Here is a 67,749-nt window from a genome sequence, read left to right as displayed (position 1 = left end):
TAATTTTTACAAAATATTTACACTGACCCAAAGCTATTGACCTCTTTTTATCTTGCATTTTTCAAGTTATGATATAATATTTCAGTACTTTAAAACCGTGGATTTGAATTACGTATTCTTGTTAAACTGGGTAATGATAATATATGTTGTTTGAATAGTCTCACAAGCATAGATACAAAATGTATTGAACAGTTGTTTTAATAATTTCAACGTCTTGGAATCTTACTTTTCTTATCCTTATTCATTGATACTAAACCAACGACGTTAATTTACCAACTTTAACGTCTGTCATATACTGACATCCATTAATATGTCAACCATACATTCATCTCTTATTTCACACAAGAGCGTCATATTTTTCCTATCTTGAACCGTCAATCAAACGCTCAACTTTTAAATCACATTCAAAAGTATTGTAGTTTAAATTTGAAAATCCAGTTTGATTTATCCCATTTATAGGTTACTTCTTATATTGAATAAATAATTTTTGAAGTGAACCTAATCTATACTTTTATTAAGAGAAGAGGTTTTGTTAGCCAAAACAGAAAAAATGTTTCAAAATGACCTTGTAATATTAAAAAACTTTACAACTCATAAATTAGATAGGGGTAATATAGTTAAATTAAAAAATAAACAGAAAATAGGAAAAAGAAAAAAAATGGTGAAAGTGAAACAAATAAGAACTTGAAAAAAACTACCCACTTATATGAAAAACTACCCACTCTTATAACAAAAAAAAAAATCAATATTCACACACATAGTGTGTGAGGCCCATCTAATTAAATTTAACGCATCATTATCATTGTATTGTATATTAATAAATAATGCAAATTGTAATTTATACAAAAGCCGAATATAAGTTCAGTAACTATTAAATGATTGCTCTTAAACACTTATTACTCAAGTACAAATTCAAGATGAACATGGAGAGTAAGCATAAATTCTCCAAATTAAAAAATGACGGTCGACAATTTCTCTGGTTCCAAGTGAATGAACAGAAAACTTTTTTTTTGGGTATGCATTTCAAAAGCCCCATATCTTCGTAAAGCCTCTGGAAAATCAAGTATTTTCTATTTCCTTAAATTAAGCCCAGTAGAAACCTCAGATCATTTGGCAACAACGTACATCACCCCTAATTTCTGTGGAAGAGTTTCTTGTAAAAGTTTTTTATTTTTTATTTTTATGGGATGTTCCCCAAGGGACGGTTTTTTGTTTTTTGCTTTATACTACTCAAAATTATACGAGTGAACTGAAAGAGTATTTTGGAGCGCAGGCCTTTTGTCTTCATCCAAATTGAATTTTTGACACCCGGAATCACGCACAAACCTACGCGCGTGATAAATAAATAAAACATAAAACCCCAATTAGTAGCCAGCAGGATTTTTATTAGAGGACTATATTTCTCCTTCTCCCACTACCACTCCATTTATTCCCTCCCTCTTCTTCTCCACTCAACTCTTCCATCTCTCAAAGAAAAGTCCAATGGACTCTCTGACCCTCTTCTGTACTGGTGCTCTCCTTGCCGGTGGGCTCTACTGGTTCGTCTGCATTCTCGGCCCAGCCGAGCGACAAGGCAAGCGGGCCGCAGATCTCTCCGGCGGCTCCATCTCTGCCGAAAAAGTCCAAGACAGTTACAACCAGTACTGGTCTTTCTTCCGTCGCCCTAAACAGATCGAAGAATCCGAGAAAGTCCCGGACTTCGTCGACACCTTTTACAACCTTGTCACCGATATTTACGAGTGGGGTTGGGGCCAGTCCTTCCACTTCTCCCCCTCGGTCGCCGGAAAATCCCACAAGGATGCCACGCGCCTCCACGAGGAGATGGCCGTCGATCTCATTAACGTCAAACCCGGAGACCGAATCCTCGACGTCGGATGCGGCGTTGGCGGGCCGATGCGCGCGATTGCAGCCCACTCTCGCGCGAACGTCGTGGGGATCACAATCAACGAGTACCAGGTGAAGAGGGCGCGTCTGCACAACAAGAAGGCCGGGCTCGACTCCCTCTGCGAAGTCGTGTGCGGTAACTTTCTGGAGATGCCGTTCCCGGAGAACAGCTTCGACGGCGCGTACTCGATCGAGGCGACGTGCCACGCGCCGAAGCTGGAGGAGGTGTACGCCGAGATCTTCAGGGTTCTGAAGCCTGGAGCGCTGTACGTTTCGTACGAGTGGGTGACGACAGACAAGTACAACGGTGACGATGCGGAACACAGGGAGGTGATTCAGGGGATCGAGAGAGGCGACGCCTTGCCGGGGCTGAGGACCCACGTGGACATCGCCGAGGCGGCGAAGAAGGTAGGGTTTGAAGTGGTGAAGGAGAAGGATCTGGCAAAGCCGCCGAGCGAGCCGTGGTGGACTAGGTTGAAGATGGGCAGGATCGCCTACTGGCGCAACCACATTCTAGTTACCGTGCTCTCCTTCTTGGGAATTGCACCAAAAGGAACGGTGGATGTTCACGAGATGCTGTTTGTCACCGCTGACTATTTGACTAGAGGCGGAGAGACCGGAATCTTCACTCCGATGCATATGATCCTCTGCCGGAAGCCGGAATAATCTTCTTGTGATGGTGTCACCGGTCCAACCCCCTGTTATTTTAGTCCCTTTTTATTATTGTTTTCGGTTTTAATCGTCTTCGGTGGACTCTTTTTTTTCTTTTTCTTTTTTTCCTTTTCTCTTTTTGTTATTTTGACCGTCTAATTTATTGCCCCTCATGTATTTCTTTTTGAATTTCGTGATTAGGATCTTCGCTTTCTTCACATTCTAATGTTCTGGGAGTAATAATGTAATATTTTGGTAGTTTTGTGTCTGTGATGTATCTGGACGCGATCTAATCTGTACCACATGTTTCGAATCTATCTCTTTTTGGTAAATAAAAAAAAAAAAAAAGGAATCCGTCTTCTTTTGTTAAATTATTAACAATTAATCTGAGACCATTATCTTTTGGTAAATTATTAATAATTGATCTGAGACCATTATCTTGATACAGTTGGAATTGTGTTTCCCATTTGGTGCTTGTCACAATTGTTGGCATCGTGGATATCGCATGTCATGTTTCCTAGACAGCAGAAAAAAACATAAAGAATCAAATCTGTCCGGAAGTTTCGTCCGCGACTAATTTTTAAAACTTCGGGGTCGGTTCACATTTGTTCAAATAGAGAGGAAAGATCAAAGATGTAATCCCCGTCAGGAAGCTAGGCTAATTGAGGTAGAATTAATGTAGGGCAGAAGTTCGGTTCTCTTCCACTGCCAATGTAATGTAATGTAACGTAAAAATAAACGGCTACGATGAATGGCTTAGGGTTAAGGACCTAAGGTGTAGGGAATAATGAGTGGAAGTGAGAACATGTGATACACCATGTGAGGTTAGGTAGCGATCACTGTGTCTTGTTCTTACCTGTGAGTTAGTTAGTTTGAGTTTGAGATGGAAGTGAGAAGGCGCCAAATGAATAAGTGTTGGCGTTTGTTAAGTTTGTGTGTCATGTTGTGCGTGGGTTTTAGCCAAAGGCCTTGAAACATGCCGACAGATGGTGTCGTCCACTGGGGTTTGGATCTCTCACTGATTGCTTTCTTTGTTCTCCACTCCTCTGTTTCGATGTTCGCCATCTGTAAATGTCTGTTTTTTTTTTTTTTTAATGTCTCTGCCACCCTGTAACTTGCAACATATTAACTAATTTTTTTGCTATACAGGTAATGTTAAATATTTACGTATATGTTATGCCAGTTTTAGGGTAGGTGGCAAGAGATCTGAGATTTAATCTGAATAATCTGATTGATGTGTAGACTTTCAGGTGCCACAGCAGTCCAAGAACTATAATGAACCTTTGTTTGATGGAGCAAGAAAAAAAAACTAAATAATAGACTTACAGGTGAAAAATAATATGCGGGCTTCTCCTGAACTGGGAAGGGTATTGATGAGTGAGTCAAGTGAAAGGACCTGAAAGATTGTGATTACTGAATTGGCAGGGGCATCTACACTTTTCTGATTGATGAGTGCCCATGTCAAGCATGAAATGATATATTTGAATTAAAATCCACTACTTGTCACATCATTATAATGCCTTCTGATTGATTTTCACCTTGGAACCATTTCAGATTTTTTGTGTCTTTGGAGTTTTGTAGACTTTCTTAATAAGAAAATATTGTAGATATTTTTGACTTGAATTCTTCCAGTGCATTCATTAGAAAGTGATACATTCATGGATATGGCTATGAATACCATATGACTATGAATACTAGTGTTGCTCCATGTGGAAACACTCATTTTTTCTTTGAACTAACTTTTCGAGTAAACCTCTTGTTGTTTCTAGTCAGTCACATATTCATTGAAGGGCTACGATGATTAGCTTTTAGGCTCGTTAGGTTAGTCCAAATAATGAGTGACAGTGGATAATTTAAGGGATCAATTCACTCTAATATAACAAAAATAGAGAAAATACTATGCCTAGATAAGTGCTCTAGTATATGTATGCTTGGAAATCCACTAGGTTTTATCCAGGCCCAACTCTAATGAGAGAATATTTAGTACATTGATGTACACTTGCACTAATAAGAATGAAGGGCTAGATAACATCAAGTTTATTTTTTTAATTATTTAAAAAAATTGTTTATTGTTTTAGGGAATCAGAAGTTGAGATAAAATCGCTGTGTATTCTCATTGATAATAGGGGCCTCTATATATAGAGGATTACAATACATAGAGTCTGAATCATACAAGGAAATATAATCTCTAGATTCTTCTAATTAAACCCTATTACCACTAGGTCAAGTAACCTAGAGTTTGGGCTAAACACAGATTAGGGTTTTACTTGAACACTCCCTCTTGTGTTGCCCAAACGCGGTGTCTCTCTCGTTGCCTCGTTAAAAACCTTGCCGAGTAACAAAAACCCAGTGGGACAAAAATAACATCGGTCGAAGGGGAAAAAGAGCACAACACACCCTTCACGTTTCGAGGTGAACATGTAGACATCTCCCCCTGATGTCTGCGCCTCCCCCTGATGACTACGATCATGGGAGTTCAGATAATTTTCGCAAGCCAATTCTTGCCACATATTTCTCGAATGTGGATTTGGGCAATGACTTAGTAAACAAGTCTGCCTCATTGTCCTCAGATCGAACCTGGTTCACTTTGATCTTGAGGAGCTTCTGTTGTTGCTGATTGTAGAAGAATTTGGGCGATATATGCTTGGTGTTGTCGCCTTTGATATAGCCATGCTTCATTTGTTCAATGCAAGCAGCATTATCCTCATAAATGCTTGTTGGCTCATCTGTGGTAGACTTCAAACCACAATTGCTTCGAACATGCGTAACTATGGATCGAAGCCATATACATTCACGAACTGCTTCGTGAAGAGCAATAATCTCTGCATGATTCGAAGAGGTAGCGACTAAGGTCTGCTTTGTAGACCTCCAAGATATCGCGGTCTTTCCCATGGTGAATACATAGCCAGTTTGGGAGCGACCTTTGTGTGGGTCAGAGAGGTACCCAGCATCAGCAAAACCTTCCAAAACACTTATATCGTTTTGGGATGGGGAGAGGGGACGCAGTCTACCATGTATGGCGTCCTTGACACTTGATGGGTCCGAATCCATCTTCTCTCTGTAGGGATAGAACAAGCCTATATCGATCGTACCACTTAGGTATCGAAAGATATCTTTAACACCAGTCCAATGGCGTCGTGTTGGCGCAGAGCTATATCTAGCTAGCAAGTTCACAGCGAATGAGATGTCCGGTCTTGTGCATTGTGCTAAGTACAATAATGCGCCTATTGCACTTAGGTAGGGCACTTCTGCCTCTAGCACTTATTGATCGTCATCTTTTGGACGAAATGGATCCTTCTTTGGACCAAGACTACGGACAACCATTGGGGTGCTTGAAGGCTTAATCTTGTCAGTATTGAAACGCCTAAGCATCTTTTGGGTATAAGCTGATTGATGAATCAGGATACCATCTCTACGGTGCTCAAGTTCTAAACTGAGGCAAAACCGTGTCTTCCCAAGATCTTTCATCTCAAACTCAGATTTCAAGTGTTCAGCGGTTTCCCTTAACTCTTTAACGGTGCCAATTATGTTCATGTCATCGACATAAACCGCTACTATTGCAAATCCGGAACTTGTCCTTTTTATGAACACACATGGGCATAGTTCATTGTTTACATATCCCTTACCAATCAAGTAGTGACTTATACGGTTATACCACATCCGTCTGGATTGTTTCAATCCATATAGTGAGCGTTTCAACTTTATAGCAAACGCGCTCCGTGGTTCAGAGCCACTTGATTTGGGTAACTGAATTCCATCTGGAATCTTCATATATATCTCTGTATCTAGATCCCCATATAGATACGCAGTAACCACATCCATAAGCTGCATGTTCAGTTTTTCGGAAACTACCAAACTGACAAGGTAGCGGAATGTTATGACATCCATTAAGGGAGAATAGGTCTCCACGTAGTCGATTCCAGGGCGTTGTGAGAAGCCTTGCGCCACAAGGCGAGCTTTGTACCTTACAATCTCGTTTCTCTCATTACGTTTTCTAACGAATACCCATTTGTGACCAACTGGTTTGGTGTTGGGTGATATTGGTACAACTTTTCCAAATACCTTTCTTTTCGCTAGAGAATCATGTTCTGCCTGAATCGCATCTTTCCATTTTGGCCAGTCAGCTCTACGTTGGCATTCATCAACGGAGCGTGGTTCGATGTCATCGGTCTCAATAATCTCAAGCGCTACTGAATACGCGAATACATCATCAATGATGATGGAGTTTCTTTCCCACGTCCCATGTACACTAGTGTAATTTACAGAGATCTCTACCTTATCAGGGATATGTTCTGACATTGAGGCGTCCCCCAATGATGTCTCTTGGACATAACCATAATCTGGAACATTCTCATGTGACGGATTTTGAGTATCGATGATCAAATGATTTGTTTGTGCCTCATTCGCTCTCTTTCTTGGGCGAGTATCCTTCGAACCAATTGGTCTACCGCGCTTCCTTGCGGGACCTGCGGCCATAGACGCCATATCATTGTCATACTGGGCAATGGCGCCATCTCCTGGTGTCACAGGAGTTGCGTGATGTCCATTATTCGGGACATCAATCCTTGCAGACACGTTTGCAGCAAGTATGTGTGATCTCGTCACTTTGGCAACATCAGAAAACGCATCAAGCAGAGTGTCTGCTACGTTCTGGAGCTCGATTATTCTTCGCACTTCAAGTTCGGACTGTGCGGTACGGGGATCGAGATGAGACATAGTGGGGACAGACCACGACAATCCCTGTCGTTCCTGTTGAAAGTATGTGTTCTTATCTTCCCCTAACGATGGGAAGATTGTCTCATCAAAGTGACAATCCGCAAATATAGCAGTAAAGAGATCGCCTGTCAAGGGTTCAAGATAACGGACGATGGTTGGGGATTCATATCCAACGTAAATGCCCGTTCGTCGTTGTGGACCTATCTTAGTACGCTGTGGCGGCGTAATAGGCACATAAATGGCGCACCCAAAAATGCGTAAGTGCGAGATATCAGGCTCGTACCCAGTCACTAGCTATAACGCAGAGTAAGATTGGGTTGCAGTGGGTCGTAGACGAATTAGCGTCGTTGCATGCAATATTGCATATCCCTAAGCAGAAACAGGGAGATTGGTGCGCATAACCAATGTCTGTGCTATCATCTGTAGTCGTTTGATAGCGGCTTCTGCGAGACCATTTTGGGTATGAACATGGGGAACTGGATGCTCTACATCAATCCCTAGTGACATGCAATAGTCATCGAACATTTTCGATGTAAACTCCCCAGCATTATCAAGTCGAATTGACTTAATTGGATGGTTAGGGTAGTGAGCCCGTAGACGGATAATCTAGGCAAGGAGTTTAGCATAAGCAGCATTTCGAGTGGACAACAGCGCGACATGTGACCAGCGTGTCGATGCATCAACCAATACCATAAAGTATTTAAAAGGTCCGCATGATGGTTGAATTGGTCCACAGATATCCCCTTGGATTCTCTGTAAGAACGGAGTGAGTATTTTAGGATCATTTGCGTAGGATGGTCTCGATCCTAATTTTCCGAATGAACAGGCTTTGCAAAATGAGCGAGGGGCCTTAGAAGCAACCAGTGAGGATTTTGGTTGGGCCTGAGCGTCTGTAGCGCTATTAGAAGTAAAACGTGTGACTACACCTCCTATCATGGCGTTGGAGCCATGTGAATTGGTGATTATGGCGTCATGGCCATTGGGAGGAACAACCATGGCATCATGCTCATGGTTGGCGCCTTTGGTGGTGTCATCACATGGGACTTTGGTGCCCCTATGACGCCCCAAGACGGCTGCAGCGCCGGATGCTGCAATTGTTGCGGTCTTGCTAAGTCCAGGAATCAATTTTTGATTCTTGCTTCTTCTCACTCTGAAGAATGGATGTCCGTGTGAGGTCTTTAGTATATGGAGCATCATATCACGACCAGGATGTCCTAGTCGGTCATGCCAAAGCCAATATGTGTCTGAATCCAAAAGATCTTCTATTATGACATGATTGGATTCAATAGGTCGAATTATAGTGACATAAAGTCCACTAGATTGACACATAAGCTTCTCTAAGATGCGCTTTCGTCCGCAATCATTAGAGGTAATGCAAAGGAACTCTTTTCCGTTCTCATTATGCGTTTCCGCATGGAATCCGTTGGCTCTTATATCTTTGAAGCTCAATAAGTTTTGATTTGCCTTAGGAGCGTAGAGAGCTTCAGTGACTTTAATCAAGGTGCCATTTGGCAATAGGAATTGGGTCATTCCATGTCCTTGAACTAAACCTGATGGCCCAGCCATCGTAGTCACAGAGGAATATGTAGGCAACATCTCTAAGAATAATTGCCTATGTCGTAGAATGGTGTGCGTAGTCGCACTATCCGCAAGACATTGAAGTTCATCCATTCCTAAAAGAAAAGCTCATAATTAAAAAGGAGTCATAAAGAAAAGAACTCAACTTTTAATAAGCCAAACGGAATTACATCATTGTTTCTTTGACCAAAGAAAATCTAATCCAATAAACTAGCTAATGCAAAATAATGGTAGTCATCTAACTCCTTTAAGTAATTCCAATGTAAATGTAACCAGGTGAGTAGAGAGATGTCGGTGGAGCAAAGCTCGCTTAAGTACCACTTATCTCAAAACCTTCCTAGACATCACACTTACATTGAATACGCCTACTTTGAAGAAAGACTAATACCATTGGCATCTACTACAAAATAGTATGGCAATTGCCTACATCTCTTGGAAAATAAAAAGACTTAATCAAAATCGCCAGTTTCTGGGTTTTGATCCTTGTAGTCTTCCACCCTTAGATCGAGATCGCCATCTTGATCTTCTTGTTCCATGTAATTTGCTTTCCTTGCTTCACGATACATCTTGTATGCGTTTGCAACATTCTGGGGTGCTTTACATGCTTTGGCCCAATGTTCAGTTGATCCACATCGAAAACAAACATCTTTATGGTCAGACTCCCTTGATCGAGACACCTTTGGGGCGCTGTTTGGACGACCATTGCTCTTGGTGGCGTTACCACCATGGTCGGAGGCTCCGCCTCTCACTCTCTTCACACGTTGACCTCCACGGTTCCGTGCACGTCTTTCTAGGCGATTTCCTTTCTCTTTAGGGCGAGAATATGGACCAGAACGTCCAGAATTGTCCCTACTCTTAGGGTTTCGCTCCTTGCATCCTCCCTTGGGGGCGCAACTATAGTTAGACTCCAGAATAGACTTAGTTCCCACGGGTCTAGCATTATAGTTCTTCACAAGAATATTGTCGTGCTTTTCAGCTACGTTCATGGCGCCAATGAGCTTATGAAACCTTGTGATACGTCCTGCATTCACATCAATCCGATAATTCCTTGAAATCATCAGGGCAGAGACGGGGAAGGTAGAGAGAGTCTTCTCGATCAACATCGTATCAGTTATGGCTTGGCCACAAAACTCCATCAGAGACTTGATACGAAGGGCTTCCGAGTTATAATCAAGTACAGACTTGAAATCACAAAAGCGGAGGCTATGCCATCGCACTTCTAAATCAGGAAGCAGGGAGTCACGAACGTTGCCAAGTCGCTGCTCAAGTTCAACCCATAGCTTTCTTGGGTCCTCCTCATTGAGGTATTCACTTTGGAGACCGTCATTCATGTGCCTTGTCATGAGAATGATGGCTTTAGCGTGTTTTGCTTCAATAGCAGTAGCTTGCTCAACGGAGAGCACGTTCTGACTAGGCTCTTGGATGGCTCCCAGAAGTCCATCAGCCTTAAGATGTTGACGCACATCTCGGACCCACCTATGGTATCCTGCGCCAGTTGTCTCCAGTGGAACAAAGTTCAACTTGTTCAGGTTACTCATCCTGAAAAACAACACAAGATTATGGTTAGTTTCGGAGCGAAAAAAGTTACCACGAAAAACTATTAAATTTTTGAGCGTAGTCGCTTCCAAGAAATTAGGGATTTTCTGAGCGTAGTCGCTTCCAAGAAAGTCTGTGTCCAATAGGGGTTTTGGATTAGATCGAAACAACGATGTATGTGGTCGATCGTTTTCTTCTCAACAAACTCTAAGTTTGGAGGACTCTACAAGCTCCAAGCTTGGAGTGAGCACGAACCCCCACAGTTATGTTTTTTGGTCTCCCCCCTATGAAGAAGAAATGGGGGGTAGAAGAAGGGAGGTTGCAAGTCCCCAAGAAAAAGAAGAAAAGAATGAAAACTTCAAAAATGAGAATTTTTAGAAAAGTTTACCTCTTAGAATAGCAGAGCTATTGATGCGGTGCTCTGTAGGCGGTGTCGAGGGGTTGCGGGGTCGTGGTGTCGCGGGGTCGCAGATGTCACAAAGTTGCTAGCGTCGCGGTGTCGCGGGGTCGCGGATGTCACGGAGTTGCTAGCGTCGCGGTGTCGCGGGGTCGCGTTGACGCTGGTTTCGCGGGGTCGTGGTGTCGTGCGAGGGCAGAAGGCAAGCAATGCTTGCAGGCGCTGTAGGGGCAGCGAGGCTAATCTGGTAGGATTAGCGTTGAGTTGCGACGCGGGGGCAGTAGTAGCGCAGGCAAGGCTAATCTGGTGAAGCTTGATCAATTTCTGAGGTTTTGGTTTCTAAAGCTAGGGTTAGGGCCCGTGCTGATAACGTGTTTTAGGGAATCAGAAGTTGAGATAAAATCGCTGTGTATTCTCATTGATAATAGGGGCCTCTATATATAGAGGATTACAATACATAGAGTCTGAATCATACAAGGAAAGATAATCTCTAGATTCTTTTAATTAAACCCTATTACCACTAGGTCAAGTAACCTAGAGTTTGAGCTAAACACAAATTAGGGTTTTACTTGAACATTTATAAAATATTAACAGCTGAAATCTGCTGGTTAATTTACACCGTCGGTCCATAGAAGAATTTTTCAACTCTAATTAAATTTTGAAGTAGACCTTGCTAAAGGTGGTCTTCTTTTGATCAATCACAATCCAGCCCTGCCAATAAACCAAAACTTACAATTTCTGTGTAGGACAAGAATCCTACTTGCTTTCTGTGAATGCAACTCATGGAGAAAATATCAGGTCTTTTGTTGAATTTTCAACAAATTCATTCGGCTTTTCTGTACAAAAAGAAGCCCACATGTTTTTGTAGATATTAAACGTGTGTTTTGGGCTAACGCGAACTTGAACTGATATTATGGGCTTTGCGTGATGTAAAGAGGAGATGAAACTGAATATACTATAAAAATATCCCAATATACCCCCAAAGATACCACATATTTTTATGTCAATGGATGACAATCATGACATGAACCACAAGCAAAACGAGTGGCTGTGGACTTTAGCCACTGCAGATTTCAAGATAATTCTCAATGCTTCCTCATACCACTCTCCACTGTACTTCTCTCTACACTCATAGCTTCAAGTTCCCTCTTAGCTTCAGATCAATGGCGACCATCACAAATTTCGTAGCCAAACCACCTTTATCTCTATCTTCAATCCCCAAAGCCAGCTCTCTTTACCACCACCGGTCCTTCTTATCCTCAGTCACCAAACTCAAACCTCTAGCAACAAAACTAGAAGCCAAACAAGCCCGCTTCAACTTCACCACAAAGGCCACGGCCGCCCCGGGCACTAAGAAAGTGGGGAGCGATGAGAGAGTAGTACGAGTCCACAGCATAGCGGAATTCGATGAAGCGCTTCAATCGGCAAAGAACAAGCTTGTGGTGGTCGAATTCGCCACCAGCCACAGCTCCGAGAGCAAGAAAATGTACCCCTTCATGGTTGATCTCAGCCGCACGTGTGGCGACGTGGAGTTCTTACTGGTGATGGGAGACGAAAACGAGAAGACCAGGGAGCTATGCAGGAGAGAAAAGATCGAGAAGGTTCCGCACTTCAGCTTCTACAAGAGCATGGAGAAGATTCACGAGGAGGAAGGCATAGACGGCAACCAGCTTGTCGGAGATGTGTTATATTACGGCGACAGCCATTCGGCGGTGGTGCAGTTACATAACCGAGAGGACGTTGAGAAGTTGATTCAAGATCACAAGGTTGACCATAAGCTGATTGTGCTTGACGTGGGGCTCAAGCATTGTGGGCCGTGCGTGAAGGTGTATCCGACGGTGGTTAAGCTGTCGAAGAGGATGGAGGATACGGTGGTGTTTGCGAGAATGAACGGCGATGAGAACGACAGCTGTCTGCAGTTCCTCAAGGACATGGAGGTGGTGGAGGTGCCGACGTTCTTGTTCATTAGGGATGGTGAGATCTGCGGAAGGTACGTGGGTTCTGGGAAGGGTGAGCTCATTGGTGAGATTCTGAGATACCAAGGAGTACGTGTCACTTACTAAGTTTGGATTTATTAGCAAACTACATTCACAAAATTTGGTCTTCTGAATTGTGACCATATATATACATGAATAGTAATGAGATTTGAATTAATGTAGAACCTACTAGTTGCGTTGCATTACTTTTCTCTTGTGTGGAAATGTCAAGGGAAGTTAACTAAGAAACCAACAGAAAAGTAGCTTGAGCAAGTTAGCAATTCAACAAGGTAGGTTGATGGTTAATCAGATAGAAATGAAAAATATTAGGCCCTTAGAAATTAGAAGTAGTGAATTAAAAAAAATGCCACTTATCATCGTTATTTCGTTTTTTTTTTTTTTAATCTATACTATAATTTAAAAGAACTCACTTTATCAACTAAAGACATACTTGATGAAATGTCATTTTTAAGAGAAAATAAAAAGCAACTGGGACAAATATGATTGCAGGCTGTTATATGTAGTCCCACAAAATTCAGGATATAGTTTCGATGCAGGCGTAATGGGCCGGTGACCCAGAGCATGATCCACCCAGACCGCCTAATGTGGTCTGTTAGAGTGAATAGATTCGGTCAAAGTTCTTCACCTATAATAACATAGATTGCAAAGAAGACTATATCTCACGGTTTTCAAATGACATAGATAGGTGCAAGAAATGCCACATTGGTTTAAAACCTTAAATTAAGATTTCCTAGTTCGATCAAACTAAGCGAGGTCTTGGACTAATGTAATCTTTCACAAATTATAAGCGAATCATTGCATTAAACTTTGGTAACTCAAGTAGTCATCTTTTGGCCCACTATACATAAAGAGAGAAAAGAGAGCATATGCTGCGTAAAAGAAGAAAAAGGAAAAAAGAGAAGCGTGAGAATTTTGGGAATCATTAGGGTTGCGGCGGCGATGGCAGACAACGAGGACGGCCGATCTACCTACAGGTCATAAGCAGCGGCTCCTTCCCCATGTACGTGATAGACGAGAAAAAGGGGACTTTGGAAAACGAAATCTCATCAAAATGGGGTAAGCAAAAGATTTCCGTGGTCCTCGAAAGTAAAAGGGACAGAATCAAACGGCTACCTTCTCCTCTGCTCGTCCTGATGAGGTCACTGATCTCATAGCAAGTCTTGTGGCCGTAAACTCCAAATTGTACCTGATGGGTGTGAGGCTTGGACTTATGGTCATGGACATGGCCGTAGAAGACGAAAACCAATGGCGATGGGTATCTCTTTGGAGCGGATATGAAAAGGGAACGCAGAACCCCCGACTTCTTGAAGCAGTGGCCGGCGAAGATGGCTGTATGTATGCTTTGAAAACTGATCGTACAATACACCGTATCCGTCATGATGATCATGATAATTATCCCCGCAGCCAGGTCGAGTTTATGGATCGACCATTCATGGAAGCGCCTCTTTGGTCTAACTAAGAATAGCAGTTACATGCAGATGAATGAAGGCATCTTTTGTTATGATCTGAAATCAGGCAGCTTCAACCTAGTTGAGAAGACTATAGCTCCTCCCCTTAAAGCAGTTATCCCTTACAACGAAAGGCACTTGTGTACTTACAAGTATTCCGAGGAGGGGCCGGAGGAGGAGGATCAGTGGGATAGAAAGTATGTTCCGGGCATATACGTTTATGATACTAAGCAGCACCAGTGGCTCCCTAGATCAGTACAAGGCCTCCCCACTGATGGGGTGATCCTTCCCCGTCCCGTTATTTCATGTGAACATCCAGGCGATTATGCATACTTGCTCCAAATAGGAACCCACCAGGGTTCTCCCAAGTTGGCTGTGGGAGTTGTAAACTATTTTTGGACCCCTCATTATCGGTCATTATTTTGGCGGTAAATATCGGTCATGAAGATGGCGATATATACAGTAATAAACACGCAATGATTACGATTATAAGTGCGCAATGAATAACAGTCGTAAATGCGCAATGAATGACCGTCGTAAGTATGCAATGATTAACTGTTATTAGTGCAGCAATAATTGTCATTATAAATGCACAAATAAATGCAGCCATAAAAGCATAAATAATGTCAGCTTGTCTTCCAAGTAAGTCATCTCCTATATAAAGACGGCCCGACGTCAAGGAAAATCATCTGATTCCAACTCTTTCTACTCCACTATTAAGAAACGTACTGACTTAGGCATCAGAGGGTTTTCTGCAGGTACCCCCCTCCTCCTCAAGCCGACGGTCAAACTTCTAGTCAACGCTCAAAGGAAGCTGTTCGATCGTTCTCGGTCTGCTCCCGCTCCAGTCCGCATTAATTGGTGAGTCAAAATCCTTTACGGAATTTATCGTCACCAACAAGTGGCGCCGTCTGTGGGAAGCACTTTTCTCTAAAAAGTGATGGCGGGAGCTGCACCATTAGAAATCTCATTTCTGTCACTAAGAACTAGGAGTGATGGAATACAAGCCCCGAAGTGACAAAAGTCTGGGTAACGTAGACTAGCGTTCTTTCCTTTAGTAATAATATTCTGATTTTTTTCTTTTATATTTGAAATATATTTGTGGTCAGTGTTGTTGAAATGTATGTGTAAGGCTGGTGGCCAGAGTAAATACCCAAGGCTGGTGGCCAAGGAGAATAAAATGTTGTTGATCAGATTCAAAGGGAAATGGGGGCAATTCCATGTCTCATGCTGAAAATGAATCTTCGCCTTGAGGAAAGAATTGAGGCGGCTAGAGCTCGAGGAAAGAATCGAGGCGACCAGGGCCCGAGGAAAGATTCAGGGCGACCATGGCCCGAGGAAAGATTAGGGGCGGCCAGGACGGCCAAGGCCTGAGGAAAGAATCGGGGTGGCTAGGGCCTGAGGAAAGAATCGGGGAGGCCAAGGCTCGAGGAAAGAATCGGGGCGGCCAAGGCTCGAGGAAAGAATCAGGACAGCCAGGGCTCGAGGAAAGAATCGGGACGGCCAGGGCTCGAGGAAATATTCGAGGCAAGATTCGAAACAGCCAGAGAATAGAAATTTCCTCTTAGGACGAGTGTCCAAAGAGAAAATTTGGGGGCATTGTGGAAGTGGTCAAATTCTGTTGGGCTTGCAATTAAGGCGATTAATTCTGTAGTTAGTATGGCGTTAAATTTCAGTCATGAATGTGGCGATTATTATGACAATAACTACGCACAATGATTACGATTATAAGTGCACAATGAATGACTATCATAAATACGCAATGAATGACGATCGTAAGTACGCAATGATTAACTATTATTAGTGCAGCAATAATTGTCATCATAAGTGTGTAAATAAATGCAGCCATAAAAGCAGAAATAATGACAGCTTGTTCCCCAAGTAAGTCATCGCCTATATAAAGGAGACTCGACGTCCAGGTAATCCATCTCATTTTGACTCTTCTTACTACACTACTAAGAAACGTACTGACTTAGATATTAGAGGGTTTTCTGCAGGTATTCCCCCCCCTCCTTGAGTCGACGGTCAAACTTCGAGTCAACGCTCAAAGGAAGCTTCTCGATCAATCATGGTCAGCTCCCGCTCCAGTCCACATTCATTGGTGAGTCAAACTCCTCTACGAAATTTTTCGTCACCAACTAGTGGCTCCGTCTGTGGGAAGCACTTTTCCTTAAAAAGTGATGGCGGGAGCTGCACCATTGGAAATCTCATTTCTGTCACTAAGGATTGGGAGTGAAGGAATACAAGCCCCAAAGTGACAAAACTCTGGGTAACGTAGACTAGCGTTCTTTCCTTTAGTAATCATATTCTGATTTTTTTCCTTTTATATTTGAAATATATTTGTGGTCAGTGTTGTTGAAATGTATGTGTAAGGCTGGTGGCCAAGGAGAATAAAATGTTGTTGATCAGATTCAAAGGGAAATGGGGGCAATTCTATGTCTCATGCTAAAAATGAATCTTCACCTTAAGGAAAGAATCGAGGCGGCCAGGGCCCGAGGAAAGAATCGAGGCGGCCAGGGCCCGAGGAAAGATTCAGGGCGGCTAGGGCCCGAGGAAAGATTTGGGGCGGCCAGGACGGCTAGGGCCAGAGGAAATAATCTGGGCGGTCAGGGCCTAAGGAAAGAATCAGGGCGGCCAGGGCTCGAGGAAAGAATCGGGACGGCCAGGGCTCGAGGAAATATTCGAGGCAAGATTCGAAATGGCCAGAGAATGGAAATTTCCTCTTAGGACGAGTGTCCAAAGAGAAAATTTGGGGGCATTGTGGGAGTGGTCAAATTCGTTAATATGGCGTTAAATTTCAGTTATGAATGCGGCGATTATTACGACAATAACTACGCACAATGATTATGATTATAAGTGTGTAATGAATGACTATCATAAATACGCAATGAATGACGGTCGTAAGTACGCAATGATTAACTGTTATTAGTGCAGCAATAATTGTCATCATAAATGTGTAAATAAATGCAGCCATAAAAGCATAAATAATGGCGGCTTGTTCCCCAAGTAAGTCATCGCCTATATAAAGGAGGCTCGACGTCCAGGTAATCCATCTGATTCCAATTCTCTCTACTCAACTACTGAGAAGCGTACTGACTTAGGCATCGGAGGGTTTTCTGGAGGTACCCCCCTCCTGCTCAAGCCGACTGTCAAACTCCGTGTCAACGCTCAACGGAAGTTTCTCGATTGTTCCCGGTCAGCTCCCGCTCCAGTTTGCATTCATTGGTAAGTCAAAATCCTCTACGGAATTTCTCGTCACCAACATTGGCTCTTGTCTGGTACTCTCTCCATTCCTATCAGACATCTAATTTTACCGAGTGTCAGCTTCACTGCTGCAAATTTATACTCCATATCCAGGAGGATGCTGATACTATTCACCCCAGCTTTATGGCTGAGATCCTGTCAACTGGGATCTATTAGCTCGGTGAGGACACCACAGGTGTGATCAATTGCACAGCAGGAGCAATGTAATTCCCTTGCATACCAATTTTTAAATTATTCCAGATACTAGTTAGTTTATCTATATCTATCTATCTAGCTAGCTTAATTGTTCTTGTTATTCTTCTGTTCTGGTCCTTAACTTCGTTTTTTTTTCTTTTTTTTTACCTCTAGTAGTATGCAATTCCAGCTGAAAATTATCTGATGTCCATTTTTAGGAACCCGGTTGCTTAGATTAGAACTTGAGATGCCCTTGTAGTAGTCTCCTTAATTTCGCTGTTTTTATTATAGGTTTTTACCCTCAGTTTTCCTTCTGCTTTTGTTTAGATGTTTTTTTTTCAATGTTTCTTTATACTTAAGGATGACCAATGGAGGTGCCAACGTAACTGAACCGAGTTTGGGCAATGACAAGCATGTTCCTCTGGCTTAGAAGGTACTCGTCTTCATTTTTCATTTTATTGTGTTTTTAGACCCAAATTTTAGATTCATCGCTTCTAAAAATTGCATGTGTTGTGTGCTTAGATTAATGTCTTCGATGAATGGTTTTGTAGAAACTTAGGCCACGTTTGGTTGGCGGAAATGAAGCATCAGGAAAGGAAACTTGTTCCTTTCCTGCGTTTGGGATGCAAAAGGAAAGGAAATCGTTTCCTGAAGGAAGGGAAAATAAGGAGGAAAGTGGTTCCTTCCAAATCTCAAAGGAATCACTTTCCTCTTTCCTTGCATTTATTACTCACAACATATTATTTTATTACATTATTTACAAATTTTTTAACAACTTTCCTGATAACTTTCCTTACGTTACCAAACATTGGAATGGAAAGTTATTGGGAAATTTCATTTCCCTTCCCATGGGAAAGACAAAGGAATTACTTTCCTTTCCGTGAACCAAACGAGGCCTATGGTACTTGTAAGTAACAAGGAGTTGTGAGTTATAATCTGGAAGTAGCTTGATTTTGGACATGATGGATCAGCTTTCAAACAAGCAGAAGAGCAGTAAGGCATGAAAGTACAGCTGTGGCTATTCTTGCCTTCTTGGGGTGACCATATGGTGGTTCAATCTTACTTTCAGTTCCGTATCTAGTTAATTTTCTGTGTCTTCAAAACAGTTCTCAATGCGTCAAACATCAACCTTGAAGGCTTCAACCACATAGTAGCATTCTCCGTTCCCGTAATGTAACACATATTTGATGAAAATGTCATCTATGAGAGAATTTAGAAAATAATTTGGTCACTGGCAAAGTGGCAATGCTGTTATGGAGTTTCTGTAGAACTATCGATAAAAGGTTTACTGCAGTTTATTGTTACAATGAGCCTACGGGCCAAAGCATTATCCACCCGATTATAAGAATGTCTCGTATAGTTATGGATTCAGTCAAAGTTCGTCAGCTACGTTAATTGCAAAGACGACCAGATCTCACGGTTTTCAAATTTGCCGTGCTTGAGTTATCTATGCTTCTGTGTTCTTATTCAAATTGTTTAACAGGAATTTTATTTTGTTTATGGCTTTGCTTACCCTTCAATATAGCTCTTTGTTGAAATTTTAGGCTGCAACTGCCAGCCCCCATCTTTACACTTCTAGTCAACGAGATTTTTTATGTAATTAATCCAGGTCAAATTGTGGTTACATTGGAAATGTGAGTAAATGTTCTTAACTAAATAAAAGGCATAATCAGCATATATAAAGGTTCCATTCCAAGAAGTGGTATTAGAAACATACAACAGTGTATTTGCACTACTTAGTAGAATTATAAATTAATAACATTCATGAACTTCAAAGGAATTGTAGTAACATCAGCCCGCAACTTTTGCCCATCTCGAATTGTTCTGGCGGTGGTTTGTTGCAAGCCTATAACCAGTGTTAGAGCAACTCTTTCTTTAAGCAACATTTTCTTAGGGAAATTAGGACCGAGACTGTCTTACGCAAATGATACGAAAATAATCATTCTGTTCTTACATAAAATCTGAGGGGATTCTGTGGACCAATTCAACCAACTTGCGGACGTTTAAATATTTCATGATGTTGGTTAACACGCAGGATTGTTCGACCGACCAATAAAGATCTATTGAAAAAGTATATTTTTAGTGAGAAAAAATGAAGATTATTTTTACGGTTTTGATTTTTTGAAATACAATCCCAATTCCTAAAATCAATGTACCAATAGAAAACAACACTTCCTACGGTATTGAAATCTCATGAGCAAAGATATTTTGTCGTGTCGTTGTTGTTATATTAGTGCTCATACCGGCATACATCTACTTGACAGATCATTTCTTATCTCGAATTAATCTTGCAATAATTTGGAATTGACAGGGCAACCGCCAATTAATCAAATCTCACAACTACATTTATTCAGAATTATGACAGCTGGCTTTCTGGTGTGACTTTTTTTTTTGGTCAAATGCTTTCTGGTGTGACTGGAAACTGGAAATCTACTTTAAATATATACATACGTATAGGTTAATTTCCTTCGATTATAATGGTCAACTTCCTGTAATAGTTACCTAGCTTTAGCTAGAAAACAAAAGGCAAAACAGAGTGCTACTACTTATTTGTCGGCTGTGACAATATTCTTTTGGATCTGCATTCTCACTTAATTCGAAAACAAATTCAACCTATAAGTTAAAATAAAGAAGAAAGCAATAATTCAGTGAATCATGAAGAACCCTAAGTGAATCTCTTTAATTACATTGTGTCTTGTATGAAGATATATAACCCATCAAGCTGCGCACCAATTACAGTTGCTTAATCCAAATCCTGATCACCTAAAGAATTTGAAACCAAAAGGAAAACCCAAGTCCATATGAAGAATCCTGTACCTAAAAAGAAAAATTGAATCAAGAAATTGATGATGTATCAATTTGCTTTAACCATGGGCTTCAATTGTAGAGGACTAGGCGGAGCCATGGTTCTTCTCTTCCATAGATTGATCTCTTTCCTTGGCTGCAACTCCATGTTACCTCCCGGCGACCCACCGACCGTCAACGGCGCCGAGAAAGCGATTCCGGTATACTCACGCTCGTGATCTTCGTGATCACCATATTCTCTATCTTCATCCGAATGATAATTCCGGTTGTTATCGTCATCGTGACGTGGTGCCACCCTGGCCTGCGGCGCTTGCCAATCGAAGTTGGCAAAAGCCTGCCCTCTTCCGCTCGCAAACCGCCGCATCTGGCTCAACGACGGCGCTCTATCCGGAAGCCCCGCCGCCTTGTTCTTATGCTCATCGCTGTCGGCATCGGATTTTCGACTCGGATTCACACTACTAAACATCCTCCGAAACGCAAACGAGTGCTTCTTTATCTCCCGGGGAGACCACGAAGCTGGCTTTGATTCATCTCTAGGAGGTAAACCGGCGCGTTTTGTCTTCTTGATTTGCTGGTGTTGTTGTTTCTTGTGCTTAATCTGTCCCATGCACGAAACTTTTGGCGATGTGGGTTCGACTTCATCTAAGCTCCCGAAGCTACTGCTTCCGACGTTCCTCGGCTTTCTCCGAGCTTCGTCCGGAATAAGCGGGCCGGAGAACGCTCCCCGGCCGCCATGAGCTTTGTGTTTAGGGCTGTAAGCAGCGCCATGAAAGTAAACCGCAGAGGCAGCTTTGGGTAGGAATTTCAATATCTTGCTTCTGGATTTTCCTTGTTTTTGAAGTTCCATTGAAATATGAATCGTCTTCTAAAGTTGAGTATACAAATTTGCTGAATGGCTTATATAACCTGTACCAGTATATATAAGGGTCTGTCTTATAAGGTATGATCTGACAGCGTCAAGAAAAGGAAAGAAGGGCTGGTCAAACTAGGTGGTGTGACCTAGCTTAACCTTATTTGTTTAGGATTGAGTTAAATAATACAGCTTGCGTTTCCTATAGGTTTCCGGATTTATCTTGCACGTAATTTTTTTGCCCTTTTATTTTGGGTACCTGCACACTGAGCGCTTTAATCAAAGATGCTATATTTGAATTAAACTAATGCTAGCATGTGTATAAGAATTGACTTTGTTGCTGTTTTGTCCATTTATGACTTGTTAAACCCTAAAATCGGTTCAATCATTAAGCATTACACGTAGCTTTTGAAAGATAATGATGAGTTGACAGAGTCATTAGAGGATCAGAGGATGAGTCATGAGATATTCAGATATATAGTAGGTAAAAATTTGGCTTCTAAAAGATTTAATTTGGTTTTATTGTTGGGTGAAGATCAAGAGTTCCTTGGACGTATAGGAATTGTTGGATAAATGGGAAAAAGAAATTGAGGAGGTTAGGTGAATCTTATATTTCCATTTCATGGCTTCAAGAGCAACTCCAATAGCTTTCCCATATTTTGATTTTTCTCTATTTTAGGAAAAAATGAGCTTCTTTTGCTCCAATAGATTCCTTATAACTATCCTTATTTTAGGGATAGTGAGGAAAGAGAAAACCGAATTCCCTAAATTTACAGCAATCTCTAAAATTTTAAAGAAGAATTATGAAGATTTTAGAGATTGCTGTAGAAAATCTGTTGGAGTTGGAGAAGAAAGAAAGGCTAAAACTTTGACATTTGCTTCCTATAATACATAAATTATAGAAAAGCTGTTGGAGTTGCTCTTTAAAGATTCTTGTGTGAATAGTAAAACCTCGTCCATAAAATTTTACATTCATAGATTTTAATCTACTTTGCTTTGGTCCGATACTGGTCAAAACCAATCAGTTTCTAACTTTTCTGGTACAAATAAATGTCCAGACTATTTTTTTTAGGGAAAAATGCACAGTCAGTGTCTGAACACTCTGAGAACAGTCAAAATGATACCTGGACTTATAATTTTTTGTCAACGTAGTACCTACGTCAACTTTTCGTCAAGTTGACCACGTGTGAGGCCCAAAAAGAGAAGTAAATGACTAATATGCCCTCAAATTACTTTTTTATGAAAAAATAATTAATTTAAATGAATAAAATAATTAATTCTTAAAAATGAATTTTATAATTAACAGAAAGAAATAAAGAAATAATTAAAAAAGAAAATTTTCTCTCTCATTCATCATCAGCTACACACAATTGTTCTTCGCGGGGCTTCGTTTATGTTCACTAGCCTCCGAGAATTAGAAGCCGCTCTGCGAATTGCGAACAGTACCGGTGAACCTCTATTTGCTCAGAGATCTTCACACTCACTCAGCCTCTAAATTCTACATGCGTCTCTTACCCAAAACCTCACCTACTTCTGATTAACCGCCGTCTCTGCCGCTAGGGCCTTAGGGTTCTTTATTAGTCTACTTTGGTAGCCAACTAGCGATGAATCCAAATCCATACCAACCTACAGCACCTCCACCTCCCGAGCCTTGAATGCTGCCGCCTAACCCTCCAATGATGCCACCAACGCTCCTATGGTGCCGCCCAACCCTCCGGTGACTAGCACTTTCTGGGAGATCACAATTGTGCGTGTTCAATTCAAGAACTTGCAGGACGCTCTTGGTGGGGTGAGGGGAAGGAGGGAGGAAGCGGAGGATGGAGGCGTACCAGCGGCGGAGGGAGGAGAGGCCTCGAAATCGTCGTCCAGCTTAAGAAGATGAACATGAATGGAGGATGAGGAATGGCCGTGCCAGCTTCTATACTCGAGCAAATGCGCTGCTCAGAAAGAACTTAACTTTCCAGGTCTCTCTCTCTCTTCTTGTTTGGGTTCAAATTTGGTTTTTTTATGAAATGAAAGAGCCTCAAGATTTATGGGTTTGCTTGTTTTTGTGCTTTTCTTTCATTTTGGTACATAAAGATCGATTCTTTGGTTGCTTTTTTTTGTCAAGCTGTTACTTTTCTGGGTCCATTTCATTTGCTAAATTATAGTGATACAAAGATTATGTATTGGTTTAATAACCCAATGTTAAGATTCTTGTTTGGGTTCAAATTTGGTTTTTTATGAAATGAAAGAGCCTCAAGATTTCTGGGTTTGCTTTTTTGTGCTTTTCTTTCATTTTGGTACATAAAGATCGATTCTTTGGTTGCTTTTTTTGTCAAGCTATTACTTTTCTGGGTCCATTTCATTTGCTAAATTATAGTGATACAAAAATTATGTATTGGTTTAATCACCCAATGTTAAGATTCTTGTTTGGATTCAAATTTGGTTTTTTAATGAAATGAAAGAGCCTCAAGATTTCTGGGTTTGCTTGTTTTTGTGCTTTTCTTTCATTTTGGTACATAAAGATCGATTCTTTGGTTGCTTTTTTTGTCAAGCTGTTACTTTTCTGGATCCATTTCAGTTGCTAAATTATAGTGATACAAAGATTATGTATTGGTTTAATCACCCAATGTTAAGATTCTTGTTTGGATTCAAATTTGGTTTTTTATGAAATGAAAGAGCCTCAAGATTTCTGGGTTTGCTTGTTTTTGTGCTTTTCTTTCATTTTGGTACATAAAGATCGATTCTTTGGTTGCTTTTTTTGTCAAGCTATTACTTTTCTGGGTCCATTTCAGTTGCTAAATTATAGTGATACAATGATTATGTATTGGTTTAATCACCCAATGTTAAGATTCGAGTTATGTAATTCTGTATGTTCTTTTATGCAGAAAAGGAATATGAAACAGAATGTTCGGCATGTTTCAGTCCCAATTTTGCCATGTATAATGCTCCTTCTCATCCAAATTTTGGTCAACCATGAACTGGACAAGCCTGAGAATAGGTATGGCTGTGTTTGTGTTGATACTGACGGAGACGGCGAATGTGAGAAAGTTTGTGGATTGGAATACTCAACTGTGGATCAAGGGTTCACTTCTCTTCCAAAATGGGTCTATCCAGCTTAAGAAGATGAACATGAATAAGTTCAAGAACATGAACAATTGCTGGGAATTCTTTTGATTTTTTTTTTTTGCTGGGTTTAAGAAGATGAACATGAAATTCCTAGGTTCAGATACTTATTGGATTGAGATTTTTTTTTTTAGAATGTATTTGATTGCGATCTTGATTAATAGAACAAGAAAAAAAATATATTCAACTTTTATTTTCAATATAATAATTTATTCAGTTTTTATTTTCAATTTTGAATTTATTCACTTTAATGTTTGATGGAGTGAAAAGTCTTTTTTGCCCTCATTTTCAGCCTCACGTGCGTCACATGTGATCAAAATTGACGGAGCCGTGACGGAAAGTTGACGTAGGTACTACATATCAAAGTCCAGGTATCACATTGATATGTTTGAAAGTCAGGTATCATTTTGACAGTCCTCAGAGTGTTCAGACACTGACTGTGCATTTTTAAATGAAGTTTTCCTCTCATGTTTAGCCATTAGAGAAGTGCATGTGGTCAATCAATATTGTAGAAGAAAAGTATACAGTACATTAACTACAGTTACAAACTACAAAGTAGTAAAACATAGGCTACCCGGCGCCCGTCCCAGTAATGCATCCTTTAATTGACTTGTCGATCATAATTTTTGACATTAATACTTTTCCCTACAGGTATAATTACGATCGATGACCAATCCTTGCATGTTAATTTGTTTGGTTGAAAAGGTCATTTATCTGTGTACCTCTTGCATCCGATTGGAAAATCAAGTTAAGATATAGGTTTGCAGTAACCAGCTAGGGTTTGAAAGCTTGAAGTGGTCTCCCCAGGCTCCACCATGTTGAAAATTGAAGAGCATATTAATAAAATTTGGTGAGAAGCGGATGTAATCGTAATTCGTTCTGTTCATATTATAGGAACTAGCAAATTAATGATTCATGGAGTTTTAGGTAGCACTAGTTTGACTTTCCATTGATAAGGTCAAATGCGTATGGCATCCACATCGCATGACATCTATGACGTTGATATATTACCATACGTACACAAGTATACTTACGAGCTAGCTAGATAGCGTCGTTAGTAAGACAGTAAAAAAGACTAGAGAGATTTAATAGTTTAAAATGATTTCACACGTTGTAATTCACGAACAAAAAAAGAAAAAGAAAAAAAAGAAGTGTATATGATAAAATAGACCATTTGAATTAAATAATTGATGCAAGGGCACACGGTTTAGACTTTAGCAACTGGGAAGCAAACTAAGTCAGCAGATAACTGTTAATGTAGAAGTTATTAACCACATGTGGGATGGTCGGTATGAGACTGTGAACTCTATGTTGGACTTTGGTTCAAATCGTTCCCAATTGGATATTATCTATATGACGAACAACAAGTACGTACAATGGGAACTATGAAGCTTCCTCTGCCTACAAATCTTAAATATAAGATGCGAGCCGGGCAACGACCTCCAGCGTTCTAATAATGCTGATGTCTTTGTCTTTTCTTGCTCATCCGATCCCATCATCGTAATTCATCTGCCGCGCCGAAGCTTTATTAGTTCCATTATTTCTATATAAGCATGCGTTTTACATTTTATGTATGAAACTCATATAATTAACTAGGATATTTTGCTTGATTGAAAGTTTGAAACTAACACAAGCACACTGTTCTAACGCTGTACCCGACGTCATGGATCTAGCTGCAGAATTTTTGTATGCACACACATCTATCCATGCAGATTATGCGAGGTTAACTCTAATATATATTCTATCACTTCTACCATACGAATTCACATCGGCAAGAAAAATCTGTAACAAAATAAAGCACAATGAACAGAATCCAAACCTGATGAAGACTAGTAAAGCGCGCAGGCTTAAAAAGAATATTACAAATGTTTCTCTATCACCCTATAAATCAAAGACTACGGCTTTAGAATATAACACAGCGAGATCACTGATTTGTCAAAGTTTTAGTTGTTTTGTTGTTTGTCCTTGAAAGAAAAGGGTTGTGTCATCCCCGTTTGTTTATGTTCCAATTAACATTTTTAGTTAAGGATCACGACTTTAGAAGGACAGTTTTGCGTTTTGGGATAAAAAAAACACTGATTTTCTAGGTTCAGTTGTTTTCTTGTTTGTTCATGTCCTCCGGAAGCTTAAATGATTCTTGATCTCGTTGTAGGCCTTCAAAGGGATGGTAAAGTTTGAGCTACTGTGGGACTTTGCAAGTGATTTCATTCAGGCTCTGTTTGGTTTGTGGAAAGGAAATGAATCATTTTCCTTTCTATTGGGAAAGTGAATCCTGAGGGGGGGGAGGAACCAATTTCCTCCTCCTTTTCCTTTCCTTTGGGTTTGAGAACCAATTTCCCTTCCCTGGCAGTCCCAAACGCAGGAAAGGAAACACGTTCCTTTCCCAATGCCTAGATTCTGGAAAACAAACACGGCCTCAGAGTACACGGCCCATAAACATATATATCTTTTGGGCTCTAGACTAAGGCCCATAAATATCTTAATCTACTAAAAGCCAGCCACCAACTCGGTTGGATCCTTCATAAAAAAAAAAACTCGGTTGGATCCGAAAATCCGAACTGAACTGACATTCCTCTCACCACTAAGCTCCAGCTACCGGTAAAACCCCTCGTCTTTTTGCCTCCAGGTACGCAGATCTTTTAGTTTTAATTTTCTTTAAGTTCAAGTCAATAATAATCCAATTTTCCATTTGTGTTTGCGTTTATACGAACTATGAAGAAACCGTAGGTGTAGGTGTAGAGCTTTAATTTGATGAAATCGATTACTGCGATGTTTCGGAGTTTTCGACTTCCACGATCTGAATTTCATTTCCAAAAGTAACAATCAGCCAACTGAGTGTTTTGTCTTGTATCAAGTTACGAATTGTTTGCTGTATGCATATTACATTTGGAGATGAGGAAGAGGTTATTTGGCTCTGTTGGGGATCAGTGTGTAAGTCTGACATGGTAAATGTGTGTTTTTGAGGAAGAGAGTCGATTATGGCTCTTCCCCTTGATTTGCAGGACTTCCTTCTCCGCGCTCGAGTCTTGAAGCTGTATAGACAAGCACTGAGGGTTACTCGAAGAGCCCCTCTTGAGGCTAGAGGTCAAAATCCTTGCCTAAAGCAATCTGTTTGTTCAATATGATTGTAGTAACGATTTCAAAGGCATTGTTCGTATTCGTTCTATAATGCCGATGTTCAACTTTTTCATACACATACACCTATTATGCGCTTATAATGCCTGTTGAGAGGTGGGAAAAATCATATCATATGTCATTGTGTTGATAGTTCTCAGGAAGGTTATGCTCTTTTGTAAATTTTGAATGCGTTGCCTGAACGGCGGTTGATGTTTACAGGTGAACTAAGAACGACGATTAGACAAGAAATGGAGAATAGCCGAGACTGCAATGACAGGCAGAAGATTCGTTATTTGCTTAGCGAAGGATTAGAGAGGTTAAAACGTCTGGATGAGATGCTTGACATGCAAGGCCATCCTGAGTAAGGAAGAAGAGCTTTGTATTTGTATTCTGTAAGTTGTTGAATTTCTGAATGCTTAATATCCCATTTTGTAGTCACACATTGACTATTGTCTAAATCTTAGGGAGGTCCAAGAACTTGTTCCTCTTTGAAATTTTCATCATGATTAACCATGGAGATAGTGACCCATACTGTACCAAAGTGAGACTATCTAAGTCGCGTCAATTTGTTAATAAATGGTATTTCAAATACATTGCTGGCTGTAGCCAATTTAACCAAGGCTTCTGTATTGGGAATGATTCAATGAATAGAAATGGTCTTTCTACATAGTCCTGTATATGGCTATATGCTTTAACAAAGAACATTTCATGGAGATGGATAGGGTATTATCAACATTCTAAAGATCAGTGATTGCCATTCTAAGCTCAGATATTAAAAAGTTATATCTGCTATGAACGTTTACAGGAATCTCAGATATGTTACAGTGGTTTGAAAAAGAACATCAAAATTGGTGTCCAAGCGTACTAGCATAACAAAAATAAAACCTACACCTGAAATTCATAAAAACAGGAAGAATGTTTCATTACTAATACAAAAGCAAAGCAGCCACTGGTTCATTCTAAACTGCTAATGGGCGAGTAACGAAGCCCCTGTCAACCATTTTTTCCACCAATTCCTCATGCTTCTTCAACTGTCCTGCATTCCTCAACTGCTTCAGAACCATCTCATAAACCGGCATACTTGGTTTTAAGCATTTCTCCTCAATCATCTCCCTACAGAACCTGTAAGCGTTGTTCCAATGCCCCATTGCACAATACATAGAGATTAAGACCTTATACGTATTCACATTAGGCTCCACTTCATTCTCATCCATCTCCTTCTTCAGCTTGAGCACCATATCAGTCGACTTTGACTCCGCAAACATCTGCATTAACACATTGTAGGTCACTGTGTTCGCCTTGCAATCCAAATCCTTCATCTTAGTGTACATCCTGTGAGCACCATTCACATCCTTCAGCTTTGCAATGCACCGAAATATGGGATTGAAAGTCGATGCATTAGGGCTGCAGCCTTTCTTCACCATCAAATTCAGCACCTTAACAGCCTCTTCAACATTCTCATCCTTACAATGACACTCTATAAGAAAATTGTAAGTAATCAAATCCGCATTGCATCCCAACCTCTTCATCTGATTATAAACCTGCAACACCTTTTCGGTTCGTCCAGCCTTCACATGAACTCTCATTAGATTGTTAAAAGTGATCGAGTTGGGATTGCAACCTGCATCAATCATCTCCGCGAAAACATCATGAGCGCGAGTAATCTGTCCACACCTACACAAGGCATCTATCACAATGCTGTAACTATATACATTCGGCTCAATCCCCGCCGCCTTCATCTCCCTAAACACCCTCTCTGCCTCTGATATATTCCCAGCTCTACACCATCCATTAACCAAGCTAGTGTACAGAATCACATCAGCCTCGAATTTATGCTTCAAGCTATCGAAAAACGCCTGCGCTTCACTTGCCCTTCTCTTCTTACAGAGAATCCCAATCACAACCGAGAAAGCAATCCTATCAGGATTGACGCCATACTCCTCCATACGGTTAAACGCGTGCACCGCCTCCGCAGCCAATCCGGCCCTCACGTACCGGCGCACAAGAATCGAGAATGTCTCCACCGTAATTTCAACATTCCGAGCTTTCATCAAGTCGATCACGTGCCAAGCCAAATCGAACTGCCTCACCTTTCCGGCGAGGTCGACCATCTCGTTGTACGGCCCCGGACTGTGCTCGAAGCCGTCGCGTGACGTGGCCCAGTTGAAGAAGGCGAGGGCCTGGAGGACGGGGATGCCGTGGCGGACGCCGCCGCATTTCTCGATGACGCGGCGGACGACGGCCGGAGAAATGGAGGCGGCGGCGGAGAGTTGGGAGAAGTCGGAGGAGAGAGAAGGGATTGTGTAGGTAGGGTTTGGAGGAGTAGGGTTGGGGTCAGCGTTAGGGTTGTTGCGGTGGTGGTCTTTGATTAGGGAGTGGAATGTGTCGGCGATTAGGGTTTCGTCGGTGGCTAAGTTGGGGGCAGTTTGGGAAGTGTCGTCGTCGTCTTGGAGATGAGGCTCTGGAGCTGAAGAGAGAGAAGAGGGATTGAGAATTCGTTGAGAGAGAGGAGAGAGAAAGCGGCGGAGAGGGAGGTTTGATTTGGTTAAGGCGGCCATAGCTGCTGCTGAGTTTCAGTCTTTTCTGAGTTCAAGGGAGAGGCAAAGAGAGAAGACTGAACCGCGAATATTTGCTCCAAACGACTGCGTTTGGTTCTGGAAGAGCCGTAGTAGATGGGCCATTAAGCCCAAACCTGTGTCTTTTTCTCTCTTCTTTTTTGCTAATATCGTTTAAATATTTTTTTTTTATCAAAATCACACGGTATTCTTAAAGGTTTTTTAGGCTTAGACACTAATCTGTGCCAAGAGATTATGTCAAAACTGTTTGTCCTCCCCTAGCCACCAAGAATAGATTGAGATTTATTTTCAATCAGTGTCAGCAGGATTCGAACATCGGTGTGGGGGTGCCACACATGGATACTCTTACTGACTCAACCAATTGTGGTCGTTAATATTGTTTAAATACTTAGTTTGCCATAACAGATTGATTTGTGTAAAGTACTGCCTAGGTTTACCTATTTTTTAGATTTGTGATCAAGCTTTATCTAATTTTTTGGTTTAACTCCGCCTAATCAAAATTGTCAAAAAAGCTGACCAAGCTTTGCTTTAACTCCGCCTAATCAAAAGTTATTTGAGAATGGAGTAAAATTGTCAAGCTTTATCTAATTTTTTGGTTTTGTGATCGAAAAAGTTGACCAAGTTTTGTTTTTAGCTCCGCCGTTGAGTTTAGTTATAGATTAATTGGTTTAGGGAGTCAAAAATTGTATGGACAAGGAGTTAACAAATTTATTTTGCTCATAAACTTAAAATAAGCAATACCAAATGACAATTTTGTTTCTTTGAGTGTCCAAAATACGATTCACCTTCAGGTGACTATGACTATCTACCGTATAAATATTTTAATACATAGCATAAATTTCTAGGAAAATACAATCCCTTAGTTTATTTGCTCAAATCATACTTTGAGCAAGTGATAATCTCATAATATTATGAAATACTAGTGCTCTTTTACAGTTTTACTCAATGAACAGATCAACATGCAAGAGTCTACTCATCAACATATACATATACACATACACAAGTTAAGCTACCAATATATTCAAAACCCTAAAGCCAAACCAATTAGCAACCCCAACTGTAAACCGAGAGGTCTTGTAACACCTAGCAGAGGTTTGAGGCAGGGAGACCCGTTATCCCCCTATTTGTTCCTCATAGGGGCTGAAGGGTTCTCGGCTTTACTTCAACAAAAACAGGAGATGGGACTTTTACCCGGCATTGAGGTTTGTAATGAAGCCCCTGCTGTTAACCATTTATTGTTTGCGGATGATAGTATGCTCTATGCTAACGCTACTTTAGAAGACTGTTATCACATACAAGATGTTATTGAGACTTATGGCAGGGCCTCGGGGCAGTTAGTCAACTTTGATAAGAGTTCGGTAGTTTTCAACAAGAATGTGTCAGAGTACATGAAGGGAGAGGTATCTAGCTATTTGGGAGTGCAGGTGGTGGATTCCCATGAAAAATATTTGGGTTTGCCTACTTATGTTGGGAGGAAGAAGACTTCTACCTTCCAATACATCAAGGATAATTTGGCGAAGAAGTTAGCAAATTGGCAAGGGAAGATGCTGAGTGGGGCTGGAAAAGATATTCTAATCAAGGTTGTAGCTCAAGCTTTGCCTTCTTATGCTATGAGTGTTTTCCAATTAACGAAGAATTTTTGTGATGATCTAGAGCAGATGTGTGCTCGTTTTTGGTGGGGTAGTACTTTAGATAAGAGAAAGATTCACTGGAAAACTTGGAAGGCTTTGTGTAACCCTAAGGAAGAAGGAGGTTTAGGGTTTCGTAGCTTGTCAAATTTCAACAATGCAATGCTTGCAAAACAAGCTTGGAGGGTAGTGAATAACCCCACGAGTTTGGTTGCTCGAATTTTCAAGGCTAAATATTTTCCAGATACTTCTTTTTGGATGACAACTCCTCATGATTCTACTTCTTTCTCGTGGAGAAGCTTGTTTTCCACAAGGGAGTTTCTAAGGCAGAGTTCCTATTGGCAAATTGGCGATGGTAATACTGTTAACATTTGGTCAGACTGTTGGTTGCCTGGTGTACAAGATTTTAAGCCGATGGATAATAGCATTGCTGCTAATGAGGTTCAACAGGTTAGCGATTTAATGCTTCAAGCAGGATTGTGGAATCCTAGTTTGATTCGAAGGCTTTTCCCATTGACAGAGGCTGATGCTATCTTGAGCCTCCCTTTAAGTTCAAGACATGTTGATGACAGAGTTGTGTGGAGACTAGAGAAAAATGGTCGGTTTTCTGTTAAAACAGCTTATCGATTTGATTTTGCTACTTCTAATGCTAGAAGTCCATTCCATTTGTCGGTGGGTGTGGCTTTTTGGAAAAAGCTTTGGAAGGTGAATATACCTAGCTCGGCTAAGATTCATATTTGGAGAGTTTGTCATAACATTTTGCCTTCAATGGAGAGACTAGAGTCAAAAATGGTGGTGCTGGATTCTCAGGTATGTGTTTTGTGTTCATCCGCAATTGAGACAACTTTACATCTTTGCAGAGATTGTCCTTTTACGAAGCAAATACTCCAATCTAATGGAGCTTTGAGTCAGGTGTGTTTTAATCCTCACACTGAGAATTGTGACATCTTAGGATGGTTTAGCTTTTGTGTTCAAGAGCTTTCTTTGATGGATTTGGGTGATTTAATTCATCTACTTTGGGGCGTATGGAAAGAGAGAAATTGTAGAGTTTGGGAGAATAAGAGTCTTCCTGCTTGTGACGTGTTGATTAAGTCTATGGCCATACTACATGCTTTTAGGTTTTATAATCTGAAAATGGGAATTGGTCGCACTGCAAGGTTTGCACGTTGGTCAGCCCCGCCTTTGGGATGGTATAAGATAAATGTTGATGGGTCTTTTGATCACACAACAAGGAGTGATGGTGTTTTGTTATCAGAGACCATCAGGGAGCGTTTTTGGCAGGGGGAGGTCGACCACTACATGGTCTGCTTTCTCCTGAACATGCTAAAGTATTGGCTTGTGATATGGCAGTGCAGTTTGCTGTGGACAATGGCTTTGTTCCAGCTATCATGGAGACGGACGCACAGAGCGTGCAGAGGCAATTAACTAAGTCTGATGGGAGTAATGGTTCCCTGTTGGGTCGCTTGTATGATGATCTTGTTTTGAGGTTGGAGAGCCATTCTAATCTGAAAATTGTTCACATCAGTAGAAATGCAAATAAGGTTGCACACATTATGGCAGCAAGGGCTACTACTGAGCTGCAGAGTTTCTTTTATTTTTCTACTTCCCCTGTTTTCTTATTAGCTGCGTTAGCAGCTGAAACCATTCCTTTGTAATCCTTTAGTTTGCAATAAAGTCTGACTTCTTTTCCCTCAAAAAAAAAAAAATAAATAAAATAAAATAAAATAAAAATTAGCAACCCCAACTCAACACCTATAAACGTTACATGCCTCTATACAAAAATCTGCATAGTTTTTTCATTCTGGTCCTTTAATCAATTTAGTAGCATTGTATGGATCATACTTGGGTAGGTTCAGTAACTCTCCCAGACTCCGGTCAATCCATTGGTGGACTTTCTTAATGACCCACTTATCAATGAAGTCGAAGAATCCCTCATGTGGAATTTCAATATTTCTAACATCTTCATCATCATCCTCTCTCTGTAATACTGTAGTCTTTGGTGCCCAATAAACTCTTTCTCCATTTTTGATCCTTGGCTTCTTCACCTTTACATATTGGTCATACGGACTTTGAGGGAATGGTGGGGGTGGAGTCCTCCATGGCTGCAAGGGTATTAGTTCCTTCAATGAGGTTAAATTCGGAGACTCATCCTTACGAGCCATCTAATTTTTTAAAGAGTGATAGGCTCAAAATTGAAATAAAATGCAATTTTTAGCAACAATATAAGGGATGTGAAGTCGTTGATTATGCAATTCAATAAATATAGTCTTTCTTCTTGATTTAAATTAAATTTTACATGCAATGGACTATTTATAGAATTCCCTGGTTACAAACCAACCCTATTAGGAAAGGATTATGGAGTCTAATGTCTGCATAATTCTAATAGAATTTCACTATATGAGACGTAAAATTATTGTTTTACCAAATCATTATTGGTTTAGGAGAGTAATTTTAGCTACACTCAGCTTTCCTAATAGGACTTGGATAGATTGAGTGGGAGCAAATTAAATTCCATAATATATAAAAATTGTTTTGGGTCAGAAAAAGATTAAAACTTGTCCTGGCCTAACACAAGCCCAACAACACGGTCAATTTGATTTTGTATAGCCACTGTTCTATACCAAACTCTGTAAATCCCAAACAGAGATGACCACGAATCTTCAGAAATGGAGAGTCGCACTGAACCTCCTCCGCCGCTACGACGGCGTTTCGGCTCACAACGCCCGGCGTCTATTGCACGACGGACCTGACACCGTGGAGGAGCTGCTAGACAGACACGTGGTGAAGAAAGAGAAACACCTGGACGACGAAGAGGAGGAGCTGCTGAATCGGCGGCGACTGACGACCACGCGCCGGGAGGCGCTGTGTCTTTATCGAGACATTCTCAGGGCGACGCGGTTCTTCATGTGGACGGACTCTCGGGGCGTGCTTTGGCGAGATGTGCTGAGAGAGAACGCGAGGAAGGAGTTCGAGGAGGCCCGGTTCGAAACGGATCCGGAAGTTGTGACCCGATTACTGATCGGAGGGCACGATGCTGTGCAGTCGGCGTTAGATAAGCTCGCCGAGAAGCAGCGGCAGCAGATTCAGAAGGAGCGAGGCCGCGGTGGAGATCAACCGTAGACGGTTCGTGTAATTTTTTTTTTTTTTTGAAAATGTGATTGGAGATGAACTGATGTTTTCTGTTGAAATTTTATATACTTAATGAAAATGTTTCACTGAGAAAAGGGTATATATTTGCATGAACTTTTGCTGATTATTGGGGAATATCCCTATGCATTTGAGAAATTATAATTTTCCTTTCTAGCATAAGGTCACCTCTAGCAGAATACGAGTTAGTCATGAGTGTAACGCTGTAGAAGTCTTAGCTTTAGACTGGGCGGTTTGCAGTTCTGGGGAACAGAACTGAGGTCATCATCACGAGTGCAACGCTGTAGAAGTCTTAGCTTTAGACTGGGGCGTTTGCCGGCTTTAAGTTCAGGGGAGATATATGAATATATGATGGGTAGCAATGCATACATGGTTCGAGTTCTGGGCAGTTAGCCGGGAGTGAGAGACCAAGGAATATGTTGCTACTTGCTTCTTCCCTCTTATAGGGTTTCTTTGCCATCTTCAAGACGCCAGCTTATCCTTCACTAGTTGAGTTGTCCTTTCTGATCAGCTTTTGTGTCTTCTATCAACTTTGGATTGAAGATGCAGGGCGGGTGCTCCATTGTAGACCATCCTTTCTTCATTCCACAGCTTCTCTTTAGCATAAGTTTGGAAAGCATCAAAGCAACTTTGTTCCCAATGTTCTTCTTCTTCTGTGTTCTCCCTGGTGCAGCAGAAGTTGGAAGTTTGCCACAATGCACCCCCTTTTCATTCTTTGCTTTCAGCGTAGGTTTAGATAGCATCAAAACAACTTTATTCCCAATGGCTTTATCAACTTTGGATTGAAGATGCAGTGTGGGTGTTCCATTGTAGACCATCCTTTCTCCATTCCACAGCTTCTTCCCAGCATAAGTTTAGAAAGCATCAAAGCAAATTTGTTCCCAATGGCTTTACCAACTCTAGCCTTTTATCTCAGGATCATCACTTCTAACAAATTGATCTCTTTAACTCAAAACTTCTTCCATTTTGTTCAGATCAGAGGCAGAGTATGAGAGATATTAGTAAAGCAGAGGGGGGAAAGATGACGTGTCTGGAAAGGAATGTTCAAAAGAAGAGGAAGTATGAATCACCTAACAGACAATCAGTTCATTCTGCTGCCAAGGAGTTTCTAGAGAAAGCTGCTCGTGAGCTTCTTGGTGATGACAACGGTGGTCTTAAGGGACCTCTAAGGGCTGAATTCTCAGACAAAGATAATCTGAATTGGGACTGATTTCCTCATTTTTTGCTGGTAAACTTTTTGTTTCACTCTTATTCACATTATCATCTTATTGCCTCCATTTTTTGGTTGTTCATTATGTTAGTCTAGTTTCTGATATTGGAGTCTTAAAAACACTAGTCATTAGGTGCCCATTACATTGTTGGCCTATAATAGTATAGCTTTACTGGTTGTGCTACTTGTGTAAAAGTTTATATGCGTTTCTGAATTAAATTGGGAAGACACAAAAACTGGACTATCAGATTACATGTAATTAGCATGCCAGAGTTGATGGTTGAGTTGCTAATGAGTGTAGTTATATCCTTATGGTAATTCAGTAGCTTCTATGCATAACCTTCTGATGTTGGTAATCCCTTACATTTGGGAGTAGTACTAGTTACCATTATTACCAATGTGAAACAAAGAATTTGAAGCTGATATGGAAATGCATGGTGCAAAGTTACTTGAATCTTGTGAGGAAACTTAGACACTCTAAGAAATACAAATCTATTGTTCAGTCAGGACCTTAATTTGGTAATCAATCCCACATCCATACAGAGACAGTATCCTGAGCACTTGTTTCTTTGCCTTTATATTGTACATGCTAGGCACAGATGTGGCTCCTACTTATAACTCACCGAGTCATAAAAATAAAAAATAAAAAAATAAAAAAAATTCAGTGGGAGAGAAAGAAAACGATCTTCATAAGACATAGCTTTTCAGATATTTTCTGCTGAGTTCTTTACTTGCTTTATCTTTAGCATTTCTTTTCAACAATAGCTTTCAACAATGCCAATTATCTATTCTGGTCTTCAAGACGCCAGCTTATCCTTCCCTAGTTGAGTTGTCCCTTCTGATCAGCTTTTGTGTCGTCTATCAACTTTGGATTGAAGATGCAGGGCGAGTGTTCCATTGTAGATGATCCTTTCTCCATTCCACAGCTTCTTCTTAGCATAAGTTTGGAAAGCATCAAAGCAACTTTGTTGCCAATGTTCTTCTTCTATGTTCTCCCTGGTGCAGCAGAGGTTGGACAACTTCCAATGCACCCCCATTTCATTATTTGCTTTAAGCATAGATTTAGAAAGTATCAAAGCAACTTTATTCCAATGGCTTTATCAACTTTGGATTGAAGATGCAGTGGGGGTGCTCCATTGTTGACCATCCTTTCTCCGTTCCACAGCTTCTTCCTATTGATCTTATGGGTGTATCGAGGCTTCTGTCAATTGTCATTTGTTTTTGGGGTGTTGGCATGTTATCCCACATAAACTGTTGTTGTTGTTGTTGGTTTTTTTTTGGGTTTTTCTAAATGTACTCAGCAAACTTCTAAATATACCCAGCAATTTATTTGTATTTAAAATATTTAATTAGACCCAACAAATATTTCCAAAATACCCACCCAAACAAACATGTACCCAGCAAACTGAATAAACATATAAACAAATCGAAATAGGGAGGATAGATGGGATTACGGCCGTTATGAAAAAAGGAGGAGTATGAACTCGTTATGATAAGATGATATCCATATCTAACAATTGCAGCAGTCAATAGACTTCCTTGTAGTTCTGGCTGAGGGTATGGAGTTTTTTTCAGTTGGGGAGCTTGTAGTTCGGTAAGCATAGAGGACTCTAGGTAGGTCAACGTGCATGCCAGCGGCCTCTGCGCCTTTTTAGCCCCTTCTTCATGCAATCGAAGTAGTGCGATTCATCTTTTCTGCCTGCCTCTGTAAATAACTCTGAGAAGAGAAAGGAAGCGTGATCTTTGTGCTTGTTTGCAAGTTTCTGAAGCTACGATGGTTGAATTGGGTCATTCCATATGCTTCTACTCTTCGCTCAAATACACACACAATTAAATGAGCCTCACATCACCATTACAACAAAACCATTGTCTAATTTGTCTTGTGAGAAGCGTGATGCTGGTGAAGAATTTTGTGCTGGGAAAACTATGAAGATGGGGGTACTTTGGGAAACTTGTTGGGTTTAATTAGATGTTTAAAAATAATATTTAAATATAAATAATTTGCTGGGTGTACTAAGTGTTTTGCTGGGTACATTTAGAAACACCTTTTTTTTTTTTTTTTTTTTTTTTTTCCTTTTTCAGCCTATCAAATGCCAAATTATTTCATAGAATATACGTGATTTATAAGTTACATTTCCAAACAAAGGCTTCAATGTTGTAAATATTATTATCTATATGGCTGTCCACGTAAATACTCATTAGTTATGTACTTTGATGTAAACCCTACCTCTATATAAAGGAGGCTAATGAGACTGAATGAAGATACTTCTACTTCTCCCCAAACTATTCTCTCTTCGTCTTTCTCTACTTTATAACACGTTATCAGCACGTTTTGCTCTCCTTATTTTATTATTTTTAATTAACTCTATGATGATCAAACAGTTATTTGGTGCAACGATGTTGCTTATTATGACCAATAATTTTGATCTATGAGTTTCTTTTACTTGCCGATGCTAACGCTTCTTCTATTGCTATGATTATAGTAGAACGATATATATTTGTTTGTGCCTTGATACCACTCACGTTCATATATGGGAATGGTTGAATAGTCAAGAGTTTAATTTTGCCTAAAAGTCTTAAACTAAGCACGCAAATCCAACTTTGTTTTCATTGTGTAAATATGATCGTTTTTTTTTGTTCTTATCCTTGTTTCTTCTATCTAAACCAAAGCCTCTGCTTCATGTTTTGTTTTCATCTTTAGCATATATGAATGATGCATCAATTTTTTTTCAATGGATGGTTCTGAACTCTTCTTTGTAATCATAACGTTTGCATGTACAGCAGATGACTCAATTCCATATATTATATTTAATTGGCATATTAACTATTTTGCTGTTGCTTCTGATATGTTTCCGTTTATCATGTTAACTATCTTTACTCTTCTTTATCGATCTGCTTTATATGAGAAGCTAATCGGATGTGGGTTCTCTTAAGAGGCAACATGAGTCAAATAAATCGATCAGGTATATTATTGCTCTGTAATTTAATCAGCAATTCTGTTTAATTTTTTTTTTCTCGTTCAATTCAAATGAAAAATTTATAATGGTTGTAATTGTGAATTTGTAATCACAAGAGATCAAAATAGAAGTTTCTTGATCCAATTATACGAGGACCCGAAGTTCCTCGAGAATTACACAATCAAAATTGTGACATGAAATTTTCTCAAAGCTGAACGAGGGCCAGAAGTTCCTCAGAATTATACAATGATCAAAATCGCATGTTGCTTGATCCCTGATCATATGGGGACCTGAAGTTCCTCTAGGGTCATGAAATGTAAATTGGAAAATTGTGACATGAAGCTCTTCAGAACTTATGCAATTACGAGGGCCAGAAGATCCTCAGAGTTATATAATCGAGCATATGAACTCACATATTTTTGATCCCCAATAATTTTAAGAGGGCCGGAAGTTCCTCAAAATGTTTGGGTATTGGGGTTCCATCCTCTGCATGACAATGTGAATTTGAAGTTCCTTACCTTATTTTGAGATTATGTTCTTGTGCAATTAGAGGAGAGAAACAAGATCATCATATTTGTAAAGTTAAGCAGACCAGAAGTTCTGTGTACTTTATTCATTCACGGAACCAGAAGTTTCCACTATTTGTTTGTTTATTTATTTTCCCTGCAATTTTTCTATTTTGTTATGTACTTTCATTACAGTACTTTTAAATTAATTTTTTTTGTTGCTTATACGGACCAGCAGTCCTATACCTTGAACATATGAATTTTGAGTGTAATATTTTTGAACCAGAAGTTCAAAATTTCAAAGTAGAACCTGAAGTTCTAACAGTAAAACTCAAACCCGAAGCTTTGAGCATAAAATATAAATTAGAAGTGAACTTGAAGATGCACTTTAGTTACCTCGAGCCTGAAGTTTCGAGCATCAAATTCATTTGAACTTGAGGTTGAACATACGAAATCTTAGAACCTGCAGTTCTAATAGTAAAAAAAAAAATTCGAACCAGAAGTTTCGAGTGAATTTTCGTATGTCAATTGATACGTTTCTCAAGTGTTTTCCGTGACAGGCATCATAGATCCGAAAATCATACCCATATTTTGCAGTAATGAAATATCTTACATAGGCCACTAAAAGAATATGAATTTAATAATTTTCCATTTTTCCCTACAACAAAATTATAACCAAAAACAAGATACAAAAAGGGAAAGCCATCATTTCTGTCTTTCTGTTATAAATGGAAGGGTATAATCAGGCGGGATTAATTTTTGGTAATAATCAGAAAGGAAATTAATAATAACATAATCTCAAGCAGAAAGGAAAACAATATCCCAAGATATTAAATAAAAATTAAGATGGTAAGTAGAAAAAGGGGGGGAAAGAAGACGACTTTTGAACATTCTGATTCTCCCCGTCTCAAGTCATAACCAATGTGCAGCACACAACACTCTTGAAACCTGGAGACAGAAACCACCGTACGTGAATTACTATATTACCCAGGGATAAATTCCCCGTCAACGTCATTTGGAGAAAAGGCCAGGGTAGTTTAGTCAAACAAAACTATTAAAACAATCTCGGCGACATATAAATAACAGACACGTTTCAAAACGACTAAAAACAAATGCTCTATTGCTCTTCAAGCCCAGATTCTGAAAGCCCCGAGTCTCTGAGTAGCTAGAAATTACAATACTCTCGTTCGTTTTGGAATGCCAATTAGGTTTTGGTTTCCGATCAGAGCTTTGAGGTTCGGAGCTCGTGGTTCAACAATGGCGAAGGGGAGGTACGGCGGCCGGTTACGGAGCTCGAAATGGTCGACGTTCACGCTCGTCTTGTCGATGCTGTTCATGCTGACGGTGGTGCTTCTGATGCTCATGGCCTTCGGAATCGTGTCGCTTCCGGAGAGCACCGACGACTCTTCGCCGAACGATCTCAGTTCCTTCCGCCGCAGGATCGTTGAGAGGTACGCATTTCAAATCTACGGTCCAGATGAGTTTGATCTGCTTGGGAATTGATGAGCTAGTTCGATTTGATTTTTTATTTTTATTTTTTTTGTATTCTGGATTGAAATATGTGTAATTGATTTTGGTGTTCAGAAGCGAGGGATTGGGGAAGAGAGAGAAGCAGTGGACCGAAGTGATCTCTTGGGAGCCCAGAGCTTTCATATATCACAATTTCTTGGTTAGTTTCTTTGTTTTTGCTATGTATTGAAATAATTTTGTACTATTTGTCTGTATGAATCAGATTATGATGCGTTAGTGTTGCTTAGCTTATGTAATGTGTTTACATCGGCTTATGTGACATCACAAAATCATGTCATCCACATAGAAAACCTTTGAAGATTTTGTAGGTCAAGAAAATATATCCATCTGTTATTATACTGTGTTTAGCAATTAGGTGCTGATGCCTTTTATATTGAGAGATATCTGATTCTCTATATGTATAAACCTATCTATCTTTTGTTTTATATTTTCTTTCGATTTTTTAATTTTTTATTTTGGTTCTTGGAAGGCTGTTGGTTAATTAATTAGGACAATGTAATTTGTTGATATTTTGGACGCATATGTTATAAACTGAAATGGATGAAATGACAGCATCTCCATACTTGACAATCTGGAAAATGGGTTGGTTAGTGTTACCAAGTGAAAAAGGAAAAAGTGGTTAGCACTTCAGCTTGTTATGTGTTATCACAATTCCTCTATCAAGTGTGCTCTGCACAGCTTCTGTTAAAAGGTTCTGACAATTGCAAGGTTTACTTACTAAGAAGTTTACTTTGCCAAATTCATTGCTAAAATGGTCTTTGAAGTTTCTGAAATCTGAAATGGGATTCAAATGAGTGTTTGATTATTTCATTTTGTCCTATAATGTTAATTTTTGATGTCCTATTGATCAGTCCAAGGAAGAATGCGACTACTTGATAAAGCTTGCTACGCCTCACATGGCAAAGTCGACTGTTGTCGATAGCAAGACTGGGAAGAGCAAAGATAGTAGGTACATATTTCTAAGTGTTCTATCTCAAATCATAGACTGCTAGATTAAGATTGGATCTAATAAACAGGACATAGTTTCTTTCGCTCTGTGAGAGGATATATATTCTTGTGATACTTTTGATATTTCTTTTGATACCCAAGGAATACTTCTCTGCAGGGTCCGAACAAGCTCTGGCACATTTCTTAGGAGAGGACGTGATAAAGTAGTTAGGGATATTGAAAAGAGAATAGCAGACTTCACTTTTATTCCTGTAGGTATGTGACTACCAGAGTATATGTATCATGCACACCACCTGTCACTCTCAGTTTCTCAAGTACTTTTTCATCAAAAAAAGCCATTGATTCAAAAGAAAAGGTTCCACACGGCTCTGATCAAATGCTCATCTGAAAAAGAGATAATATATATTTGAAGACGTTTACAAACAAAAAATGCAGTATTTCTCTTTATTTTTTTACCCCACATGGTTTTTTATGAACCCTTTTCCTTTTATCATACTTTTGTGTGTCCAACCACTGCAAGTGGCCTAGTGGTTCTTGCCTAGTTGGGTGTGCTCCCTAATCTAGGTTCGAACCCCGAAGCTGTCAAAGTGGTCAGGCACTGTGCTGCAATGCACAGTTGGAGCATTTCACATGCGCTGAAGGGGTTTATCTTGGGCCTAGGAAGCTTTTGGGTTCCCCTTGACAAAGTCAAAAAAAAAAAAACTTTTGTGTGTCCATCCATTCAATGTACTTTCTGCTGACTCTTAATCTGACATGCAACTTCCAGAGCATGGAGAAGGACTTCAAATTCTCCACTATGAAGTTGGACAGAAGTACGATGCACATTTTGATTACTTCCTTGATGAGTTCAACACCAAGAATGGAGGCCAACGGATTGCCACTCTTCTGATGTATCTGTAAGATGGTTTCCCTTCCGATAAGTCCAGTGTATCCTGTCTCAGTGTTTAATATGTGGTTTCCCTTCCCATAAGTCCAGTGTATTCTGTCTCATTTTTGCCATTGATTCAGGTCAGATGTTGAAGAAGGTGGTGAAACAGTGTTTCCTGCTGCCAAAGGGAATATCAGCTCTGTGCGTTGGTGGAATGAATTATCTGAATGTGGTAAACAGGGACTTGCAGTGAAACCTAAAATGGGGGATGCATTACTATTTTGGAGCATGAGGCCCGATGCTAGTCTAGACGCATCAAGTCTGCATGGTTAGTTACTAAGCATTTTCTGAATTGGCTAAAAGTGTTATCCTGGCATGACCTTTGTTCTCAGCCATCCAATTTTGAATTCCTGTCACGGTTTGTATAGGTGGATGCCCTGTGATAAGGGGTAACAAGTGGTCGTCTACAAAGTGGATGCATCTTGAAGAGTACAAAGTCTAAGGCATTATTTTCCCACATACCAAAGGGTACTTCTTCTACCCTAACTAATAAATATATGAATACTTTGATTTCTTTTATTTTCCATTTTTCTGGGTGGTTGAATGTGACTCCATATAAGATGGTATTGGTAACCTTGCGGAGGGATGTCACCAGATAGAACTGGCTTCTAGATGGCTTTTTGTGGAATCATATAAGGGAGTGATGTATGCTTGACTTGTCATTTGCGCATTGTTGATGTTCGACTCTAGAGGCTGTATTCCCACTATCTTGGTTATATCCCTCAAGCTTTGACCCTATTCCTACAACAAAATTCCAGTAATTTTTTTTTTTCAATGTCTTTTAGCCACTGCTCAATTGAGTAATGTTCTGCTGAGAAACCTTTACATGCTAGAAATCCCAAGATGTCAGAGAAACATCTACCTTACAATTTCCTTGTCACATGATTGGATCATGATTTAGTGAGCCTTAGTTCGAATCTTCCCAAAACTCTAGCGCGTGCCGGGATTTCTCTGCATTATCTGTAATAATACAACTTCCGATGCTATCCAACCTTGGTTTTGTTGTTAGTTTGTTACTTAATTGTCATACACATTATCTTCTCCATATTTATTCACTTCTTTCATTACACCCAGCTATAATCTTCCATGGATGTCTATCAAGACAACTTAGCATACAAAATTGTTGCTAACTCTCTTCGTTTATTTCATTTGGCAGGACATGAAGAGAGAGATTCATGTTATGCAGTTAAGATTCATGTTTTGCAGTTAGCAGATTTAAAATTACTGACAACTGAAAGCACTCACCATACCCTTTAGGTCTTACTACAACCGCATAGGAGCTGTCCTGCCAATCTCTTGATCTGCTGGTCTAAAGGAAGGGGTCTGTTCTTCCCTACTGATGACATTGAGAGACTGTAAAATTAGCAAAATTTTCGTTATTGGGCGGAATATATAATTACAGGTTCTTTTAGCTGTTAAAATTTCTTTACTTTTCTTTTGTACATTGCTTGTAAAACTAAAAGGTAAAATGAGAGCAATGCTTACCTTTTGGAGCATAAACAGTCTTAAGCATTAGCGCTAGGATTTGGATTACACCGTCTATAGGGCGGTCCCTGTCTATTTTGATCACACGCTCGTAAGCTACTAATGACCCAAATTGGCTAAATTTGATGGTAGTTGGTTCATGGTTGGAAATGAAAATCAAAACTTCTTCAACAAATGAAAATAAAGTTTGCATCGGATCTTCCTCTTTTCAAAATGAGAAGAAATAAGAAAGGAAAGGACGAAAGGGAAAACTTAATTTTGGTGTGGATGGAGTTATGTGTGCACAAGGGGGTTGTTTTATAGGCCATTTCTGGCTTGGATATAGGGTTCTGAAACTTCCAACTTAAGATGAATTTTGCTTGTGCAATTATCTTGATAAACCAACCTTACATGGCTAGAAACCTAACCTTTCAAAAAGAGAAATGTTAATGCAAATGGGGTTTGCTTCTTTTGGCCATTTAGTGAACTTGGGGCTCTTGGTGTCAATGTGTCATCAACTTCTCCCTTTTCTTGCCTCATAATATGATACATATGGGTGTATTAGAGAGAGTCTTTGTAATAATTTTACCTTTCTTATTCATTTTCTTATTAATTAAATGAGTTATAAGGTGTGTCTTAGAGCCAAGAAATTCATAAAAAGTAAATTTACTGTGGTGAAGAATCTGCAAGACATTATTTCAGTGCAGTGAGAGTTTTGTAGAAATATCGCAGAACATTGTAAATTCTCCTCTTGGCAGCCTCAGATATTGGGGATGACAGCTTCACCAAATTAGACTTATAAGAAGTTCATCCTTAAACATGTGAGTCGAACGCGCATCATGACACGGCTGCCCAGCCTGCCCATACCAATGGTGCCTCTCACAACTGTACTATATTTCCCACTGATCTCCTGTAATATGTCAAGCAAATTCTGCACCCCCTCAATGATTGAAGCTCTCTTGCACAGAGCTCCGATAATGTCAAGCGAACTATGCCTAGCCACAAAGTATTGAAACCTTATTGAAGTATTGAAAGTGAGGGACGAAAATGTTAAAATCAAGAAAGCAGCACAGCAACTCCAGTTTTAATTCACTCCTCCACCTAATACTTCGATTAATCTATACTAATTTTTTTGATAAGGAAATTGCAGCTATTAATACAAGAACGTGAGCATTTAAAATTGTAACATCCCGTATTTTCACTTACCCGTTTATTAGTCATTTGGACGGTAAACGACAACTACTCTCACTTTTTACTCTAATTCGGTATTTTAGTGGCCCTAAAAGTTGACTTTTTGATCGGGCCAAAATTTGAGAAAACTTCCTTCTTGAAAGTCGTAGAGGACGTTAAACCGAGTCCGTGGACATGTGATACACCTGAATCGGAGTTCGTATGCAAAAGTTATGAGTGAATTACGAAAATTACTGTTCATGGTAAATTTTTGATATATATGGAAAGTTACCCGGGTAGGTTTCCAAAACCGGAAACCCACCCCTCTTTCTCTCTCCTCTCCCCCGACTCTCCCCCTTTCTCCTTCGGGTTTTCTTCCTCCCTCCGATTCCTCACATTCCGGCCACCATCCGGCGTGCAACCGGTCACCACAGGGGCGCCTCAACCCGCTCGTGATACCAGTGACCTGGGATTGGGGAGTTTTGGCCGTGAAAGCCCGGATCGAAGCAAGAAGTGCTCCGGTTGCAGTTTTGGGATTTTGCCGATTCCCGGCCATTCCGGCCACCTCCGGCCACCATATTCCCATCGAAGGTTCGGTTTTTGATGGAGGTTATTTCCCCTAAGGTGGTTCATTCCAATTTGTATTGTAGAAGTCGAATTGACAATTTTTCATTTCTAGGGTTCTTGGAGCTTCGGGGCTTTCCTTCACCGGCTTGATTCGACCACGTCGAGGTAAAATTGGTTGATGTTGTAGTTGAGAAGTTGGTTGGGCTTGTTGTATAGATGCTAGTGCCGGAGTTTGGTGGTCATCGGAGGAGGTCGCCGCCGGCGCGTGGTCCCCACGCGCCGCCACTGTGGGTAGCGCGTGGTGGCGCGTAGAGCAGTGTTTTAATTCCGGTTTTTAGCCCATTAAATCCTATTAATTGTGTAGAGCTTGTATGTGAAATTTGGTAATTTTTGGAGAAACTTAGAATTATATATGGATTTTGAAATTTAAGGTTTCGATTATCGAATTACGAGAATCCGACCGTCGGATATCTCTCGGTTCTGCCTTGGAACCTTTAAATTAACGAATTGGTATTAGTGGTATAATTTGGGCTAAATCCGAGGAGAATTGGGAGGTGAAATTATGAGGAGTTGATTTTAGGAATTGTATTAAATTATTGAAGAATTATTCACGGAATATAATTGTGTACAGGACGACGTACCGAGCTATTGCTCGATGACGGAACACGAATGCGTGATCGTCAGAATAGTACTGTGAGTGGACTTTTGTTTTTAAATAATGATGCATGCATTTATTTCTTAAAATAATGCTCTAGTGATTATTCATATTACATTTTGAGCAAATGAATTAATTTTCGGAATTTGATTTCGATTTATATCGTGGTTTTGCTTTCAATAATGAGTTCAAAGGTTGGTTATGATTTATAGTGTTATTTGACGAATTACTTATTTCTGAGGTAATTTCCGGAATTAAGTATATTTCTAATCGCAGATTTAAGCTCCTGGAAGATTTTCAAGATGAGTTTCGATGGAGTTGGATTTTTCTCATTTATTTTCTTGACTTTCGGTTTTGGCATTGGGAATGCCTAATTAATGATTTTGGATTTGGTTTGTTTCTTGGAGATATTGAGAGATTTTTGTTGGAAATGGGATTTGCTTTTACTAATTTCCGGTTTTGGTTACGGATTTGAGAATATTTTGGCGTGTGGGACACGCCGTCGATTTATTATTATTTCTCACTTATTTATTTTGAGTTTGAGAGAAATCTTGGCGTGCGGGGTCACGTCGTTGAATACATTGATTTTATCTCGTGAGATATATGGGGAAGCTTTATGGATTTGCTGGTTTTCGATTGTTTTTCCTCACCATACTCGGGTCATGTGATTAGGTCTCCTCCTCACTTACTTTGTGTTTGTGAGTGGCAGTTGAGGTAGCTTATTCTCCTCCTCACGTGGGTGGCAGTCGAGGTAATGTTCTCCTCCTCACACAATCTATGTGTGATTGGAAGTCGAGGTTATTAGTTCTCCTCCTCACACAATCTATGTGTGAGTGGCAGTCGAGGGTAGGTAGAGCCTGAGAGGCTCCTTTACCCGTATGGTGATATCTCTTCCCCATATCCTATCATTTCTCGACTAGCGGGGCCTAGTCTGATTTCCGTGTAACCAGCGGGGCTGGTCTTATCCTGTTGAGTATTGGAATTTCGATCTTTTCTCTCAGTTGTTTCTGACTAGCGGGGCTAGTCGGTTTTTTTTTCTTGAGCGGAGCTTCTCGTGATTTGTTTTCTAAGTCGTTGCATGCATCGAGAGTTTTTAAGGAAATAAATGGGGGAAGTATAAAATTTCTTTCGTTTGGAATTGTTTATTTTTGTCCACTCACACTAACGTGTTTTCAATACTTTTCCCCTGGGCCCTTCGGTTTCAAATGCCCAGTTTGCAGGCGAATTAGTTGAGGTCGGGCGTACACGAAATTGAGGCATAGTCAGTAGCATGGCTTCCGCATCTGCCTTTGAATTAGGTTTTCCTCATATACCTTTCTGTTAGAATTGCTCTGATTACCTATTAGATTTATGTTATTCAAGTTGAGATATGTGTTTTGTGAATTGGAGATTGATGTTGATTTGGGGAGCAGGGTGGCTCCAGGGGCATAAGGATGATTCGATTGAGAAGTGTAAATGTTCCCTACAGGTTTGGGTTGCCCATTTTAGGGGAAGTTCCGCCAAATTTTTGGTAGAATTTCTTCTAAGGTGGGCCCCGCAGGGTCACTTCGGATTTCAGGGTGAAATCCGGGGCGGGTCCTGTCAAAAATTGTTCCCAAAACCAATCAGTTGTACACGAACTATAGCTTGGTTACTACTCAGAGAACACCAAAACGCGCACCACCTCACTCCTCCCCATCTCAGAAATAGGATTTATGCCACTAGTGGTAGGCATGTTTGGCATGTACTTCCTCTTCATCTGCCTCTCACGGTGCGCTGACACCGATAGCCTATCGTCAGCCCAGTCGGATACCAACAACGGCTTGTCGTCTGCCGAGCTAGAGAAGCTACCGAAAATGAGCGGGAAAGTGCTGACAATGGACACACAGTGCGCCATCTGCCTGGATGAGATTGAAGCAGAACAACCGGCTCGGGTGGTTCCCGGTTGCAACTATGGCTTCCATCTCCAGTGCGCCAACGCCTGGCTTGCCAAGCAATCAATCTGTCCGGTTTGTCGTGGCAAACTCCGTCCTCACCAGTTTCACAGTTCATTATCATCTACAGAAAATCCATGCTAATATTAATTTTGAGTCACCTAGCTAGCTAGCTAGTGTTTTGATGAGTAATATTTACGTCAGTGTTGATCTGTTGCGTATAATTTGGCACTTTATTTGTTGATGTGATCATACATTCACAGACTGTATAATAATTTGGCACTTTATTTGTTGATGTGATCATACATTCACAGCTTATATACAGTCTCTCTGATTTCTAGGTTATTAATATAAATTTATTTGTATTCCCTTTATTAATTAAGGAATATTTAAATCGTTAATTGTCTTGAACCAGCATGCACGATCACTTTCATATTAATTTATTTTTCTCGCTTTGGTTGAATGACATCCATGATTCAATCAGATTTTCCTAATTAATTAAGAATCAAAATGTAGAAAGGTATATCCAGCCTAGATCTCAACAGATTAGTTTAGAATTTAAGAATCGAAAAATATGAAAGTAAATTGTAGATGATTCTATATCAGATAAAGATTTGGACAAACGTGTAAGGGTAGATGATTCTATATCAGGTAAAGATTTGGACTTTTATCGATCTAGGTTCGAATTCACTTGAATGCGCCCGGCCATCTGGAATTTCTCTCATCAGTATCATATCATCCCCAAGTGGTATTTGAGGTGAAACAATAAGGTGGTGAATCCGTTGAACGGGGGAGATTGGCTACTTTCCGATTGAGGTTAAATCTTACTGTTAAACATTATGATATGATTCCATAAGAAACTCGAAAAGTAGCAAAAAGGTTTCGTGGTGTAGTTGGTTATCACGTCAGTCTAACACACTGAAGGTCTCCGGTTCGAACCCGGGCGAAGCCATTTAAAATTTTAATTTTTTAACCGTTTTCTATTAGAAACGACAAAATTCATAGAGTTCACATTTTTGGAGGGAAAACGCTGCAGAGTGCAGAGTGACTGCAGACAAACCATGAGCCGGCAAGTTCTCAATCTCTCTGACCATTTGCTTCCCAAACTCCTCCACTTCTTAAACCCCTCGTCTTCGTTATCACAGGCCCAACAAGCCCATGCCCAGATTCTGAAAACAGGTCTCTCCAATCACACCAATCTCACCACCAAACTCCTTTCTCTCTACGCCAACACCCTCTGCTTTGCAGAAGCCAAACTCGTCCTCGATTGGATCCCCCACCCCAACTTGTTCTCTTTCTCCACCCTCATTCATGCCTTCTCAAAGCTCAATAGCTTCGGCAATGCACTTGCCTTGTTCTCCCAAATGTTATCTCGGGGCCTCGTCCCGGATAGCTTCCTCTTCCCCAGTGTCGTCAAGGCCTGTGCCGGATTGCAATCTTCGCACTCCGCCAAACAGGTCCATGCGATTTCCTTTGCTTCCGGGTTCGGTTTCGATTCGTTTGTGCAATCCTCTTTGGTGCACATGTATATCAAATGTGACCGAATGAGGGATGCACAGAAGGTGTTTGATAGAGTGCCTGAGAGAGATGTGATTATTTACAGTGCTTTGATTTCTGGGTATTCTCGCCGCGGGTGTGTTGATGAGGCCCTGAAGCTTTTAGATGAGATGAGGGGTTTGGGTTTTGAGCCAAATGTGGTGTTGTGGAATGGGATGATTGCCGGGTTTAGTCGGAGCAAGTTGTATGCTAGTACAGTTGCCGTGCTTCAGAAAATGCATTCGGAAGAATTTGAACCCGATGGCTCTAGTATTTCTAGTGTTCTTCCTGCTGTAGGGGACTTGGGGGGTTTAGACGTTGGGATTCAGATTCATGGCTATGTCATCAAGCGGGGACTAAAGTCGGACAAGTGTGTTGTTAGTGCACTTGTCGATATGTATGGGAAGTGTGCCTGCACGTCGGAGATGTCTCGAGTTGTTGGTGAAATGGAGGAAATAGATGTTGGTGCTTGCAATGCTTTAGTTACAGGGCTTGCCCGAAATGGTCTTGTTGACAATGCACTGGAGGTGTTTAGGCAATTTAAGGGCAAAGGAGTGGAACTCAATATTGTGTCTTGGACCTCCATAATTGCTAGTTGTTCCCAAAATGGGAAGGATATGGAGGCTTTGGAGCTTTTTAGAGAGATGCAGATCGAGGGTGTGGAGCCAAACTCTATGACTATTTCTTGCTTGCTTCCGGCTTGTGGCAATATTGCAGCCTTGATGTATGGGAAGGCAGCCCATTGTTTCGCTCTCAGGAGGGGGATGCTTAGTGATGTGTATGTGGGCAGTGCATTGATTGATATGTATGCAAACTGCGGCAAAATCCAATTATCTCGACTTTGTTTTGATAAAATGCCCACTAGGAATTTGGTTTGCTGGAATGCAGTTATGAGCGGATATGCAATGCATGGAAAAGCTAAGGAAACTATGGAGATCTTTCATATGATGCAGAGGAGTGGACAGAAGCCCGATATCATCAGCTTCACCTGTGTATTGTCTGCATGCAGCCAGAACGGTCTAACAGAAGATGGATGGTATTATTTTAACAGCATGTCAAAAGAACACAGTATAGAAGCTCGGATAGAACATTACGCTTGCATGGTCTCACTACTCGGTCGTGCTGGAAAACTTGATGAGGCTTATTCCATGATCAAGAAAATGCCATTTGAGCCTGATGCTTGTGTTTGGGGAGCTTTGCTGAGTTCTTGTAGAGTTCACAACAATGTGACTTTAGGGGAGTCTACTGCAAAGAAGCTCTTCAATTTAGAACCGGAAAATCCTGGGAACTACATTCTGTTGTCCAATATTTATGCTTCGAAGGGCATGTGGACTGAAGTAGATAGAGTGAGAGATATGATGAAGAGTCTGGGATTGAGGAAGAACCCTGGCTGCAGTTGGATCGAATTCAAGAACAGAGTTCACATGCTTCTTGCAGGAGACAAAGCACATCCTCAAATGAACCAAATTACGGAAAAGTTGAACAGATTGAGCTCACAGATGAAGAGATCAGGCTACCTCCCCAATACCCACTTTGTATTGCAAGATGTGGAAGAACAAGAGAAGGAGCAGATTTTGTGTGGACACAGTGAGAAATTGGCAGTAGTGTTGGGGCTTCTGAACACTCCTCCAGGGTCTTCCCTTAGGGTAATTAAGAACCTCAGGATCTGTGGTGATTGTCATTCTGTTATCAAATTCATATCCAGCTTGGAAGGGAGAGAGATTTCAGTCAGAGACACCAATCGCTTTCATCATTTTAAAGATGGAGTTTGTTCTTGTGGGGATTACTGGTGAAATTAACAGCCTAGCGGATTGAGGGCTTACTCTTCGAGGAGACTGAGTGTTCCTTCACAATTAGGGTTCCAACTTAAATGGGGATGATCAATATCTCCAACTACTCGACAGAAAAGCTTTAATGGTGGTGATGGATCAGTGTGTGGTTAACTAGAATCATTAAGCTTTTATCCGAAGAAAAGAGAAGGCGAAATCCACTGCTACACTCGGGGCGGTTCTTCACTGGTGCTTGAAACTTCAACCTTGATCGAGATTGGTGCTTGAAACTTCAACCTTGATCGAGATACGCACGAGCAACCAATTGCGTATGTGGAAATTGATGAGAGAAAATTTGGATGACCCCTGTTTGAATTGGTTCGGACAAAGTATAGTCTTTACAAAAGATACGGCATTGCATACAAACATTTGTTCCATACTTCCATTATTAGTTGCTTCGTGTCATTATTTTTATAACAAAAAAAAAATTGAAATCTTATTTACATATGAGTTACAAACACCAAGAGGCAATCTGCTGCTATAGACATCGATCAAGTAGGAAACAGAGCTTGGATTTCGGAGTTATTGATCGAGTTCATGGATTATTCAGGTAGAACAATCACCCTATCTGGTTTATCATCGTAATCTGCAACTCCCCGTGTCATCATGGCTACGAACTCCTCATAATTGATTCTCCCATCCTACAAATATACAATCATGATTATCAGTCAGAATGCAGTCATCTAGTCGTACCAAGAGTGTTGTAAAACAGAGGAAGATGAAAATAAGTTGATTACTTTATCAGTATCCACATCTTCAAGGACTTCATCTATCGTAGCCTCATCCCCCATCCCATATTCAGTCATTGCTTGTCTTAGCTCATCTCTTGTGATAAACCTGCTCAGCTTACACCAGTCAATAAGGATTCAACAAGAATATTTAAGTTTTAGAGAACAGTAAACGAACCCGCTCTGATCCTTGTCAAAGTAAAGGAAAGCCTTGTGCAAGTTTTCTTCCTTCTCCAGTTTGTGTCGATGCATGGTTGCAGTAATGAATTCAGTGTAATCAATAGTCCCATTATTGTCTATGTCAGCCTATTCAGAAAAATAACTAATCATAACTTGATAGTGTTCAGAAAAGTAAATGGCTAAACTAGTCTTCATGAGTTTTATAGTACTCACAGCATCCATCAGCTGCTTTATTTCTGCTTCTGTAAGCTTAGATCCCAGCCTTGACAATCCAGTTCTTAGTTCTTCAACTGTGATATTACCACTACCATCTGTGTCAATGTTGTTGAACATTTGTTTCAGGCCATGAATCTCTTCTTCAGAAAGCGTTTCTGCTATGACCTTTAGGAAATTCATATTTCAATAGTATTTAGACATTGGCGATGAAAAATGTAACATTAAGAACACATACAGATAGACCTAATCAAAAACCAATTATGGAGTGCGTTTGTTCCCTACTACCATCATTTAAGATATCCTCTCAAAAATTGAAAATGGAGGTGAAAAAAATCATACCTTTAGAGCAAGTTTCTTCAACTTGTTCATTGCTCTGAACTGTTTCATCCTAATCAGCACAGCACTATCAATAGGTTTGTCAGATGCTTCACCATCTTTCTTCATCCATTGATGCTCTGGGTAAATTGCACAATCCAAATGATATTAATGGACAACTTTCCCTAAACTTTGCTGTTACAGTTTCACACTTTCACAAGCATTCACACACTTACCAAGAACTTCAGCAGCTGTAATCCTTTTCTTAGGGTCCATTGTTAACATTTTCCTGATGAGATCCTTTGCCGCATCAGATATAGAAGGCCATGGCGCACTATGCAAGTCAAGTTTTCCTTCTATAATTGAGTCAAATATCCCTTTCTCGGTCTCTGAAACAGAGTTCGTAGACAAAGATCAAAAGCACTGAATTGAAAATAAAACAATCAAATAAAAGACATCAGGGCAAAAGATATTTATTACAAGCATGAACAATTCTCTTGCTAAATCCAAAGGCATAGCCAGACCGCTCACTATCCACCAGAATAGCAATAAGCATTTTAAAGCTGAACAGCTCAAAAAAGTAAATAAGGTAGTTTACTCAAGCTCCCTTAATAAACACCTGTTTATGAAATGTTTCTTCCGTGAGTGCCTACTATCCGGCAATTATGACAACAAGCATCCAGTTCAAACACATACACGAATTCAGAATTAATTTCATCCTACTCCCTTAATCTTACTGCAGCAATCCATTGCCGGATCCAAACAAAATTTGAGGTATGTACAAATAGATTGTTCGTAGTGCCTATAAGATTCTCAAATGTTACTATTTGATTTTCAGCTGGCTTTCTGGTGCAACACCAACTAAAACAAAACTAAAGTATGCAATTTACTAATTTAGATACGCACCCGCCCAAAATGGAGGTACTCCACTTAGAAGAATATACAAGATGACTCCAGCACTCCAAACATCTATCTCTTTCCCATAATTCCGCCGCAACACTTCTGGCGCCACATAGTAGGCACTCCCAACAATGTCCCTGTAAACTTTGCCTGGAGAGTTGTTAACAGACCATTCCTCAGTATATATCATATTCATATTCATGACACTAGATTCCACAAGCAATATGTCAAGAGCTTACAATAACAATTTGTTTTGCATGTTGTTCTTCTAGTTTCCATCAATTGCAAGAAAACAGTTAGATTATTAGTGGAATACATTGCCTACTGTGAAATACGGCAAACAGGTGCCTCAGTGTTTCTGTGTAATTATGTGATTAAAATTGCAGTATTCTAAATTCTAAATATCATTAGAGCTCTAAAAATATTGTTTTTGTAACGTTAAGTCTTACACAAAGTCACCAAATAGTCTATGCTTATTTTGGAGTGTGATACACGTCCGCCCTTGGAAAGTTTGATGGTGATGTGCTTAAATGGACACTAAAAAGTGTCCTCCTCATGTGTGAAACTGTGAATCTGAATCATGTGTGGTTTGTTTTCTTTGTCCTCTACCTCTTCTTTATAACCGAAAAAAAAAAAAATGTTGACTTGGTTGACCTATGATGATCCCATCCCTATCACATTGACTTGGTCTTCTTGACCCACAAACACAGTGGCACAATTCTTTGGAACAATTATTTCATCCCTATCCTCAAAATACACAGGGTACAGTTAGATGGAGTACATAAAATTTAATAACTATGTTGCTATTCTTATTCAATATAGAGAAATAGAGACTGTGTGTACTTCACCTAATTCCACACTATCTGAGCTTCAAAATAGCCGAATCCAAAGTAGAGCGTAAACATCACGTAGCTAAACTAAATTAATTCGACCGGAAATGATAGTAAAAATGAACTAACCTTGCTCGATGAAGACAGAGAGACCAAAATCAATGGCCTTTATGGGTGCATCCTCATCCTTACTTACAAGCAAGAAATTCTCAGGCTTCAAATCCCTATGCATCACTCCCATAAAATGACACACATGCACCACATTCACAATCTGCCGGAAAATCTTGGCCGCTTCACGCTCGGTGTAGCTTCCCTTGGCAATAATCCGATCAAAAAGCTCGCCGCCGGTGCAGAGCTCCATAATCAAATGCAGATTCTGGCGGTCCTCAAAAGCACCTTTGAATTCAACTATATTGGGCTGGCCTGTTAAGTGCTCCAGAATCAGAACCTCTCTCCGCAAGTCCTCAATGTCCTTATTCGTCACGAGTTTTTTGCACGATATGGACTTGCAAGCGTATTTTCGGCCAGTGGATTTCTCCGTGCAGAGACGCGTGACGCCGAACTGGCCGCGGCCCAGCTCCTTCTGGAGGGTATAAACGGAATTTACGTCGGCGTAAGGCTTGCCCAGAATTGGTCCGATTTGGGAGGACGAGGGGCTCTTGCCGAAAGAGCCTCCGGAGTAGGGGCTGGGTTTGGGTGGAGCTGGCTGGTGAAACGGGTCGGGTTTTTTGTTGGGTTGTGTTTGTTGGAAGTGGTGAGGTGGTGATTCTGATGATGAAGAGATTGGGATATCATGGGTGTGGGATTTTGTGAAACAGAGTCCCATCTCAGAAAAGAAAAATTATCAGAGAGACAAAAGAGATGAAGAAGAAAAAGGGTTTCAGTTTCAGACTTTGAAAGTGTGTGTGAATGGGTTTAAAAGAGTTTGGGAGGAGGAGGTTTGGGTTTGCTTCTTGTTCTTCTTCTACAGTAGTGCTTTATTCTGTGCTTTGCTTTTCGTCTTTGATGAGCATCATTCTTCCTTGCTTCCTTCACTCTTTTCTTTGGGCAAGCATTAAAAAGTTGGAGACGCTTTTACAACGACAGCTGAGGCGACGGTTTCCTCTTGCGCCCGCTTGCTTCAGTCACGTGTCCGTTTTCGATTTTATGGGCCTACGAGTTTGATTATATGAGTGTTCCCGAAATGACATTGTCTAATTCTACTTGGACTTTGATCCAGTTGCTGTTTTGGACTTTGAACATGAACACTTCAGTTCCAGGGCCCAATAAACCCACGACATGCGAGAGGGCCTGATAAGCTTGGGAAAATTACAGAACTTTAGAGAGGTGATTAACATTTATATAACTTACTTTTCTGATGGTTGCGTGACTGATCCGTTAAGTTGTGCGTGTTGTCTTATTTGTTCGTTTTGATGAAGTCGCATTACACACATTCCTAAATTTTTAAGGTGAGATGATAAGTTCACAAAACTATTTCCGTCTTGATTTCCGTCTTTTAATATTTTATATTCACTACACTATGCAATAATGAATTTTACAATAATTAAGACTGAATTGTTTACTTCTTATACATGAATTTAGAGTTATTCAAAAAAAAAAAAAAAATACATGAATTTAGAGAGATCTTACACCAACTTTCCATAGAATAAATTTTCGTTTTTCTTTTGCTTTGATACTCTCTTGCCAGAATTGTTGGCATCACTTGCCAAGAGGCATACAAAATAAACGAAGGGATAATCAAGGAGCTGCAACCCTATATCCGACCTACGGTAGCAGTTGATCGAACATCATAAAGTCTCAATTACTTGAGAATTCGAATAAGATACAGACCAGGGAACCGTAATCCCTATAACCATGCAAATTAAAATAAACAGACCAATAGTATAATAAGCTTTCATGACATATAACACAGCAGCGATCAATTTAGTATAATTAGCATCATTGATTAGCAGTCAAACGAATCGATGAATCACGTATTGACTGCACCAGTAGCAGCTGCGACACACTTGGGGTGCACCTCATATCCACATTCAAGACACTGATAAGCCCAACCGCATCCTTGTTCATCACAGTCACAACATATAAAGGGTCCTCCTCCATTGCCTTCGGACACCAAATTCAGCTCATGCCTATGCCCTCCATGGTACACCGACCTGGGCAGGCTCTTCGCCTCTTCATCCATTTTCTTCTCCAGCAATTCCAACTTCGCATCGGTGAAGGGATACGCATTTTCTTTGTACAAGTTTATCAGATTTCTACCCTGCCTGGTGACAGTTTTACCATCCGGCCCCAAAATTACCAAACAAGGAATACCTTTGACATCGAAATGCTTCACAAGCTCTTTGATGTTGGGATCCTCAAAAGGCAATGCCAGCCATGGCATGGTGCTGAAGTAGGCTTCAAAGGATGTTCGGTCACGATCACTTGAAACAAACACTATCTCGAAGTCCTCTCCATCTTGTTGTTGATCACCTACTAGCATTTGCTCTTTAATCTTCTTGTAGATTGAGATTAGCCTAGGAGTGAAATTAACGCAGGGAATGCACCATTGAGCTGAGAAGTAGAGTCCAATTGTCTTGCCTACCAATGAGGCCACAGGCACCTGCGCATGTAGATAAATACGTACATGATTAAATCCCAAGTAGTTACCGCAATGTCGTAAATATTGGCAGATTTAGAACTTTTCCAGGATACAAGAAAATTTACTGATCGAGGTATTCCAGTGCTTGTGTTAGAGGTCCTGGAGGACTTAAATTGCTAATCAATTACCTGATTAGGCGTCTGATGGCCCAGAAGAAGATAGTGTCTGTCGTGGTTCGTTAGTAGATTGGTCAAGGTCTGGTTCTCATGCTTCTGTTTCTCCTCCTCCTCCAACTGTTCCAGCCTCTGTCTAGTAAAAGGGAAGGCTTGGACACCATAGCGATAAATGAGCTCAACTCCATCATGCAACGTAGCCCCATCACCATCACTAGGTTGCAGAATAACCAAGCTCGGAATTCCCTCTATCTCAAACTTGCGGTTCAGAGCTTTCTTGGTCTCTAAATCCGAAAACGGAATCGCCAGCCACGGCATGCAAGCATGGTAGGTGTTAAAGGCGTCAGAGTCTTCATCAGATGATATGTACACAATCTCAAAGCTAGACCCCGTAATGCTACTGTTCTTAAGCTGATTATAGATACCAACTAGGACTTGGTTGAAGTTCCAGCAGGGCGGGTACCAATTGGCTGAGAAGTAGAGCCCTATTATCTTCCCATCAAGATCAGCAACTTTCACCTGTCACAGCGCACCAAAATCGGTGGTGATTACGTGAAATCAATCAAATAGCGAAAGAGATGATCGGACACTGTCATCCAGAAATATATTCTTTGGACATACGTACCCAACTGGTTTCCAACATGAACTAGAATAGTGATGGATCTAATGGGCCGCTTCAATAATTCCGACAACAGTGGACCATTCTGTGCCGGCCCAAAGCCTAGAATCTACGGAAGCTTGATTGCGATGTTCTACCAAATTTACTTTTACAAGGTGGATAGGTGTCGGTACTAGCTTGGGACACGTGCCAGCTAATTGATTAGGACAGCGATTTCGGCATGTGAATCTCGTGACAGCTAAGCATTAATAGATTAACATCAATTAGGGAAGATATATATATATATATATATTTTTTTTTTGGGCTGATTAGGAAATGCAGAAAACAAGGGAAGAATCAAATGTTGATAGTGACTTATCGCTAAAATGTAATATGCATGGTTTGGTAATTGCTACTTTAGTCTGAATTAAGTTGGCTTGTCCACAATCCATATATGATTTTATTGGTAAACATTGCCAAATTTGGGGGCAGGTGCAGCAAAAATGATAACATAAGCTAAATATCACCCGTACCCAATGTAGGTGAGTGAGTGGAATTAATGTAGTCGGTAGTCCAGATGAGTTTTATAATTATTGTTGGTTTGTGTTCTTTTATGCACAGAGATTATTTGCCCTAATGACGCGAATTGAACAAAATCTTGAAATCTTCTATTTAATCAATGACATTTCACTAGTGACATTTCAATTATCGCAGGCAACATTTTTCTGAATAACAACAGCTGGAAAACGCATGCGTTTATATATATATATATATATATATATATATATATAAACGCATGCCATTTACATTTCAATTGATATATATATGTGTATATATCACAGGACCAGCTAGAAAACGTTATTTTGATCATTGATTGTATTTCGAGCAGCATGCAGTTACGTACACACATATTCCCCGATCTGTCTATCGAAGACAGCAATATCCCGTAACTTTTTTTTATTAATCTTAGTGCAAGCAAGGGAAGTATTTTCTGCACGAACTAATCCAGATGAAGAAGCTAGATCTTCAATCAGATATTACGAAATCGAAGTTAGCAACTCGATCATATACATATAACATATTATATATTCAAGTACGCATGCAATGCCTTACATATAAGTATATATTGTATGTGTGTATTTATTGGGATTAATTATTAGCCCTGTACATACAAGATCAATCTAACACCGAAATAGTCTTTAATTTATGAAACATAAGTAGATATTTCAGAGTTATTAAGGAGGATTTCAGAGCATTATACCGCCAAATTATTAAAAATAATAAATTCGATAATTATTCACACTAAATAGTTTATATAAATTAACTTTTTATTCCTAATTAGCGTTCTTAATTAACTTCATCTCTCGTTTCAAAAAAAAAAATAAATTAACTTCGTCTATTAATTAACCAGTTAAGTCGAGTTAAACACCAGAGAAATGTCTAACCAAGTTAATTAGTTCATTTTTTTTTTTGCTCCTGCTTAAAATCGATCTCCAAAGTTAGGCCAGAACCTTTAAGTGTATGTATCCGTATATCTAGACAGATCGAGCGACTGTACGACAGCGAGATAGAAAGGCAGCTAGAGAAGGAAGGAAGAGAACCAACCTGATTTCCAGATGGAGAAAGAAGATAATCACGATCTGTGGAGGCCAGCAGAGATGAAATTCTAGAGCTTGAAACCCTCTCAGCCTCAGCACCAACAATACCAGCACTAGTTCCGTTGCTCAGGGCTTGATCATGGTTACTCATCATCTCCTTCATCATCAACCTCTTCCTCTCTCTCTCTCTCTCTCTCTCTCTCTCTCTCTCTCTCTCCCCCCAAAAGTTAAGACAAACGAAGAGTACTGGTGCTTCTATCCGAAATGAAAATCGGCAGCAAGACAGACAGCAAAAATTCTAATATGGACCAAGGTGTAGGTGGACCATAGGCAAAATGAAGGGCAAAATGGGACATTTGGTGGCAAAATATCTGATTTTTTTGCCTAAGTGCAGGTGGACCTTGGTCCATGAAAGTCTCTTTGGACAGACAGAGACCTATTAATATTCCTGAGAACCTAATTCCTTTTACCACGTCAGTACTTGTGTGTGTGTGTGTGTGTCCTCTGTATACTTCGTATTAAGCCTGCCATATACACATCATCAAAACACCCCACACACAGCCTTCATTTTCTATTGCTTATATAATTGGAGTTGGACTAGCCAGGAATTACTACGCTGCACTACGGCGCACTTTATATCCGGTGCTTCACCAATCAATCACCACCACGGTTTCTATCAAGTCCTCTCACAGTGTGCCACATGTTTAGACATTGGGATTGGAATTGCTATGAAGCATGATATGATTGCAACGCTTAGGTAGTGGCACTTGGCAACATGGCCGATGCAAGCTAGGTATAGCTAGCTAGGTCCGTGTTGTCATAAAGAACTCTTTGAATTGGTGGTTGTTACTGATTTGTGAAAGCCAAACAAAAAAGAGGGGACACATGTCGCACGCGCACTATCGCTCTTTCCCATTTTCCAATCCCTCTTTCGTCAACTATTCCTTTTCCTGGCCTGGCTTGTTCGTGGAAAATATGATTGGTAAGCTGAACTTCAAAAATTAACTCCACAAAACTACCCTTTTACATCGGCACTGATGCAAATCGATCGAGCTTTAATGAGTCTAGAGTCTAGACGTCTAGTATGCAACGTCAACCAGTTCCGCTTTCTTGGTCTGAAAAGTATATTAATTGTTGGAACTTGGAAGTAGGTTGAATCGCCAAATGGCTTTAGATTTCCGGTTTCCGCTATAGCTGAACATAGAAGAAAATATTATTTATACCAATATTGAGGGGTACGGTGGCGAGTAATGACACGAAATTCACGTGGTGGAAAAATCAGGATACATGGATAAATTAGTTACAGAAAGGTTTCTTTTTCTCATGAAGTTGTTGAATTCTCTTATTTGTAACAAGATATTCAACTACAATAAAATATTTTATCAATAAAATTTTCATTATCCCAGATTTAGATATATGTGTATTAATTCATTCTATAATTATTTTGAATTTCCTTTTGTGAGAAAAGTGATAAGTAATTTATAGTGATTCAATTACTTATCTTCTATCTTGCAATATATATAATCCGTTGAGATATATATATATATATAGAACATCACTTATTGTGTGGGGCGTAGTCAACTTGCATTTTAATTTTCTATATTTTAAACTTTTAATTTAGCATCATAAATCATGTTTTGAGAGTGTTTTATTTCTTTCTTCAACGCGTAATGAAAGTGGAGAGTCGGAAAACAAGTGTGTGTCATAGACATAGTAGTTCGACATACTAATCTATAGAAGTTGTTAAAGCAAGTTCACCCATGGGTCATCAGGCCACTTACTATTCACTATTTTTTATGTGTATTTTCATCATCTGGGTCACGAGCACAGTGTATTTCGTATCCTGAGTCACTTTCTGGGTCACCATGATGACACAAGTATTTTGTGCCCTGGGTCACGGGTACAATGTATTTCGTGACTCAGAGAGTGAAAATAAACACACAAAAACAGTAAATAGTAGGTGACCCGGTAATCCAACGGGTGAACTTACTCTTAGTTTTGCCTTGATAAATATGCGGTATTAAAGCGGGTAAAGCAACAGAGACGCCACCTGTCTCATTGCATTGCATAAAAGGCCGAAAGTAAAGAGAAAAGTGGGGGCCTTCTTTTCAGAATTGAAGGAGGGGACGAGGGGTGGTCCTATTATCGTAAGCTGTCCAGACACGTACGAGTCATTAGCTAGCTAGCTGACGTTTCCATTAAAACGATATATAGCTAGCAAAGTAGCCAAGACACAATATTGTTTATTTAGCGACTCATGTGGGTGGCCACATTGCCGCTATCGTTTCAAAAATTTGAGAATATACTTTCACACACGTATGTGATCAGGTGGGAGTTTCTTCAAATTCAAGTTAAGCTAAAAAAGTTGATTATTCAACTTCTCAAGTCTTGTTTATTCGTATAACAGTATAACTAGTTAGTTTTACACTTAAGATGCTACATCGAGTAGAGTTTGTCGTTTTCCACTTTTTGGGTTGTTTTTCTACGACCAAGATTAGCACCGGAGATCCAGAAAACTCCGACGGCTGGGTCATCGGCAGATCGGAAGGAGAAGCCGTGGGCTTGGTTTGTGGTTTGGATCTGCTGTCTTGGGCCCTTATGCTAGATCAGTTGCTGCCGCCCTTTGTGGGCTTTGTATGCTATGACAAGCCCATTTTTGGGCCTTTGCCAGTACCAACTTTCCCAAGAATCCACTGTCCGAAGGCCAATACATTGTCGCCACTTACACGTATAACTTGCTATTATGAATCGCTTCCAACAAGCTTGAGGCAAAAGAAAGTAAGAATTGATTATAGAATTCAATCGATTGGGTTACAGCTGCGGCATTCCCTTAATTGGCTTCAATATAAACATGTACGCTTGGCACATTTATGCTTAATTTACAGCTGGTGATCAAATTATGTTGTTTGTGTACGTGAAGAAACATGATCTCCTCCCGATTGATAAATTGAATCGGAATTGGTGTAAGTCAAACTTACATAGCAAAGCATGAAAGGAAGGAATATTCGAATCATAGTAACTACTTGTGGTAGAATTTCAATTCTCAGGTTGGAATCATTAATGAACAATAAGTCTTCCCCAGATAGTTGCATATACATACGTACAGCTAGCACACCATTCTAGAATACCTGTGCGACTGCAAATTTCTCAGAGCAGATGCACCGCTGTATTGCCACCAAACCAATCCCATGCAAGCCGGGGACTAAATGGTCATTTACCATACCGGCCAATGTAAACTGATTGGACTTTATAGTACGTAGCGCCGTCTGGCACAAAAAATTATATATAGTTGCAAATTTTAAATTACCGTTTAATTCATATTTTGGACTGTGAAAAGTTTGTGTCTGTTCGATCATGCCTGCCTGTCCGTTTGGTCTGAGAAATTGAAATCTCATCAAATCATGCATGCAATACTAACATAGTGGAAAAAGATTCGATGATTTTAATCAGATAGTGAAAAACCGAAATCATACATGATATCAAAGCCCTAATAAATTATAGCATTGTTCTACATCTGACAGCTGACACTAATATATACTGGTAGCTTAATTATAAATGCTTTTCCTTCTCTCTGAACTAGCCGTCATGTAATTTAGCTAGCATGGATTTTCATCAGAGGAAGTGAGAAACTGCTGAGGTTGGAGTTTGGCTCTACAAACCGGACAGAATGACTGCATAGAAAGCCAGGTATCGGCGCATTGGAGATGGAAGCCGTGGTTACAACCTGGAACCACCCGAGCCAGTTGCTCTGCCTCGATCTCCTCCAGGCACACCGCGCACTCCGTCCCCCTGGTCAGCTCTTTGCCGCTAGTTTTCGGCAACTTGTCGAGATCAGAGGCCGACAAGCCCTTCTCGGAAACCCGCTTGACCGGTAACCGAGGCTCTGCCGACGACCTAGTATTAGCGGCGAACCATAAGAGACAGATGTAGACCACGAACACAGCGCTCATGCCTACGCAGGGTAGGAAAAGCAATAAGAAGATGGAGAAGAGCATTTTGTGTGGTATTAGATTTGTGAAATTAAGGTGTATATATATGTATAGTAGGCATACAGTGGTGAAATAGGGTTTAACTGAGAATTAAATGAAGGCTTGGTAGCTGGAATCTGAGGTGGTTTTACAGAGAGTAGCAACCAAGGTGACGTGTATTTTGATCGGGGTGTGTAGTTTACGTAACGGCCATTTTTGGAAGTGAGGGATCGTTTTGCTTGCAGTTCTGGTTTTGGTGGAGTGAAACGTGCATCGTATTTCGCAAGTTCTGGTAACTCTTTTACTGCGCTGTGGGTCCCGTGGGCTGTTGGTGGACAGCTGTCAGGGGCTGAGCAGCCTTGAATCGACCTGTCAGGACTCAGGTTTTGGGCTGCATGCACCATCAGTGGAAGAGAAGGCCCAATGTTTAAACTAATTGAACCTTTGGGTTTTTTTTCTTGGACTTATAAGTAATTTTCAACTTGATTGATTAATCTTTGATATACATGACAAACAAAAGAGGTGGAAAAAGAATTTGGACAATTTGATAACTTCGAGTTGAACAAATTGACATAATCCGGGTACATACATACCCTATTATTTAACTCGGTCATAATCACGGGGTTATAAAAATACCTGCACAAAGACAATAATTCATTTTGAACAATACAGTACATATCTGGTCCTGTAAAAAAAAAAAAAAGGGGGTGGGGAGAGTATTTGTCGCTGTATAAGTGATTATTGTGCTCAGGTGAGTTTACCTTGCACAGTCCACCCGAAGAAATATGGAGGAAGCAAAGCACAAAATCGTCATAGTACAAACCGCTTTGCTGTTGCTGTTGGTTTTGGTTTTAAATGGGTATGCACAGAACTTGCCCCCTGCCAAGTACGATGGGTTCTTGTACGAGCATCGCCTAATTGACCCGGATTCGATTCTCATCGAAGCTTTCTTTGACCCGGTCTGCCCGGACAGTAGAGATTCCTGGCCACCCCTCAAACAGGCCCTAGCCTACTACGGCCCTCACGTCACTCTTGCTGTGCACCTATTACCGTTGCCGTAAGTAGATTCCGCCTTCTCTGTCTCTATTTTCTATTGCTGGTTGGTCAGCTTGAACATCGAGTGCATGTCTAAGTAGAATTCCAAATTGTTAAGTTGTTGAGATGAGTGATGTTTTTGATTGGGCAATCGTAACTAATTTCAGACCTTACCCTTGTGAATTGAGAATTATGGATATGCTTTGTGGTATTGAAATGATGGAAATAGTTTGTTTTGAAATTGCAGTTACCATGACAACGCTTTTGTTGCTTCTCGTGCTATACACATTGTAAATAAGCTGAAACCTTCTGCTACGTTTTCCGTGTTGGAGTGGTTCTTCAAGAATCAGGTATAGGATGAAGAACTTTCACCAGCTTTTATAACATCATATTCGTCTTCACTTGCTCTGCTGATTGGCATTGACTTCCTCCGCTTGTGTGTACTTAAATGGTTTCATTTGTAAATTGAAAGGCAAGCATGAATTAAACATGGTTTGCGTGAGCTATTATATTCCCACAAAATCTATTGGTCTATTTGGAGTAAGGATTGAATTTGGTGGAATCAGTTCATATTTGGCTGCAGGGTGCTTTCTGAAATTAAACACTACTAATTGACTGGTTTTCATGCTCGTTTTCCTCTTGTGAAATCCAGTAGATGACGGAATTGGTCACATGGTAGTTAATTAGCTAAAATGATTTGGTGTTAGTTATTCTTGTTTAAGTTTCTTTTGTTCTTAACTTGATTCGAGTATTGAACAGGAGAGGTATTACAATGCTCAAACGCGCAACATTTCTAGGGCTTCCATTGTGGATGACTTAGTGAAGCAACTAACAGCAGTACTTGGGAATTCTTATCATAGTTCCCTGGAATCAGGCTTTAATGACCGGAAAACTGATCTCACAACAAGGGTTTCCTTTAAGGTAATGTGCATTGTTTTACACATGCTTCAATTACTTCTAGGCTGGCCATATAAATTGCATTCTATCACACAATCTTTTGTTCTTTAGAACAGACTGGTTACCTGTGGTTATTGGCAAACTAGCAAGAAGTGAAGAAACAGTACTTGTTTTTTGCTATTGTTAATCTCGAATTCTAATCAAGAATCTCATGTTGAATGTATTCTGTCGTGCAGTATAGTACTTCAAGAGGGGTGTATGGAACGCCTACTTTCTATGTAAATGGATTTGTATTGCCTGATTCTGGCGATGCTCTAGATTTTAACGGGTGGAAAAAAGTGATTGACCCATTAGTTACGGCACCAAAGAAACAGGAAAATTTGCATTTCTTCTTATAAAGGATGTAGCTACTTGGTTCATGTTCTTGAAAGGCTGAAGAATGAAGTCCACAATGTGGTTTCAATGTGTATATTAATGAACCTGGCCATTAGGCCATGGAATAAATGATCTGTAATGCAACACTATGGTGAAAATTGGATCTGGTCTGCTTAAGAATTTGGCACCTCTCTATTAATAGTGTTGCAATTGACCTTGTGCTTCCAATTTTATGAATTACCTTAGGGTGGTTCTAGTTGGACCTCCAATTTTTTTAAATTATTAATAGACTTTGTCAAGTCATATGAAAAGACAAATAAGGACAAAGAGAGCAAAATGAAAAAAAATAAAAGAAAAAAAAAATAATAACTCTTCTTACCTCCCTAAATAACATTCAATTAATTTTTTTTTTCTTCATAATTTCCTTATATCGCCATATGATTTTATAATTTACCTAAACTAATTATGTAAAAATAATAATTTCTATACATGGCTCATCATTTAATACAAAAATAAATTCAAAACAATCTGATTTGGAATTTCCATAAACTAAAACTAAATTTATTGAATATTATGATATAGTTATTACTCGATCTTCCAACCCAAAACCCTTGAAATCATTCTTGTAGCAAATTCAGAGGGATTCCAGCAACATATCAAGATCGAGAACCAACCATTTGATTAATTTTGGTGGAGGATAGACCTACTCATAAGAGAGCAATATCATATGATTTTGATTCATTCATCTTTTCGTGGTTGAAGATAGAGATAAAATGTAGAGTAATTGATTGTTGTATCTCATGTTCAAGGGTGTTTTGGTCAAAATAAGGAGGTCTACTTAGCTTTTCAAGTATTCTAAAAAGTAAACTAGAGGTGCACTAAGTATGGGAAATCCAAATAGTAAATTTGGAGGTCCAACTAGAACCACCCATTACCTTAAGTTACAGTAATCATACAATCACTTAAAATGATTTATTCATTTACAATTCTACAAATTTTTATATTGCCATGGGACTAATCCGTTACACAATCATATTATCACTGAAAGGGTCAGATTTTCTCTGTTGAACTATGAGGTCATTGTTTTGTTCCAAGTTTGGCTTGGAGCAAAGGCTTTAAGAATTGTAAAATTACTTTTTTTTTCTTGGAAAAAAAAATTAAGAATAACAACATCCACCACTTGTACATAAAAATTAGTATTACTAATTATTTGACTACTTACGGTCCGCGTATCATCTTCTTATTCATTTTCGGTAACCCGCTACT

General features: G+C 40.1%; 12 protein-coding genes, 1 long non-coding RNA gene and 1 other non-coding gene across 18 annotated transcripts; 9 read left to right on the top strand and 5 right to left on the bottom strand.

Annotated features, from left to right (window-relative positions):
- Window positions 1-1,383: 1,383 nt before the first annotated feature.
- Window positions 1,384-2,803, top strand: LOC133738455 (24-methylenesterol C-methyltransferase 2). Its single transcript, XM_062166006.1, has one exon. The coding sequence runs from the start codon at window positions 1,483-1,485 to the stop codon at window positions 2,548-2,550; it is 1,068 nt and encodes a 355-aa protein (XP_062021990.1). The 5' UTR covers window positions 1,384-1,482; the 3' UTR covers window positions 2,551-2,803.
- Window positions 2,804-11,784: 8,981 nt separating this feature from the next.
- On the top strand, window positions 11,785-12,944 carry LOC133740385 (thioredoxin-like protein CDSP32, chloroplastic). The gene has a single exon (XM_062168336.1). It carries the CDS (start codon window positions 11,851-11,853, stop codon window positions 12,823-12,825), a length of 975 nt encoding a protein of 324 aa, XP_062024320.1. The 5' UTR covers window positions 11,785-11,850; the 3' UTR covers window positions 12,826-12,944.
- Window positions 12,945-20,289: 7,345 nt separating this feature from the next.
- Window positions 20,290-21,364, bottom strand: LOC133738594 (uncharacterized protein At1g76070). Its single transcript, XM_062166167.1, has one exon. The coding sequence runs from the start codon at window positions 21,295-21,297 to the stop codon at window positions 20,500-20,502; it is 798 nt and encodes a 265-aa protein (XP_062022151.1). The 5' UTR covers window positions 21,298-21,364; the 3' UTR covers window positions 20,290-20,499.
- A 5,549-nt stretch (window positions 21,365-26,913) lies between these two features.
- On the top strand, window positions 26,914-28,144 carry LOC133739321 (uncharacterized). Of its 2 annotated transcripts, none has more exons than XM_062167068.1 (3): window positions 26,914-27,034; window positions 27,377-27,492; window positions 27,745-28,144. In XM_062167068.1, exons 2-3 carry the CDS (start codon window positions 27,387-27,389, stop codon window positions 27,888-27,890), a joined length of 252 nt encoding a protein of 83 aa, XP_062023052.1. In that variant the 5' UTR covers window positions 26,914-27,034; window positions 27,377-27,386; the 3' UTR covers window positions 27,891-28,144. The 2 variants fall into 2 exon arrangements, with proteins under 2 accessions (XP_062023052.1, XP_062023053.1); XM_062167069.1 differs by having other exon boundaries at window positions 26,918-27,034; window positions 27,373-27,492.
- A 129-nt stretch (window positions 28,145-28,273) lies between these two features.
- LOC133739319 (pentatricopeptide repeat-containing protein At1g20300, mitochondrial) lies at window positions 28,274-30,183 on the bottom strand. The gene has a single exon (XM_062167067.1). The coding sequence runs from the start codon at window positions 30,081-30,083 to the stop codon at window positions 28,485-28,487; it is 1,599 nt and encodes a 532-aa protein (XP_062023051.1). The 5' UTR covers window positions 30,084-30,183; the 3' UTR covers window positions 28,274-28,484.
- Window positions 30,184-34,323: 4,140 nt separating this feature from the next.
- On the top strand, window positions 34,324-38,150 carry LOC133740484 (uncharacterized). Of its 3 annotated transcripts, none has more exons than XR_009861262.1 (3): window positions 34,324-34,852; window positions 35,851-36,104; window positions 36,971-38,150. XR_009861262.1 is itself a non-coding variant. In XM_062168433.1 (2 exons), the coding sequence occupies exon 1, from the start codon at window positions 34,376-34,378 to the stop codon at window positions 34,847-34,849; it is 474 nt and encodes a 157-aa protein (XP_062024417.1). In that variant the 5' UTR covers window positions 34,324-34,375; the 3' UTR covers window positions 34,850-34,852; window positions 35,851-36,166. The 3 variants fall into 3 exon arrangements, 1 of the variants encoding a protein (XP_062024417.1); XR_009861261.1 differs by having other exon boundaries at window positions 36,965-38,150; XM_062168433.1 differs by lacking the exon at window positions 36,971-38,150 and having other exon boundaries at window positions 35,851-36,166.
- A 2,495-nt stretch (window positions 38,151-40,645) lies between these two features.
- Window positions 40,646-44,571, top strand: LOC133740679 (probable prolyl 4-hydroxylase 3). The gene is made up of 8 exons (XM_062168628.1): window positions 40,646-41,000; window positions 41,134-41,218; window positions 41,931-42,028; window positions 42,185-42,282; window positions 42,794-42,923; window positions 43,036-43,223; window positions 43,324-43,423; window positions 44,112-44,571. The coding sequence occupies exons 1-7, from the start codon at window positions 40,747-40,749 to the stop codon at window positions 43,395-43,397; spliced, it is 927 nt and encodes a 308-aa protein (XP_062024612.1). The 5' UTR covers window positions 40,646-40,746; the 3' UTR covers window positions 43,398-43,423; window positions 44,112-44,571.
- A 1,348-nt stretch (window positions 44,572-45,919) lies between these two features.
- Window positions 45,920-46,849, top strand: LOC133740593 (uncharacterized). Its single transcript, XR_009861321.1, has 3 exons — window positions 45,920-46,180; window positions 46,269-46,321; window positions 46,788-46,849. It is a non-coding gene; the product is annotated as an uncharacterized LOC133740593 (long non-coding RNA).
- Window positions 46,850-49,602: 2,753 nt separating this feature from the next.
- On the top strand, window positions 49,603-49,676 carry TRNAV-AAC (transfer RNA valine (anticodon AAC)). The gene has a single exon. It is a non-coding gene; the product is annotated as a tRNA-Val (tRNA).
- Window positions 49,677-49,767: 91 nt separating this feature from the next.
- LOC133740589 (pentatricopeptide repeat-containing protein At1g20230) lies at window positions 49,768-52,284 on the top strand. The gene has a single exon (XM_062168537.1). It carries the CDS (start codon window positions 49,786-49,788, stop codon window positions 52,051-52,053), a length of 2,268 nt encoding a protein of 755 aa, XP_062024521.1. The 5' UTR covers window positions 49,768-49,785; the 3' UTR covers window positions 52,054-52,284.
- Window positions 52,285-52,421: 137 nt separating this feature from the next.
- On the bottom strand, window positions 52,422-56,302 carry LOC133740590 (calcium-dependent protein kinase 29). The gene is made up of 8 exons (XM_062168538.1): window positions 55,388-56,302; window positions 54,435-54,578; window positions 53,765-53,917; window positions 53,553-53,668; window positions 53,211-53,378; window positions 52,996-53,123; window positions 52,827-52,926; window positions 52,422-52,730 (listed from the first exon to the last, which is right to left on the bottom strand). Exons 1-8 carry the CDS (start codon window positions 56,082-56,084, stop codon window positions 52,632-52,634), a joined length of 1,605 nt encoding a protein of 534 aa, XP_062024522.1. The 5' UTR covers window positions 56,085-56,302; the 3' UTR covers window positions 52,422-52,631.
- A 597-nt stretch (window positions 56,303-56,899) lies between these two features.
- LOC133740592 (probable nucleoredoxin 2) lies at window positions 56,900-60,450 on the bottom strand. Of its 2 annotated transcripts, XM_062168541.1 has the most exons (4): window positions 60,216-60,357; window positions 58,638-58,869; window positions 58,028-58,531; window positions 56,900-57,860 (listed from the first exon to the last, which is right to left on the bottom strand). In XM_062168541.1, exons 2-4 carry the CDS (start codon window positions 58,653-58,655, stop codon window positions 57,228-57,230), a joined length of 1,155 nt encoding a protein of 384 aa, XP_062024525.1. In that variant the 5' UTR covers window positions 58,656-58,869; window positions 60,216-60,357; the 3' UTR covers window positions 56,900-57,227. The 2 variants fall into 2 exon arrangements, with proteins under 2 accessions (XP_062024525.1, XP_062024524.1); XM_062168540.1 differs by lacking the exon at window positions 58,638-58,869 and having other exon boundaries at window positions 60,216-60,450.
- A 3,190-nt stretch (window positions 60,451-63,640) lies between these two features.
- Window positions 63,641-64,428, bottom strand: LOC133735712 (E3 ubiquitin-protein ligase ATL23). The gene has a single exon (XM_062163137.1). The coding sequence runs from the start codon at window positions 64,201-64,203 to the stop codon at window positions 63,805-63,807; it is 399 nt and encodes a 132-aa protein (XP_062019121.1). The 5' UTR covers window positions 64,204-64,428; the 3' UTR covers window positions 63,641-63,804.
- Window positions 64,429-64,864: 436 nt separating this feature from the next.
- LOC133738617 (uncharacterized) lies at window positions 64,865-66,663 on the top strand. Its single transcript, XM_062166191.1, has 4 exons — window positions 64,865-65,233; window positions 65,459-65,561; window positions 65,971-66,132; window positions 66,345-66,663. The coding sequence occupies exons 1-4, from the start codon at window positions 64,962-64,964 to the stop codon at window positions 66,504-66,506; spliced, it is 699 nt and encodes a 232-aa protein (XP_062022175.1). The 5' UTR covers window positions 64,865-64,961; the 3' UTR covers window positions 66,507-66,663.
- Window positions 66,664-67,749: the final 1,086 nt, after the last annotated feature.

The sequence above is a fragment of the Rosa rugosa genome, chromosome 3 (genome assembly GCF_958449725.1).
Source record: "Rosa rugosa chromosome 3, drRosRugo1.1, whole genome shotgun sequence".
Classification (NCBI taxonomy): domain Eukaryota; kingdom Viridiplantae; phylum Streptophyta; class Magnoliopsida; order Rosales; family Rosaceae; genus Rosa; species Rosa rugosa.
Note: the sequence above shows the minus strand (reverse complement) of the source record. Positions and strands in the feature narration are given on the sequence as shown.

Excerpts from the sequence above, each read along its gene's own strand:
- LOC133738455 (XM_062166006.1), top strand. The coding sequence starts at position 1,483 with ATGGACTCTCTGACCCTCTTCTGTACTGGTGCTCTCCTTGCCGGTGGG.
- LOC133740385 (XM_062168336.1), top strand. The coding sequence starts at position 11,851 with ATGCTTCCTCATACCACTCTCCACTGTACTTCTCTCTACACTCATAGC.
- LOC133740592 (XM_062168540.1), bottom strand. The coding sequence starts at position 60,374 with ATGATGAAGGAGATGATGAGTAACCATGATCAAGCCCTGAGCAACGGA. Across the intron at positions 58,532-60,215 it reads TTTCTCCATCTGGAAATCAG|GTGAAAGTTGCTGATCTTGA; the intron begins GTTGGTTCTCTT and ends GCGCTGTGACAG. Across the intron at positions 57,861-58,027 it reads GCCATCAGACGCCTAATCAG|GTGCCTGTGGCCTCATTGGT; the intron begins GTAATTGATTAG and ends CTACATGCGCAG.
- LOC133738617 (XM_062166191.1), top strand. The coding sequence starts at position 64,962 with ATGGAGGAAGCAAAGCACAAAATCGTCATAGTACAAACCGCTTTGCTG. Across the intron at positions 65,562-65,970 it reads AGTGGTTCTTCAAGAATCAG|GAGAGGTATTACAATGCTCA; the intron begins GTATAGGATGAA and ends AGTATTGAACAG. Across the intron at positions 66,133-66,344 it reads CAACAAGGGTTTCCTTTAAG|TATAGTACTTCAAGAGGGGT; the intron begins GTAATGTGCATT and ends TCTGTCGTGCAG.
- LOC133740589 (XM_062168537.1), top strand. The coding sequence starts at position 49,786 with ATGAGCCGGCAAGTTCTCAATCTCTCTGACCATTTGCTTCCCAAACTC.
- LOC133740484 (XM_062168433.1), top strand. The coding sequence starts at position 34,376 with ATGACCACGAATCTTCAGAAATGGAGAGTCGCACTGAACCTCCTCCGC.
- LOC133735712 (XM_062163137.1), bottom strand. The coding sequence starts at position 64,203 with ATGCTCTTCTCCATCTTCTTATTGCTTTTCCTACCCTGCGTAGGCATG.
- LOC133740590 (XM_062168538.1), bottom strand. The coding sequence starts at position 56,084 with ATGGGACTCTGTTTCACAAAATCCCACACCCATGATATCCCAATCTCT. Across the intron at positions 53,379-53,552 it reads TGAAGAAACTTGCTCTAAAG|GTCATAGCAGAAACGCTTTC; the intron begins GTATGATTTTTT and ends AATTTCCTAAAG. Across the intron at positions 52,927-52,995 it reads TTTGACAAGGATCAGAGCGG|GTTTATCACAAGAGATGAGC; the intron begins GTTCGTTTACTG and ends TAAGCTGAGCAG.
- LOC133738594 (XM_062166167.1), bottom strand. The coding sequence starts at position 21,297 with ATGGAACTTCAAAAACAAGGAAAATCCAGAAGCAAGATATTGAAATTC.
- LOC133740679 (XM_062168628.1), top strand. The coding sequence starts at position 40,747 with ATGCCAATTAGGTTTTGGTTTCCGATCAGAGCTTTGAGGTTCGGAGCT. Across the intron at positions 41,219-41,930 it reads TCATATATCACAATTTCTTG|TCCAAGGAAGAATGCGACTA; the intron begins GTTAGTTTCTTT and ends CCTATTGATCAG. Across the intron at positions 42,029-42,184 it reads GGGAAGAGCAAAGATAGTAG|GGTCCGAACAAGCTCTGGCA; the intron begins GTACATATTTCT and ends ACTTCTCTGCAG.
- LOC133739321 (XM_062167068.1), top strand. The coding sequence starts at position 27,387 with ATGGCTCTTCCCCTTGATTTGCAGGACTTCCTTCTCCGCGCTCGAGTC. Across the intron at positions 27,493-27,744 it reads AGCCCCTCTTGAGGCTAGAG|GTGAACTAAGAACGACGATT; the intron begins GTCAAAATCCTT and ends TGATGTTTACAG.
- LOC133739319 (XM_062167067.1), bottom strand. The coding sequence starts at position 30,083 with ATGGCCGCCTTAACCAAATCAAACCTCCCTCTCCGCCGCTTTCTCTCT.